Source organism: Cajanus cajan, chromosome 6, assembly GCF_000230855.2.
Source record: "Cajanus cajan strain Asha chromosome 6, NIPB_CcT2T_4, whole genome shotgun sequence".
Classification (NCBI taxonomy): domain Eukaryota; kingdom Viridiplantae; phylum Streptophyta; class Magnoliopsida; order Fabales; family Fabaceae; genus Cajanus; species Cajanus cajan.
This window is the reverse complement of record NC_138522.1, coordinates 38,422,857-38,494,945: the sequence shown is the minus strand read 5'-3', so window position 1 is coordinate 38,494,945 and position 72,089 is coordinate 38,422,857. Positions and strand designations below refer to the sequence as shown.

Below are 72,089 nucleotides of genomic sequence, written 5' to 3'. Positions count from 1 at the left end.
AATCATCACAAATCTTGCAATCAACCCTATGCCAAGGTCACGCCTATAGCATCTCTTGCCCAAGGTCGTGCCACCCCCAACATAAGTATTAATTACCTCACACGTCCCACACCATGCCAGGGGTACACTCGTCCTTGTAGCATCACTTACCCAAGGTTCGTATCATCCCTGGTTATTAGTGCGAGGAACCACAATCACATCACAATCACATCACAATCAATTCATCACAATCCACATAAATTTTACAATTAACACTATGCCAAGGCCACGCGAAAACTGACATAAGTGATACGGGTTAATTGCCTCACTCATCCCACACCATGCCAGGGTCACGCCCTCCCTGTAGCATCACTTACCCAGGGGCCGTGCCATCCCTAGTCATTGATGTGAGGAACCACAATCACATCACAATCCACAAAATCTCTTGCAATTAACCTATGTCAAGGCTGCCATATTTGACATAAGTGATACATGTTAATCGTCTTACTCATCCCACACCATGTCAGGGTCACGCCCTCCCTGTAGCATCACTTACCCACGGGCCGTGCCATCCCTGGTCATTGATGTGAGGCACCACAATCACAATCATAATCACATCCATACAACATCTCATTTCATAGCTCAATTTCATATCACATACACAATTCCATATACACAACAGATAAGTCTAACAAAATAAGGGTTTACACACCCCTCAAGCAATTCACATCTAGATTATCAAATTTTAACAAGTAATATAACAATAACATTCATAAATTAATATAATAATCAACGGAATTACCAATTTAATATAATTTCAACATAACGGTAAAACCCCCAATTGTTCCAAAACCTAGCTCACAGGAACTTTTCTACAGTTTCGTTCTCCCTCTCAGATTATCATTCTTACAAATTAAATATATATTTCTAATCCTCAACACATACAGAATCTAATGGGATCATCAATTCCTCAAACAGAAATAATCCAATTTTTCCAAAACCTAACCTACAGGCACTTTTCTATAATTTTGTTCTCTCTCCCAGAGCATCATTTTTACAAATTAATCATATATTCATAGTCCTAAATACATACAGAATCACATAAGACCAATAATTCTCTAAACAGAAATAATTATAAAATTATTCATAATCCTCTTCTACCCAATTCCCTCATGTAACTTTGCATACAAATAATCTCATTTTCCCCCGTACCTGAATAAACAGCAGTTGAACTAAAACAGGGATCTCTTGGTCTCCTCTTCTAAGTGCCCCTTGGTCTTCAGAGAGAAGAAGAGGGAAAGAAGAGAGAACAGAAGATAATAAGAAGAGAGAATGAGAGATGTGTGAAAATGACAGGTGAGGAGCGCTATTTATAGGATTTCAGGCTCACCTACCGGAACGGCTCGTTCCAAAAGTGGAACGACCGTTCTGGACCCTTCGAAACTACACAAAATTCTCAACTGGAACGGCCCGTTCCAAAACCAGAACGGCCCGTTCTCAATCCCAGCAGAACGCCCCGTTCTCCCACCAGAACGGTCCGTTCTGCAAACCAGAACGGCCCGTTCTGCTTCTCCAATTTTGGGCATTTTTCTTATTCCGGAATGGCCCGTTTCACTTTTGAAACGGCCCGTTCCGGGTAATCAATTGGGCCTCTGGCCCAACAATTTTGGGATGTTACACCTCTTATTTTCACACTCAATGCGACTAAGCCAGAGAACTCCTCACTAATCCATTCCTGATGCTACCAATCTCGCACTTGGCATAATCAAGATAGAAAGTCCTTAACTTAAGTCACACTTAATGCCATGAAGGCATGCTCAGCCTGATGGTGATTTTCGCACATAGTAGAATCACAATCTTGGCTCAAAACCTACAATTTCACAACAAACAGCAACATGCAGTTCATAATTTAGCATACATTTACTATAAGTAACTCAAAATCAGTGCAAACAACAATATGCAACCATTACAATTCAAAATCACCAAGTTCTCTTCAAAACACTTCCAAGAAAACTAAAACTCAAGGCACTCATCATCTATTCTAATCCAATCTAAGACAACCATCAAATTGATGAATTTCAACAACAATCAAGTAGTACAATTCAACAATTCATCAATCACAAACTTCCCTTACATTGAAGTGCACAAAAATTAGGGGAAAGGAAGGAAACCCAAAGTCTTCAGGATCATTATATGACTTTCTCCAACTCAGTTTTTTAGCTCTAAGTAACTTTTAATGTAATATTTACGAAATTCATTTGTTTTAATTTTAAAAGTGTCACAAACATTCCTCTTGTGATTTTATATATTATTGCATAACAATCAAAATAAACATTAATTTCAAGGATGTGTTTGATAAAAATAACTTATATATAAGTTATAAGTTGAATGCTAAAAACTTAAAAGCTTAAAAGAGCATCTTTATGGGTTACTTGGAAAGTAATGATGCATGTAGAACTATGTTGCTTTCAAAGTGTTTAAGAAACATTGATGCTTAAACCTTTAAAACAACAACTACAACAATAATAATAATAATAATATATTATTATTATTATTATTATTATTTTAATGCAAAAGAAATTTATTCAATCACTATTACTATTTAATTTTATGATTGTTGCTTTTATTAACGTTTAGTGTAATTGTTTTGAATATTTTTACTATTGAATATTTTTTTAATTTTTTGTTGTGAGTTTTTTTCTTCTCACAATAGTAATCTATAGAACTTCATAATTTTTAACTTTAATTAATTTATAAATAACATAGTAATAAATTAATATATAAGTTAATAATAAAATATAGATTTAAGTTTTTTTGTTGGACTCATTGGAAGCAAATTTGAAAAGTTGCTACTATTATAGAGATTTTGTATTTCAAGTTGTTTAAATTGAAAAGAGTAAAATTAAGTGAATGTGGGTTGCTATCATTATGAATGTTCTAAGTTAGTTGGTTGAATTGAAAATATTTGGTAAGATTAATTGACAAGTTAGTTAATAAGTGTAAAATGACATGAAATTGTATTTATAATGAGAGTTAGAAAATGCCATGATAAGTAAAATAGTTTCTAAATGACATGATAAGTAAAATAGTTTCTAAATAGAAATGAGTAAAAAATGGTTTCAAGTAAATTAATGAGAATAAAAAAAGAGGGAAAAAAACTTAAGAGTTTATAGACTTAGACTTGAATTTTGCCAAAGGTTAGAATTATGTTTACCTTTCGTTTATTTTTTTTCCCCATGGACATATACACAATACAATGTTATTAGGTTCAACTTGGTAGGCGACTCAGTTGGAGTATCGGATTAGTGGATCAAAAGTCAAATTACCGAGTTACCAATTGACTCGCATGACTCGGTCTATATTAAAAATTTATAAATAATTGACCACATGTAAAATTTATGCTTTAAAACAGATATTATAAACAGGTAAAATCATATTATAAAGTTTTCATGAATAGAGACATTAAAGTTTTCAAGATTATAAACACTCTCATCAAATCAAAATCAGAGCAATTGAACAACATAATATACAAAATTTAAAAAAATATGCATAAATGAGTAGAAATAGAGCAACATCCACCTAGTCCAATCAACAAGCAATAGACAAAAAAAATTAAACTCTAGTTATCGGCTCACGTAATAGAACAAGGTCGTGATATCATGCGATGAGTAGATGACGAATGTGTCATTGTATTGTGAGGACAAATGACAAATAATGATGACGAATGCTAAAAGTTGTATCATTGTACTGTGAAGAGATGATGAACACACAACACTAGGAAGGTCACATCATCGGTGTCAAAGTGCATGATTACGAGAGAGGAGAGACGACAAACATTATGCAGTACAATCAAAACTATGTGATGGAGGAGAGTGACAAATGAAGGAGGTAGATGAATAAAGGAAAGCCACAAATGTCATATTACTAAAATAAAAATAAAAAATGCATTGACCCAGTCAAATCCAACCAAAATTGTCAAGTAATAGTGCATATGGGACACATAATTCAATGCATTAATTTGGGTTATTTGATATTTAATAATGTAAATAATTGATTAATTAACTCTATTAGTGGGTTTAGTTAATAATGATTGTAAATTCTTATTAATTTTTGAAATTTGACCGACTTTGGCACTCTATTCTTGTGTAAATCATATTTGATGCTCCCGATATCAAATTTGGACATTCTTGGTGTCTATGGAAAGATGAAAGAGATTTCTACAACTTCTCTATTAAAGAAAAGGCCAGTTTAGTTGCTAAGGAACCCAAAAATGCGTTGCAATATTGCGGCCATGTGGAGTATTTTCTGTTTGTTTTTAGATTGTATTGTTAGCTTTTGTTTAGTATCATAATAAGCTAATTAGTGGGATGGGCCTCTGATTAGTCATATTAGGCCCATTAGTTTAGTATATATAGGTAAGTGTAACTCATGTACACTAAAAAATCTTACTTCATTTTTCATATTGGAGATTACTTCTCTTAGATGTTTCTCTAAATTTTCTCTCTAACTTTTTTGACTTTTCATATTCTCTCTTTCTCTCTCACACGAATTTTGCTATCTCTAAAGATGAATTGCTAGAGTATTTTGATTGAAATATGTGGTTGATTCATTCATTGGTTTGGGGTTTCAAGAATTATGGTAAAATTCAAGTTTTTGATTAATTTCTTCCATACGAATTTCTTTTCTTCTCCTTCTCTGTTTAATTCTAAATCTGATTCTATTTTTCATGATTATGAATTTTGTTTTAGATTTAGAATTGAATAGATATTGGATTTAGATTTAAACTCAAAATTAACCGATAATCCTAAATCAACCGTTTACCGATCTGAATTTTACAGAAATTGTTTGATTACGATTGCATCTTATATATGTTTCTATGAAATTCAGTAAATCTAGATTTAGATTTAGTTTCAGATTGCATTTCTATTGATTTAGAATTAAGAGAATTCGAATTATACTTTGAAACTATGAAAATTTTACCGTAAGGATTTGAATCTTAAACTTATGCATTTTTTAATTGAAATTTTCAATTAAAATTTCTATCTACTTTCTGTTTACAATTTAATTACCTTTAAATTGTTTGTCAAAAATTCCTTAGCTAACTTGCATGCCAAGATTTTTGTTCTATGGTTTGTGATTCTGGGTTCTGACCTAAGTTTCCTATATTACAAAATTTCTAGGGGAAACTAGTTTAATTTGATAGTGAGACGACTATAGCTATCACTGAGTCACTGAATTTAGGTCAAACTTGTCAAGTCAAACTAGGTATTGCGTCAAGTTGAAAGCATCCATATCAACTTAGAATGGTTCTATGGTTGGTTCCTAAGTTAAACAATCAGACCTACTGATTCGAGTTGAATTTGATAACATCGACTCAATGTATCAAAGTTAACAATTAAGGACTAATAATTTAAACTTGTAAAGTTAACAATTAAGGACTAATAATTTAAACTTGTAAAACGTAATTTCTACTTACCAAAGATTATTATTTAAAAAATAAAATAAATTTGACTATATTTATCTTAAAAGCATATTAAATAAATAAATTTTAAATATATTTTATTGTTGCATTTTTGTGCATGTCACTATGACTAAGGTTGACCCAACATAAAGTTTATCAATCTTTTGTTTAAGTCTAAAAGAAATTATTTAATACGTTCCTCATAGGAAAAGGAACAACAGAATTTTAGTTTTAGAATGTCTGTCATCTAAGCTACGTTCCTCATCCATCCTTTTTCCAGCCTTGGCCGGTCGGTTATTATATGCAAATGCACTGCATCTCAACTCAGAAAAAGAAACAAATAACTTTCCTCTTGTGGAATGTTCTTAGAGTTTATGCAAAGTAATTAAGCCACACACAACTTTCCTTTTGTAGAATGTTCTTAGAGTTTGTGCAAAGTAATTAAGCCACGTACTTTTTATAAAACTTGCACTTCCCTCTGCTAAATTTGTGTCAAATGTTCTTGTAAAATTGATCTTATAAGTTTTATAATTTAGTGTTATGAACTTTTTTTTTTAATATTTACAACGCGTTTTGGCTCCCTCTCCCTCCCTCAAAATTAAATTCACCACCCTTTGCTTTATTCCCTTTTCACTTTCCTTTTTGTATTCGTTTTGTAACTCCGTGACGTGAAGCACAAGTGCAACTATAGTGTGCCTCCATTTTCTATTGTAATATTCTAGTTCTAGTTTGAAAAAAAAAAAAAGAGTTCTTGTTCTAGTGGTCTAAAATTAACGTGTAAGGGATTGACACAGTAATTAAAAGCTTGACCCAATCATGTATATTAAATTATCAGACACTACTAGAAAAGTATCATTTTCTTACAAATTTTCCTGTAAAAAAATATTTTCAGAAATTTTTGCGAATTTTCTTACAAAAAAATATTCGCAGAAATTTTTACAAATTTTCCTACAAAAAAATATTCGCAGAAATTTTTTACGAATTTATTTGCGAAAAATAATTTACAGATATTTCTTACAAATTTTGCTACAATTTTAATAATCATAGAAATTTTTTTCCATGGTAAAAATCTGCAGAAAATATTGTAAGAATTTTATTTTATTTCTTGCAGATTTTCTAGCAAAAATAAATTCGCAAGTAATGTTTACTAAATGGTAGAAAAGATTTGCAGGTAACTTTTCTTGCGAATTTTCCTGCAAATTTTAATCTGCAGGAAAAATAAAAAAAAAATATATTTAAATTTAAAAGTTTAATATTTTAAAAAAACTTCAAGTCCCACATCGATTGAAAATAAAACAATTAAAGAGTATATAAGTTGGGGCAACACTTACCTTACAAGTTGATTTATATGGTTGAGTGTTAGGCTTATAATCTACAATCTTAGAATTTAAAAGATTATGTATCACATGTTGGAGGCTTCAGATGAATTCATTGTGAGCATTTGAAAGTTAAAAAATTATTGATAGAATTTATAGTAATTTCTTTAATTTTTTTGGTAAAAAATTTTTTGCAAAAAAATTCGCAAAAAAATATTATCCACGAAGGTATTATCCGCAGATAAAATTTCGCAGGAAAATTTGCAAGAACAACGTTTCTTGCAAATTTTTATTAGAAATATCGCATGTAATAAGAGAAATTCTAGTAGTGAGAAACAATCGTGAAATATTAAATTATTAGAATAAATTATCCTATTCAAAAAGTCATTAAATATGTGTTATTCTTCCTAAAGAATGACACAAAGCCCAAAAAAATTGATCAAAAGTCCTAAGAATGACATAAGGTTTGGCATAAAATCAATTAAAAAAATTAAAAGAGTATATGTTAACCTAAATTTTATTAATTCAATTATCAAATATTTTGATATTAACTCAATAATTATAATACTAAATTTTAGTCAAAATAAATATTTATAGTTATGTAGTATTTTAATCAATATGTAGTTATATTTTTTTAAAAATACATTATACGTTAAAGTATATTTTTATAACTGTTTTTTAATAATATTTATTAATTTTATCAATAATTAATTTCCAAAAAAATAACCTGACTCACCACCTCTTCTTTCAAATATACTTTTATATTTATAAGTTCAAAACTTTATCTAATAACTGATAAAATACTAATTGTGTATCAAATTCAAAACTTTATTTAATAACTGATAAAATACTAATTGTGTGTCAAATTCAAAACTTTATTTAATAACTAATAAAATACTAATTGTGTGTATCTGTTTGTCTGTATTTGTGTGTGTATATATTTGTCTGTGTGTTTGTGTTTGTGTCTATGTGTGTGCACGCTTCCAATATAAAAAATTTATGTAGTTAATTATTTAAAACTGTTTTTTACGATATTTATTATAAAATTTATTAATTTTTCTCTTTATATATGATAATAATTTATAGTAGTATTGAGATATTTTTTTTTTGGTTCGTTCCTAGAGTATTCACCGCGTGGATCAACCCCTACTGCTGAACCACACGCTTGGGTTAGTATTGAGATATTTTAAAAATATTTAGACATTTAAAGCATGAATTTTTACTTTTTTTTAAAGAACTAATTAATGCTTTTCAAACATTAAAGAATCGACAGAGAGAAAGAGTGGGGCAAGGAAGGAACAACAATTTTAAATTTATTTTGTTGAGGATGAAAATGGCGTCTACTTGTGGTTGATTCCTGCGACACACCGGCCAACAATTCCGGCGCATATATACATTCATGTCACTATTACTGCATTTTGTTAAAAAAAATAAAAGTATTCTTATTATTATTACATTTTTTCTTTCTCAACATTAAAAAATTGACGTAAGCTGCAACTTGTATGAGTTCGTCATGATTTTCATTCTGTTCAAACCAAGTTATTTCACTGTGTGGTGTTTTTCCTTGCGAGCAAATGAACAATCAGTAATTAATCTTTCGACTCTCAAAATATAAATAAATTTATTTATAATTAGTATTTTATCAGTTAATTTCTTTTTATATAATCTATTGAACGTATGCATATCATCTCAATTTTAATCGACTCTGATAGTTGAGTTAAAAGAAATTAATAGCTAAGAAAAATAAATATAAATAAAGAATAAAAAAATAATAAAAGAGAAATTTTTTTTTTTACTAATTACAAAATGTCTAACAGGAGGAGTAAAGAAGATTTTACTTTTTTTTATAAAGATCACACATTCTCTCTTTTATTTAACAAGTTTGCATATATAAAATCAAAAATAACTTCAAATTCATGTATTATTAATTAGTTTCACTTCTTCTTTTCATGGACATAGTTTAATCTGAACTCATAGATTTATGAGAGATGAATTAGTTTTATTAATAAATATTATTTTAGCATAAACGAAAATTTAACTGAAAACATCATATGGACCTTTGATATTTTAGTGGTTTAACTCTATTAATATATGTATATAAAATTAAGAATAAGGTTGACTATTGGACAGCGGCGGAGGTTGTCTCTGAAGTGAAAAGGGCATTCACATTGTAAGGAAAATATTATTTTTTAATTGAAGCGATTGCTTATTTAACTAAGACGGAGTGGCTGGCAATAGCGTACGTGTTGTTCCCTTGAATTCACTCATTGAGAGGAGAGGGACATGAGAGGGCTTAAGTTGTGTTGCCAAGGATTTGGACATGACATAATCCTGGAACCTGAGCCTAAGGCCAATCAAATAGAGTGGAGCCACAAAGCCAGAGATGCAAGTGTCATTCCCCCTAAGAGAAAGTGTGTCAAGAAAATGATGTGCACTTGTTTTATCCAATGTCTCTGTGATAAGTGCTCCAACAACAACTCCAAGACCAAGAACAAGAACAAGACCAAGAACAATACCACCACCATGCCTGGCTATGCTGCAGGTAATCAATCATTTTGCTTTACTTTACCATTGCCTAATTGAGTTATATGTTCATTCACTCATTCACCTGTGCTTTACTTGTTTTCATTTGTTGTAGCCAATTATGGAGACTAATCAAAGACCATCTGGAAACACCTTCCCAGGAACATATTTAACACTTTCCTACTTTACAGAAGATCATATCAATAAGGAATAACAGACTCATTATCACTTGGAAGTTTAATTTTAGACTTATACTATTTATAATATCAATATATATATGTACACCCTTACCAAAATGCATGTACACGTTTTTTATTATTTATTTGAAGAGAAATGAGGTCTGGTGGTAATATTTTAATAGATGAATATTGTTACGTGCGAAGAAGGTGATGATCAGGGTCATGATTTTCGTTAATTTTTCTTTTTTAAATTGCATTATCCAATAAAAGTGAAGGTTTCTTAACAAAAAGCAATCTTCTTATTTAAAGGTTAAAAGAAAGAAAAAGTAAACATGCATGTGTGTTTTACGGAAATCACAATTGTTGAATTCTTTTCATACCAAGCGATCTTAGCTTTAATAGTCTTACAAATAGACATGACATGTAAGTAATGAGTTTAATAGACATATATAATTAATGTATAGAATTTTACACATCAACCAATTAGAAATTAACTTTAGTATGATTCTTAAAGTGAATATCATTAAAGTTAATAAACTAAGCATAATAGTTTAAGATCAAGACGACAAGACAATACCTATACAATTTTTTTCTTCATGTTATTCAATTAACACATAATTAGTAAAAACATGTTCAAGAATACAATATTAATATTTCTCTAAAATGAAAAAATATTAGGTAATTAATCCGGGATCATTATGATCACTACTCGACACCAATGAAAGAATATCGTGTAAATTGATAATTTTGAACAAGTATGATACAGACATTAGTCAATAGGAGTCAAGAACTCCACTATTGGCTTAACTTTTGAGTGCAGTAAAAAACTACTGGGCACTGTGCCTTAATTCAAGGACTATCCACATATAATCCAAAATTGTAGGGCCGCAAAGAGATCATCCAGAACCCACAAAGCCACAATCGATTAATTAAAGGACAAGATTTTCTTTTAGGGGAAAAAAGAAGCATAACTTATGATCGTTGATGAAAGATGATGAAATGAAAATGATGCTTTTTCCTTTCTCTCTCTCTCTTTTTTTTTTTTCCTGGGAATCTCGTCGTCTTGGGGTGAGATTCCTGACATATTTATGATATTCCACCATAAACTCCATTTTTCGTGTGGCTCAGACGAAATATCAAAGTTTTTGCAGCTCATAGTTTTGATTTGATTCTATCATGTTAAGATGCCGATCGATCGAATCCAATAATGTAAAACACTAAAACCTATAACGTGAAACGGAAGAAATCTTTTGGGTTGTCATAGCTCATATCATATTATTAATTCATGCCTCATCCTTGGCATCTGCATATGAACACAGGCTTTTCTCTGTCTTTAATTTATCACGTTTTTTATTTATATTTTTTAAAACGTGGTAATGATGCAAAATTTTTAACATTGAACCTCCTTAAATAAAATATTTTTTATATGTCTTAAATAAAATATCATAAACTTCATGACAAAAAGACAACGTGTCGTATCCACAATCCTTCTTTTTATTCTTTGTAAAATAGGAGTTTCCTTAAATAACCTAGCAGACACAAACCAAATCCATTAAGAGTAATCATTGTTCCTCATATAATTAAATGGAGGATATCATATCACCCGACACCATGGCATGGGCCATCGTCGATTTCTTGGTCTAATAGGTTAGCTAGGCCAAATTGATGATATGTTTTTTTTTTTTTCTGTCACTTCAAAATTGATACAAAATAAAGAATAACATTAGATTAGAAAGCCTAATTATTTTCAAGTCAACATTTTATAATATATTGAGTCTGTCAAATCCAACCAAATTAATTCAAATTTTTTTCCTGGATTTTAAATATCAAGAGCTTAGTCCCACTTTATTTAGGTGCTGTTCAAGTGAGGCCCATTTTCCAACCTCTAAGATATATACGAGGGATTAAGTTATTTTGAAGTAGTTCCTAGCTGTGAACTTTCTTGGTATATATATAATTAAGTGTACAAATTTTGATGAAATTTTATAAATATTTCAGATTTTATGAAACAATTTTATTTAACATATATTATATTTTTAAAAAAAAATATAAGGGAATGTGGATCGTAAGATATAAATTAATATTTCAAATAATGCTTGTTTCATGTATAATAAAAATATTCATTTTGTGAGATATTTACTAGTTGGTTTGAATTTTAGGTAGGTGGTAGCGTTTTAAGGATAAGATCCACGTATCCAACACAAACAAGTGCTTTATATTTGGTGCATCTTGGTTTTAGATTTTGAAGTTTGAAGCAAGGAAGGATGAGCGAAACGGATTCAAGAAAATCATCATCGCATTGGGTTGATGGTAAGGGCCAATCTGGAGAGTCCAAAGACTCCAAACCCAAAACCACTCCGATGAATGGCCCGAAACCCTTTGTGGTTCCCACAAGAGGAGCTGTAATAAAACGGGTTGTGAATGGGATCTTCAGATCTTGAGTTCCTCTACCTCACATTAACTCAGTATTTGGTTTTCTCTCTTTATTGAGACACCAACGCATATCTATCTATGTTTGCAACTATTATCCTTCCTCGTATGCACTATGTATCTCATGTAGTCCTTATCAACTACGAATCATGAAATGTTGTAATAAACTTTCCTAGCCCTTTCAAGAGATCATTTGTTCACCTTAACTGATTACAACCCATGTAATTGAATTCATTGCTCTGGCTCATTCACATTATTCTTGTGTCTCAATTCAAGTCATTCATCGATTTTCCTATTATGTGTTTCTTTTGGAATCTTTCCATCCCAATATTATATTATCAGCGATTCTTCTTATCCTCTTCGTTTTGCTTTTGAACAAACTAAAGTATCTTTTGGCATTTACTTTTATCGTCGATCTCTCCCGACAACAAGATCGGAGAAATTGAGGGATATTTGAACGGCTATTTATCAATTCTGTATAACTTTATACCCTCTTAATCAATCATTTAATTAGTAGTATTATTTCTACATCTTTTTATATGTAAAGAGGAAGAAAATGTAAGATAAGATGGGTAAAGTGATAGAAAGAGATAACGAGAAAAATAAGTAAATTATAAATAAGCATTAGTGGAGATAATATTACTGTGATTTTATATTCTTTGTAATTATTTAAACAAAAATACTAAATATTTTTCAAACATTCCAAATTCTAATTATTTCTGTTTTTATTTTTTATATTTTCAAAACATTTAAAAATAGAAAGATAATGCATTAAGCGAATATTTTGTTTTATTTTTTCGAGCGATGCCTTCAACTTACAAGGTTTCTCGGTATAACTCTTCTTGTTTTTTTCCCAGTGGAATGGAACATTTTTTTTCCCTTTTTTCAGTTGGTGTAAAATTCCAAGGCTCGTCAAAAAAAAAAATTGCAAGAGCAAATTAAAAATAAGATTATTTTTATGTATTGCTGAGCTTAAACAAATAATTATTTTTATTAGTTTCTTTTTACAATTTTTTCCCTAAATTTACAAATTATTGAACATACTCTTACTACTAAATTTTTTTGAACTAAACGTTACCTATCTCTCATAACAAATGTAAAGATAAAACAAGAAAGAAAGACATAAATGATAGATGTATATTGTATAACAATCCGTGCAATGAAGAGAAAACAGAGAAAAATTTAAAATGTAATAAATGATGTGATAGATGTTATATGAATTGTTGACTAATAATATTATTTAAAGAAAAATATTAGTTAATATCTAATATATTTTATGAAAAATATAGTATTAATGTTGTTAATGTATTATATTATACCATGATTTATAATGAAGAAATTTGAATTGATAATTTTGAGAATGTATCAAGAGTTTTGTTCCATTTCTTTTTGCTGTATTTTTCTTCCTTCTGTGTTATGGTGCATGGTGTCAAGACTTTAAGAGCTGTCAGCTGGTAAAATGAACTAGAAATGTCTTGGGCCTTGGGGTTTGGGCTGCCCAGAGGTTAAATCTTTTAGGGCATACAAAGAAATCATTACTGTGTGATCTAAGATCCAACCTAATAATGTAGTAGATGGGTGAGCCTAGCCCACAATGAACACAAAGACTTAGACCCTACCATTACTTCCAAATCTGAAAGGTCAAAAGCAAGAAATGATGATAGTATCCGCCACCACCAATACCATGTTGCTTACATAACCGTTGGCCAACGGAACCCCTCCCCGGTACCAAAATTCAAACAAACACTCTGAAAAGCAAAAGCAAAAGACATTCCCTCACTTTCCCTTCCTTTTTTCAAACGCACTAACTTGCAACGTTATATCAAACCTAATTAAACTCCTCACTCTCCTTCTTAATTCTTCCTCAACGTCCCTCCCATATCCACTCTCATTCATTCTCCTTTCCCATAATGGGTTGCTGCGTTAGCAAATGCAAACCCTCCCCCTCCCCACAAGAAGAACACCTCTTTAACGTCCAACAAAAGCTTCCCATCTCACAAACTCCACCTATTATTCCAATTCCAACCCTCTACTCCTCCACCAGAATTTCACCCTCCCCTCCTTCTCCAACCTCTTCCACTTCCTCCATTTCTTCCTTCACATGCACCACTACCAACACCTCCTCCTCCTCATCATCATCTTCCTTCACCTCCAAGGACCGATCCTTCTCCAACGACTTCCTATGGTCGTGTTACAAAGACAACCCTCACATCACTCGCATCAACTCTCTCAGGGAACCCTCTCTCTCCTTCATGCCCCCAACCAAACCTAAACCCCAACACACAAACACAAAAACGTTAAAACCCAACTTGGCAACAACGCTCAAGCAGTCCCCAACGCAATCTCTCTCCATGCCGCAGAAGAGAGTGCGATCAAACTCCCCAACGAACCTCACAAGACAGAAGAGCTTCCGAAAGGACACAGAGAGGTCTATTATTATTAACTATGCTTCCAACAACATGCAGAGTAGGACGTCACCGAGTAGAAGATTCAACGGAGCTGACAAATGTGCAAGTCCTAATAATTTGGCTACAACGGTCACAGACTCCAGGCGAAGGATGATGAATAGCTCCAAAGTTAGTGTCAGTGCAATTCATTCTCATTGTGTTTCGTCTTCCACGAGGAAAGAGAGTGTTAAAGGTGCGAGTCCACGTAGAGTAGTTCATTCTGGTTTGAGGCACACCGAGAGTTGCAGTGTCGGGGTTGGTTCAAAAGTTGATGAAACCGTGGTTAAGGATGTGATGTCTGACCATGACATGGACTTAACTCTGATGGAGGATATCGACAACCCTCTTATCTCCTTGGATTGTTTCATCTTTTTGTAGAAAACGGTCGTGTGTGTCTCCTACATATTCATATATTTTGGTGTCCATACGATGTTTTACTTTTTGTTTGTTTGTTTGTTTTATTTATTTTTTATGTCTGTTGAATATTACAGTTAATTTATTCATAACTCCCCTGGAGTTTACAAGGTTGATGAAATTATTGTTTCAACCTTTTTAGATATAGGATTGCAAACACTGTTGTGTGTTTCCCTTGCCCTGTTTGAATTTGTTATGTTTGATGAGGCTTTGAGCATGATGAGACAAAGTCTTTTATAACGTGAGAGTGTAATATGTACAACATTTTTATTAAATCAGCGGTGCTATATATAGCACGAAAGATGTGAATGCATAGGTGGATGGATTTTTTTAAAAGTAAACATGAATTAAAAATTAAAATGTTTTTTTTTTCCCATTTACAAAATACAGTTTCTTGCTAATTCAACGAAAAACGTTTTCGTACAATATAATTAGCATCTGTAACTAAATTTTAATTTGATTATCAAATTTTAAATATAATTTAACAATATTAAGATACATCAAGATACAAGGGCAATGGCTTAAAAAAAAATACGAAATAGTACATGGACGTGATTTTCCAAACTACGACCCGAACAGGTTCAAATTAAAGTGGGTATTGGTGTACTACCAAACACCACTACAAGAAACATAGTGGTAGAGAAGACGTGGACACTAAACTCTATTCAGATCACAAATAAACCGTATAAACCATTGATATTCGACTTGATGTGATGTTTATACTATTTTAGTAGGAAGTTCATTCAAATTTATTAAAAAAAAGTATCTCTTATATGATTTTTTTTCTTCTTAAATTTATTTTAATGCTTTTTTTAATGACCTAATAAAAGAAGTTCTTATCGACTTACTCTACTTAGTCCAGTTTTGTCAGATATATAACAGTTCGATGTGTCACTACACTTTATAATTTAATAATTAAGTAGCAGAAAATAATTAAATAAGTCAATTACACCAAAATTATCATGTAATAATATCTAAATATTCATATAATATATATATATAAGGTGTAATAAATATAAATCCTACAAATTTTGATTTAAAAACATAAAATCTGTTTATGGAGTCCAATAAAACTTTGTACATATATATAAATATACATGTAGTAAGAAATATCGAAAGCATAAAGACCTTAATGTTTGTCAAGTATCTACTATCCATAACTACATTAGAGTAGCACCAAACAAAAATATCGTCATCTCCAACATGACACTCAAACAACTAGTCCTCCAACCCAATATTATCCTTCTCCTATAATGATATAATCATCACAATCCAACAATAAGGAAAAATAAAGATAAACTCATGAATAACAAAGCAACATATAATTATAGAAGTAAGACACAAACTATGTTAACAACTTCATCATATCAATGCCACAACAACCATAGCTCAACTTAACGATATAGATCAACCTGTCAACTTTAACCTCATATATATCCACACAATTATACAATTTTTATCAACAATGCACAACATATCATCTTAGCTTACAACACAACCATAAACGACACAACAATTCACAATTCAACAACTTAAACAACACTACAAAATGATAACAGTACAACATGACAACACTACAACATGGCAAAACAACAACAAAATGTGTCGTCATGTATTTCAATTAAGAGATCTCTTATAACATAAACAAAAAAGTTTAAGTGGTTTGATCATACCAAACCAACTTAATGACGTAGTCTTTCTTAACTTACTAAATTAACAACAAATTTGGATATTAATTCATAACACCACATGATTTCTCAAATTTTGTCACTTAGTCTAGTACTCATCGTCAAGAATAATATAACTTGGGTTTGAGTCTATCACGACATTAACATGTCACACACATTTTTAATAATTAGTTAAAGATTTTACCCATCGACTTCATACCTTATTAAGATTGGCCGCTTCTAAACCAGTATAGTTTGGCTTGACTCTCATACAATATCGATTAAGGACTTAGAAGAGATTTAACACTCTACTTCAAGATACAATTATACTCAAGAAGGAATTTTTAACAATTGAGCTCTTAGAGCAACACAACACATCCACATGAAGTTAGATGAAAACATATAGAAGGGGGGTTGAATATGTGTGTGTGAACAAAGGAATTTTAAAAACGTTTTCGTAGAGAGGCTCTTTTTCGTCCAATAAAAATATTATTTTGAATGCTTAACAGAAACTGTGCAGGATTGGTTCAACAAAAAGATTTTTGCGTTTGAGAGTTTATCGTCTGCACAGGAAAATGCTTCTTAAACAAAAACTATTCTTTAAGATAATAAATTAAACAAGTGAGGTTTTCATTTGAAGATAGTTATAATGAACAATAAGCATTGGACGAAGTTTTCAGTATGATAAATCAACTAAATGAAAGTGCATCTGAAACATAGAAAAATAGTGCAAGTATTTTTATTCTGGTTCGCTCAAATTGAGCTACGTCCAATTTCCTTTAATTGAAGGGTTCTACTAGATATTCAATTAAGTACAAGTATTATTTGTTCATCCTCTTCAGGCTCGTAGTGAGTATTCTCGACCACTTCTGCTAGTCTCGAGTAGTATCAACCACTCCTGGTTCTCCAAATTCACTCATTGGCGCTAGTATTCTTTATTCAGCCTCTTTAGGCTCGTAGTGAGTATTCTTGACTACTCCTAGTCCCGAGTATTCTCAACCACTCCTGGTTGGCTAATAACACTAGTATTCTTTGTTCAGCCTCTTCAGGCTCTTAGTGAGTATTCTCAACCACTCTTGGTTGGCTAGCTTCACTCACTAGCTCTAGTATTCTTTGTTCAGCCTCTTCAGGCTCTCAGTGAGTATTCTCGATCACTCCTGGTCCCGAGTATTCTCAACCACTCCTGGTTGGCTAGCTTCACTCACTAGCTCTAGTATTCTTTGTCCAGCCTCTTCAGGCTCTCAGTGAATATTCTCGACCACTCTTGGTCCCGAGTATTCTCAACCACTCCTGGTTGGCTAGCTTCACTCACTAGTTCTAGTATTCTTTGTTCAGCCTCTTCAGGCTCTCAATGAGTATTCTCGACCACTCCTGGTCCCGAGTATTCTCAACCACTCCTGGTTGGCTATTAGTATACTAGTATTCTTTATTCATTCTCTTCAAGCTCTTAGTGAGGATTGTTGACCACTCTTGGCCCACTAACTTCACTCATTTGCGCTAGTATTCTTTAATCAGCCACTTCTGGCTCGCAATGAGTATTCTTTGACAAGTCTCTCCAGGCTTTTACAAGTATTCTTTCTCTAGCCTCTTCAAGCTTTACAAATGATAGATATATGGTTTGGTTTGAGTGTTTGGTTTACTCTCACAGAGAGGATACAAAGATGACTACACTCACTAAGGTTCATGATTTTAAGTTTCACTTAGAACTCCTTAGTCTACAGAGCTAAATACATTATGTCACATTTGACTCTAAACGCTTTGTCTCTAGTTTCGTTGCTTCATGGGCTTGATATCATTTTTTTTCAATGCCAACGCCAACCTTTCTAGGTTTGAAGTTATGACATATATATAGTCTTGTAAAATTTGCCCGTTGCAAATCTCCGTTGAAGCTGGATGTAGTCGTTCATGACTAGTTTGATCTTTCATTTAATGCACAAGATCTTGCATTAAATGTTGCTTCCTATTTATAGACATTGCGTGAAGTCTTATTCGTTTTGTTAGTAGCAATCTCTAAAAGAAAAACACAAATTTTTGACAGAAAATTTTTGACGAATATGAATCCGTCGAAAAATATAAATTCCTGACAGAAATATAAATCCGTTGGAAATTTTTGTTTCCCTAATGTCCCTTGTTTTAACTCTTCAGAAATTCGATGATCGCTTTTTTTGAAATTTATAAATATTATTTTTAATATTATAAAATGAATAAATTTTATTTTTATTTTTTTTAAAATATTTCTTTAATTTTATCTTTTTAAAATGACTTAAATATGTCTTTAATCCTTATAAAATTAATGTTTTGATTTTAGTTTCTGTAAAAAAAAAAAAATTGTTTTTCATTTTCTAAAATTGAAATTTTTATTTTTAATTCGTATTTTTTATGTAATTACTTTTAACTACTATTTATTTTTTTAAAAAAATATAAATACTTATCTTAGGTGTCACCTACAACAATTACGTACGATTATCAAATTGATATTTAACACCTCTAAATTTTTTTATTTTTTTAAAATAAATATTATCTATTTACCTTAAAATAATCAAACTAGTAAATTTATATTTTAGAGGGATGAAAATCAAAGAAAAATATTTTACTCATTTTACAAGTACGAAACAATCTTTATAAATCTTACAAGGATGAAAATAAAGAAAAAAATTTACAAAGACCAAAATCAAAATCACCCATCTTATAGGGACTAAAATATATTTAAACCTTTTAAAATTAATATTTTCGATCTTAACAATTATTTTAAATAAATAATATTTATTTTTAAATATTTATAAAATACTTAGAGATGTTAGTGTATTGTCTTTAAAATTATAGTAAGCAAGTTAAGTGTGAATATTTTCATAATTGTGTGTTTCATGAGTTTTCTATTAAATAATTAGTGCATATATTAGTTTATTTAACATAAATAGTAGTTTTATATTTTAGAAGAAAAAACATAAATTTTTTATTTTCTAGAAATAGTAAGCTTAAAATTACATATATATATATATATATATATATATATATATAATATAGGGGGTATTATAATTATACCGGTGTAACTTTTACTAAGTATTACACCACTCAATAACTTTATATTAAATGAGAATTTTTGCAAATTCAACCGTTAAATTGAAAGTTCATATCACTTTATACATGTATATCAAATTTTGTTAAATTTGAACAATTGAAAGGTAATCAAAGTGTTCATATTTTAGTGTATTTTGAAATGAATATATTACACCAATTTTGTTTTATAAAAATGAAGTATCAAATCATCTTGGATTAATATAAAATTTTGTATATATAATCTAAGAGATATGAACTTTCAATCTAACGATTAGATTTACAAAATTCACATTTAATATAAAGTTATTGAGTGATGTAATACTTAGTAAAAGTCACATTTAATATATATATATATATATATATAATATATATATATATATATATATATATATATATATATATATTTATATATATATGAGGGGGGTTATAATTACATCAGTGTAAAATTTTTAGAAGATAAAACAAGGATAAATACTTTTTTTGAATTTTATATGTTTGATTTAAGATAACTTACAAAATAACTCTTGGTAAAGTTATTCCGCTCAATAACTAATGGTGTGTGTTGAATTTCATCGATCCAATTAATTGTTAAATTAAAAGTTATTAAATTTTACTAATAATTAATATATAAAAAATTAATTAGCTTTGGAATAAATTATTTGCTAATTAACAATATAATTGAAACATTAATTATTTTAAATTATTTAACTAAAATCTTATTGACAATTTACTATATGATCTTAATATTTTTGTATAACTAATATCTAGTTTTAAATTTAATATGAGAATATTATGATATAATTAGATGATATTTTAAGTTAATATTTTATTAATGGTTAATAATTAGAAAATAAAACAAGGATAAATACATTTTTTGAATTTTATATGTTTGATTTAAGGTAAATAAATATATTAAATTAATTAATAATTTATTTAAAATGTTAAAATTTAATTTATAAGTATGTAATAGATAAATATTTATAAATTTATAAATTATATTATCATTATAAATTATAAAATTAAATAATTTAAATTATAATTTTAAATAGAAATAAGTAGATGTTAATTATAAAAGTAAGTACATATAAATAAAGAATAATTGAATATATTATTATTATTATTATTATTATTATTCATAATATAAAATTATTATATATTATTATTATAGTACAAGTATGAGATTGTATATTTGAGGATAATTTAAATGAATTAATTTGTACAAGTTATACTGACAACATAATATACATTTTGGTAGCTTACTCATCAGAACTTCACAGTTAGGGATAAAACATGCTAAAAAGTGAAATGTTGTGAAATAGAACCTTGAGAGGCCAAATATGAGGGCTGTTACATTAATAAATTTATTAAAATTTAAAAAAAATATAATTTCTGACGAAATTTTCCAACGGAATTTTTTGTCGAAAATTTCTAACGGATTAAATTATTTCCGACGGATTTTTTTTTTTTCTGTCAGAAAAAAATAAATCGTCAGAAATTTACCCTTTTCCGTCGAAAATTTCCGTCAGAAATTAGCATTTTTCTTGTAGTGAGTGTCTGACTTTAGTTGAGATCTATGAACCTTTTGTCCTTTTTTGGTCGTGTAGCTGTAGAGCGTTGTCTTTATCTGAAAAAGTAATGTACTTTTTCTGACACATGCATGCTTTTACTTTTGCGCTTGTATTTCTTATTTTTCTTTTCTTCCTTTCAACGCGCGATCTTGTTGAGAGCTTTCGTATAATCGTAGACGATGCCTGAGTTGTCCTTTGAGACTTGATTCTTCATATACTTGCATGGGAGTCTTTATCTGCGTCTGGTAGCCATTTGCGTCTCAAGGTTTGATCTTTGTCTGAGCATTAGTCATTAATGCTTTGACTTTCTTTGGTCTGGTCAACATTGTAGATTGACAGACTTTATTTCCGTTTGGAATGTTTTTCAGTCTGTGCTATCCTTTGTCTAATATGTTGTTGACTTTCTTCTAATTCTTGACTAGCCTTCGTTTGTGTTCTTATGTTGCGCTCTAGGTTTTCTTTAACACCTTCGTCTAATATTTGATTCATTATCTTCTGGCGCACATTTCATATTTCATCTATCATTCAGCTTTGTTTTACTCTTCGTGTGATCCTTATGCTGAGTTTTTCCTTGACTCATCTTCATCTGATGCTTGAAGCTTTTACCCACCTTCGTCTTGTTCTTGATTTAGTCTTGTATTTGCTGTCTTTTTGTCTAGCTTAAAGCTTTTCTTCCTTTCTCTTGGCACATGCATATACTCTATTCTTCAACTTATCTGTACTTCTATTTTTCTGAAACACTAACACACTTGTTAGCAATAACATGTATTATATTTGTCTCATTCAAAACCTTGTTGGGAATTGCTTCGTCTGACTTAACACCACATAATGAGATATTTCAAGTTTTTAAAACAACAACTCTCCTCTAGTCCTAAGTTCACAATGCAACAAAACTACATGTATCATGCATCTCACCAACATATTTCAACACTACAACATGCTTTATGCATATCAAAACACCAAGCTACACAACAACATACTTCTCATACATTCACAACACAACATGCAACAATATTGTACTCATTTTCATTCAACGTACTCATGTTCAATGTGATCAACCTGCACTTGACTTCCATGCTCGATACCACTCACACTACACCCAACGCTAATGAGGCAAAGAGCCTCGGGCGCATTAATGCCCAATGCCAAACCTCTTGTGCCTAGTGAAAATGAGACAACAAGTCTTTATGTAAGTCATGCTCAACATTACTAAACCTATGCTCGACGTCACCAAGACAAAATACTTTTACCTTACCTACACACGATGCTACTCAACCAACATCCATTGTCGTCAAGGTGGAGAGCTTTAAATGCAATCATGCTTGATGTCTCTTCTCTCACGCCTGACATAAATAAGTAAGAGAGCTCCTAACTGACTAGTGTCCAACGTTAATCATCCCGCGTTCAACAATAGTGAGGCAGAGAATCACTAACTTAATCATGCTTAGCACCATGAAGTTGTGCTTGCTGTGAAGGCGATTTCTACACCCAATAATCATGATTTGGTACAAGCTAACAATAATCTCACCTAAAACCAACATGCAACTAACATACTTACATTACAAACAACTTAATTTCATAAAAAAGAAATAACATGCAACCACAAAAGATTATAATTCATCAAATTCCTTCTCTAAACAACCAAAAACCCAACCCATAAAGTTCTTCACTTCTCAATTCAATAACACAACCAAAAAGGATGAATTCATGCAACAATCAACATATACAACATAATAATAACCAATCTACAAGTTTTCCTTACCTTGAATCTCTAAGAAAAGAGGAAGAAGAAAGAAGAATGATAAAGACCACGGTCCTTCGAACTTTCTTTGCACGATAAAGTTGATTCCTGATTCTTGGCTCTAAAGCTTTGAATCACAACTCATTAACACAATCAAAACTCCGAGGAAGGATCAGAACAATTTGTGAAGTCAGAAGGAAGAACTGTTTTCCTTTGGCTCTAGAGCCTATTTCTCTAACTTTTCTCTCTAAAATTCATAAGAAAATGAACTTATAAAGTTAAAGTTTTAAGAAAATCTTATATACCCTCTCCTAAATTTGATCAACATCAACATCAACTTAAATACCAAACAACATAAACTTATAAGAATTCACTAGTAGAAAAAGAGGCTACTACGTCACCTATTTTACGTCGCACATACAAATACCCGACGTAATAAAAACGCGGTGGCATGACTCGTAATTTTTGTTAAATTATTTACGTCGGACCTCCTAGGGTCCGACGTAAATTTTAACATCTATGTCGGCTATGCATTGTGTACGACGTAGATGTTAAAATTTATGTCGGACCCTACTAGGGCCGACGTAAATAATCCACACCGCGCCTTAAAAGAAGGTTTTATCACTAGCTGGAGATTTGGAGATTTCAAAAACTTCTTCTCCCGCGCGTTGGCGATAAATCCCTCCGCCTCCTACTCCTTCCTTCCTTATAATTTTTCTGACATTTCAGTCTCCATTCATACGACAAATAGGTGAGGAAGAACAACCAGTGAAACTTTTTTTCTTACTGATAGTGTTATAACTTGGTCTACATTAATTAGTTCTTGTACTTATTATGTGTGTTCCTTTTTATATTTTGAGTAGGAACAACTAGTGGCTGAAGCCAAGCCTGAGGAGAACAGAGAAGAGAAGCCAGAGAAAAAACTAGAAGAAAAGCCAAGTCCGGGTTGCAGAACGGGCCGTTCTGCTTGGAGAACGGCACGTTCTCAGTGCAGAACGGGCCATTCTTCGATCAGAACGGGCCGTTCTCCACACAAAATGGGCCCTTCTAACAACGGGCCGTTCTCCAACCAGAACGGCTCGTTCTAATTGCAATCGTTTTTTTTTTTTACAATTTTTTACGTCGGACTTGTCATGTCCGACGTAAATTTACGTCAATTTTTTACAACAAACGTAAATTTATGTCTCCCACTTCTACGTCGGAGGTTTTTTTGACGTAAAACCCCTAAAATAACCGACGTAGAACATATATTATGTACTAGTGATTACTTAATTCTTAAAGTTTTAAAACATAAAACAACATATCACATAAATCATTTGATTAATGAAATAAAATAAACGATAACCTATAGCACAATGTTACAAGATAAGTATTTAATTAAGTTATTTATTTAAATACCCATGTAATTTATAAATTAATATATATATATATATATATATATATATATATATATATATATATATATCGTAGTATTGATATAGAGTATTTATTCCTAAAAAATAGAGACTAATTTTAGTTGAGAATCCTAAACGCAAAATATTTTTCTCCCAATATAATATATTTTATACCCTAGTTCAAAATTCAAATCATAAACAACTTAATTAAAGAATACGAATCACTATTATTTGTGTTAACCAATATTGACCGTAATATATATCTTATATCTTTGTTTTTTGTTATCATGTTATTAATATAAAATACTTATTGACGATTAGGTTTTATTGATAAACCTAATTAACATGTCTTCTTAAGATATTTGAATTTGATTTATTAAACAGATTATTCTATTGGAATGTTCACATGTGCATGTAATTTGATGAACCAAAACTAACTAGTCCAATTATCTGAGGTAAGATTTTTTGTAATGTTTTGGTCAAACCAACCCAACTCATTCTAATTTACTTATGTATGTGTGTTAATATATAAACTCAACCTAATCCATTTGGTACATATAAAATATTATTAAATTTATTATATATAATTATATTTAAATTAAAAAAATACAAAAGTGCTTGACACCTTACTCTAACTTTAAACTATCACTATATCTTACACAACACATAGATACAAAGAAAATGTAACACTTAGTTTATTTTCTTCTCAAGTCTCAAATTAGTATGCATAACAATAATCTCCTTCTTTGACTCGTTGATCCCTACTACCATCAACCAAAGTGTTCATCTGGTAACTATCATCCTCCTCTCTGTACATCGTCCTTCTTTCTTGGTAAGATGAAAAATAAATATATTATATATTGATACAATTAGAATTCGTATATATAAGAATCATTTAATTAGCTTTTACATGTTTTATAATTTTAAATATTTATAATAATTTTAAATAGTTAGATCTAATTAACTTTAACTCAAAATAACTCTTTCATATTTTTATTTTTATTTAAAAAAAAACTTACACAAATTCAAACCAACGTATATAATTTTAATCGGGTTAAGCAATAGATTTGTACCAACGTTCTAACCGATATGTTAATCGACGTGAGATTTGTATATACTATTCTGCAAAAGCACTGCGGCAGGTGGTCCACCATATTGCGTGATCTGATGAGTTCAAACATTCTCATTTTCAGTAGAGTATAGCTCAACAAGACAAATAATTTTATATACAAAAGTAGTTGCAGTACTGACATTAAAATTTTAATTAATTAAATTCAACTTTGTTTTTTTCTACCGACAATTCAATCCAAGTTAAACTAGGGAAAATATTCATCATTTTTTCATTTATTTTTTCCCATCTTATTTTCACTCCATTTTATCTCTATTTCTCTATTTTTATTTTATCTCATCATCTATCATATTTACCATTTTCTCTTTCCATTACACTTCTTTGCTTTTTTATCTTTCTCTTATTTCCAAACATTTTTAAGCGCACAAATATCAGTGCTCTTAAACTAGCTACAGGCGTGAAGGAATAGTTAAGTAAGCAATCAATGTAGATTTAATATTCCGGGCCAGTCTATTAGCATATACGAATCGGCTTTTGTTTGTCTAAAACAATGCACAAGGCCCAACTATTAGGAAACACTACTAATTGAGGCCACTAGTTCCTATAATTAGTCATTTGATCTTCAGCCTAATTAGGGCTTTCCTTTGCTTTTTAATATTCTTTTTAATACTTCCTTCATTTTTTTATTTCACGTTTAAGGTTTATGTACAAGAATTAAGAAAATGATTAATATTTTAATTTTTTAAAAGTATTTTTTACTTATTTTTCTATTACTATTTTTAGGTAGTTGGAGGAAGAAATAGATACATTAGAAATGAATAAACACATCGTTGATTAAATACACATTAATTATCAAAAATAAAAATGAAAAAAAAAATTAATAAGTCATTAATTTTATAAAAGTGACAAAGAAAAATAACAAAAAATAATGTCAAAACGATTATGAAAAAAAACGAAAGGAATACCTCATGTGAGATACATGAGTGGAAAGAACAAAGGAATAAAAAGAGAAGAAATTAAAAAAAAAAATTATAACATTTTCTTGTCACTCAAATTTCTAAATTTTGTAAATTTTTTGCCACTTTACTTTCAAAATTACAATAACTTTCACACTTTACACATTTTGTCACCTTATTAATTGATTATTTATTTTTGTTAGTATATTAATAATGTGATATCTTGACTACAAACATCACATATTGAATGTTGATATAATATATTATATGTCACACATAGTACATATATCACATTAGCAATCCATATTTTGAATTTATATGTGGGATCAAATATCAATATATTACATCAATAATTAATATGTCATGTTAACGATCAACTAACATATATAAAGAAGTAACTAATAGGTGATAAAATAAGCTAAAGTTTAAAAATTAGATAGTAAAATGCATAATTCTAAAAGTTAGATGACAAAATTTGTGAAATTATAAAATATTTGTAATAAAAAAATGTAATTAAATCTAAAAATAAATATAAAGTGTATATATAAATGTGATGTGACAAGCACTAGTGGAAAATTAGTATATTACGTCACCTCTTTAACGTCGGACACACTAAAATCTGACGTAAAAAAGACGCGGTGACATTTTTGTAATTTTTGCAAACTTTTTTACGTCGGACCTGGTAGGGTCCGACGTAAAATGTCAAATCTACGTCAGATATGTTATGTCCGACGTAGATTTGACATTTTACGTCGGACCCTACCAGGTCCGACGTAAAAAAAGGACGCGAAATTGAATAAGAGAGTGTGAGGCACACCGCGTGCATTTACTCTTCATCACTTTTTGTTTTTTTTCTCTGTAAACTCTCTCCCTCTCCTTTGTTATTGAATCATTTTTTTGTCTTCTGCAGAGTGGGGTGAACTCTTTGTTACTCATTCGCACATTGTTGCAGCTCATCAGGTATGAATCAGGGTTTCGTTAACACCTTTTTGCTTCGCATTGCTATTGTGGCTATCTGTTCTATTCGATTTTTTGGTTGTTCTATTTGTATGGGTTGTTGGCCTTTTCTTTTGGGTTGTTCTATGAAGCAGAACGGCCCGTTCTCCAAGCAGAACGGCCCGTTCTCCAAGCAGAACGGCCCATTCTCCATTCAAAATGACATGTTCTCCATGCAGAACGGGTCATTTTGAATGGAGAACGAGTCGTTCTGCTTGGAGAACGGGCATTCTGCAAGCAGAACGGGCCATTCTGCTTGCACTTGTTATTTTTTTTTTTACTACTTTTTTACGTCGGACCTTGGTAATGTCCGACGTAAATTTACGTCAGTTTTACAAATCCAACATAGATTTACGTCTCCCACATTAATGTCGGTATTTTTTTCGATGCAAAAAGCTCAAAATAACCGACGTCGAATACCTCTTTTGTACTAGTGAAGATAAAAAAAAAATTGAAAAAAAAAAGTGAAAAGAGATAAAAATTAAATGTTAAAGAAAGTGAGTGTAAAATTAAAAATCTCTTGCTTTTCATGTTGTCCCTTCCAAGTTGCCGTCTCCAATAAAAAAATTTACAACATGATACGCATGCTTTCCAAATTCCAACACGTATCGGATTTCGACTATACATAATTGGGTGTAAAAGAATTCATACATAAAATCAGGAACATTTTCAAATATATGATATCTAAATAAGATTGTGAATAGCCGGAAATAAAATATCATATAGTAACACGTCGACTTGCCAAAAGACAATATAAGAGTTTTTAAAATAAATGTGTATGATATTTTTACTGAGATTAGCTTCTCAATTTTTCAATAAATGTTTTTCAACTAAAATAAAAATCTTTTCTCCTTTATCCGATTCTTACACAACGACTTATGATGACTATTTCATTTTCAAATATTAGGCACATCTTAATATATATATATATATATATATATATATATATATAACCTTTTCCAATTTATTCACTTTTCTGATAATTATTTTCATTTTATTTATTCCTTATCTTTCTATTATAAATAATTATTTATTCTTTGTTATTGTCCTTTTTATGGGATTACTTTAATGCTTTATATAGAAAGTCCGGCTAATATTTTATAATTATTGGGATCTTTATTTGTTATCAAATGTTTAGTTAGTAGAAATCATATTCAGTAAACAAATTAAATTTTAGTTATTAGTTTTGAGTAAACACATTAAATTTTAGTTACCAATAATGTTGAAATATTGGGTGAATTATGTTTATGATAAATAAAAAAAAAAAAAAGAATTCTTGTAAAATACCTTCAATTTGGGTAGAAGATTTTGTCTAATATTTAAATAGGCATGGGGTGATTGGATGGTAGGCGTGCTTATTTAGATTCTATAAAATACTAAACTCTTGCTGTCTTCATGATTTTTTAACAACATTATCGTGAAGAAGAAAAAACGAGACATTTAAACAGCCGTTTCTATACATTTTTATTTTCGAAATGAATTTTATTTATTTAATTAAATGTTATGATAATGTAAAATACTTTAATTTACATTCTGATCTAATAAAAGATCGCCATATAATTTGTTGGTTTTATAATAATTATATAAAGATCCTGCGTATCATATGATTTCCGATTAATTAATAGTGAAATATTTTTATATTTAAAAATAAACCTCTTCTAAAATTTAGTTGTCGTTAAAAGCATAATTTGCTTACTTATTCCCATTAACGAAGTGCAATTTTCAAAGGCATGCATCCTATAAAACAATTGTTCTATACTAGGAATTGACCTAATTATTGTGTATGTCCACCTATTAATAATTGTTCAGAGAGAAGATCTCCAAGTTGCCTTGTACAAGTATTAAGGAATTTTGAGACAAAACAACTCCAAGTTGACTATTATAAGTATTTAGGAATTTTTAGACAATAGATCCGCAATTAGTAACACGACAAGCATTAGAGATTTTAAAACCAAATATTCCTAATTAGCCATTTTTTTTACTAGTGAACACTTTTGTGTGAAAAGTTCAGTATATCTTTTTAAGGCTTAAGGATAACCTTTTTACTTAAAAAAAGTTTAAATTTGATATTTTTAATAAATAAGTTAGAATAAATCAAATCAGATCGTAGACTTTTAATATACCGTTTGACCTGTTTTCATCCTTTGTACCAATAAAAACAAAATGACCGTGTACGTGTTAATTGATATATTTGTATTCGATGAATTTATGTACATGATTTTTAGAGAAAAAAACAAGAAAAAAGTTCAAATAAATAATGGAATCATAGAAAAACAAATAGAAATCTGTATAAATTTTTTTGCACCTTAAAAATTTGAAAAATGTTATTTCTAGCTTGTTTTCTTTCAATTTTACATAGATAATACCAAAACTTGTGAAAATTGGCCTAAATGTTAAAATCCCAAAGCAACACCGAACAATATTACAAAGAAAGATTTAATCTTATCTTCGCACTCATAGTGCATAGACATTGTTCACTGTCAAACATCATCGGATCAACATATATACAAAATTTTATCATAGGCTTGATGAAATTCTAATAGCATCCTGTTAGTACAAATGAAACACATCAAATTGTTTTTTTTATTTTTTTTTACATGTTGTAATGGGAGTTAGGTATGACTAAATGAGAAATCATTTTAGCTAAATTTTCCTAAGGTAAAAGAGATATATATGCCCATGCTCAAAGTCCCTAAAAATTAGAATATATGAAAATGAAATAAAATTTATTACGTAAAATTAGAACAAATTTAATCAATTGATTTGTTATACTTTTGTTTGTAGAGGATTTCGCTCGTAAGTTCTTTTTATTCGAACTAACACGATTTTAATTTATGCGTGTTCGTGACATAACAGATTCGAAGACTTTTAGTGAAAAAATCGTACAAACAACAAATAGAGTTAATTGATTAGGGTGTTGTTTTAGCATAACAGAATATCTATGCTTGTTGTTTTAGCATAACAGAAGATCTATGCTTGTTGTTTTAGCATACCAGAAGATCTATGCTTGTTGTTTTAGCATAACAGAATACCTATGCTAATCATACAATCAATTTCATGCATGTAAGTGTTAACGTGAATCGAACAAATGACATGTATATTGACTGTAGAAATATATCCTTCATTAGATGATATTAGAATTACAATTCGTAAGGATAACGAAATAGATTCAGAAGACTACACTACACTAGACTATGTTACGCTATGCTACGCTAAAAAAGGAAAAAAGAAAGGTGGTCGAGAAACCGTACCCAGCTGTTCTCGTATGCACGTGAGCCTTATGTGCAGGAGAGGAGTGCATGTGAGATGTGGGTGTGTGATTTCTGAACCTTTGCTACGAGCATGGCTCGTCAATTTATAGAGAATTGGGAAAGATCATTGTATCTGATGTGCTCTGAAAACGCATAACCGCTCTAAACTTCCACATCGTGGCTCATTCTCGAGCACGTCTTTTGATAACTCCTGAAATCGTTCATAACTTCCCCAAACCATTCTGCAGTCTTTGACACTTATCCCATGATTTACTTCAACCGCTCTTAAATCGTGTCTCCTTTCTGAGAGGTTGCGAAGTATGCTCGTGTATATCAATATCCCTGGGATTTCGACTAACCAACGAAACATATACTTGAGTGTTTCCTGATTTTCTTGTACTTTGAGAGGTTGCGAGGCTATGATCCTTTTTCATGAGCAACAACTTCAAGGTTCAAGGATTTTCGATAGGTTCACGAAAAACGTCTTCGCGTATCCTCAGTCTTCGTATGCCTTCTTTTTCAAAGACTTTCTCTGCCTTTTTCCGATCACCTAAGATTTCGAGCACCCCTGTATTTCGAGTATCTCCAAATTCTTTTCGGTACTAACAAATGCCCCCTAGAAAACATTTGTTTCGAGGTAGTTGAGAAAGAATGTTTTCCAACGCCCCAATTTTCTTTCTCTGATAAGACCCTAGAGCGTTGTACTTTTTGCGAGAATTAAATGCCCTTGACATCATTAATTCCAAATTTCTCCCTTTTCGTTCCTGCTGCAATAAATTTGGCGGCATTGATTCTGCTTTCCTGGGATATGCTGACGCAAACTTTCAAATTCTATCTGTTAGTGAATCTTTTTAGTTACCAAAAATTTGAATCCCCCCTTTTTTGAATTTCGCAGTGGGCTTTTACTGCGCTTTGGCCCATTTCGCTCTTTCATATAACATTTCACCTTGCTCTTTTGGGTACTTTCTACTGTTTCTTCTCACTCATTTCATTTTTTACCTTCGATTTCTTCACCTTCGTCTTGTTCTCATGGAAACTTTCGCTGCGTCCGTGTCTACGGCTACCCCTGTGGCCTTGACAGTTTCTCCTATTCCTTTCGTACCTTTGCTAACAGAGAATGCGACTATTTCTACCTTGAGCGAAAGGGCTAACCTATTCGTTCCTATCCCTGGCATAGAGGAAGCCAATCTCAAAAATTTCCAATCACAGGTACTCCTTCCTTTTTCACTTTCTGATGGGTCAATGCATGCTTTTCTAGGCCCCTATTCGAACCCAAGCAAGAAGAAAACTCATAATGATTTGCTTCCGGAAGATGATTCCACTCTTCTTTTCGTTTATTCTCCTACCATCGACCTTTCCCTTTTTTCGGATACTACCAAGATATTCCGGGCTTTTCCTCCTCCTAAGGATAAACACATTCAATGGTTGGAACGTGTTGAGACCTCGAAGCAATCTGACTAGAAAGAGGCTGGAATATTTAATTTTGTTCAGTTGTCGAAGTACGACCTGAACGTCTTTGATCCCCAGACGTTACTATCTGCTATTTTCTTTTGGAACAGGAAAACTCGTGCTTGCGAATTTACTTGTGGTTTTGTCTGCCCGACTCTTTTGGATATCGCTGCCATTACGGGGTTGAAGCCCTTAGGGACCGTTATCTTCCTGACACTCACGAAGAAGAGATTCCGATGAAAGATACTTCGATCGTCTGGGATAAAAAGACATATTCTGCCTTTGTCAGTGCACACCATGGCGAAGAAGGTACTCCTATCACTAACTCTGAGCACATTGCCTTCTATCTTTATTGGTTGTCTGCTTGTGTCTTTTGTACCCCTTCTCTGCAAGTTCCCAAGTACTACTACACACTCGTCGAGGCTTTGCATCTTAAGAAAAAGGTTTGCTTGAGCAAGTTACTACTTGCCTCTTTTTATACTTGCCTCGACGAGGCCTCGAAAAGTTTATTTCGAGAAACTGGCCCTCGAAACCTCACAGGGCCACTCTGTTCTTGCAATTATGGCTTAATGCCATTTTCGAGAAAAAACTGAAGCTTCTTCCTCTTCAAACCTCCATTCAATACTCTCTCGAAGGCGCCCGCTTGACTGCTTTGACTCCTAAGAAAAGATCTGTTGATGGTTTTGCCCATTATGTCTAGGCCATTCTTGAATTCGAGGAGTTCTTGAAAGATTTGGCTCCTTTCATCCGCTCTAATTTGGTAGGGCCTTCCTGGTTAATTGGCAATAATCAGGTAGGACAAATTTCCCAGGAGATAGTCAAAATCTGGATGGGATTCTTATCTTGGGATCTCATTTTTACCGGCATGAAACAAAGGGATGTGAGAGTTTACCCCTATCAACCTCAACTCTTTACCCGTCAATTTGGGCCATGTCAGATTAGACCGACACCTCTTCACCCAAAGGATCAAATTGATTCGGATATCTATGTAGAAGATGTGGATTATGAAGGTTTTTTGAAGTTCATCCTGACGCCTTCTACCCAATTGACCCTTACTCCTTGTTCTTTTCTCCCTGCATTTTTGGTGTCTAAATGCTACCTTCGATGGTGGTGTGTGTATTACACCGACAAGATGTTTACTTTCGAGGACTTCTCTCGAAAACTTACGAATTCTCCTTTTTCTCTACAGGGCCCGAAGATCTTAGGTATTTATGATAATCGCAACATTATTTATCAGTTCAAACAATATTACAGAGTTTGTTATCGCTCCGATAATATGTTTCAAACTATTTTCGATGCCTCTTTATCCCTGTCTAGAATGGTACAACGGAACATCCGTCGAAACAAAGTCATTGATCCTCAGGGTCACACTGATTTTGAAAAAAAATTTCCTAAGCACATACCTCCTCTTCCCAATGCCCTTTTTGGTCTTGCGAAACGTCTTGATTATCCTCCTTGGGTGAGAATCCTTGATCCCTCGTATGAGGATAACAAGAATATTCCTGTTCATGATCGAGTGACGAGTGCGAGATATTCTGTGTATGATTTTCCCAGGGATAAACAATGGCCTTTGTGCTGGGTTGACAACACTGTTGTCTATCCTGGTAATTAAACTTTACCTATTTTCCTTTTATGCTGCCTTTGAATCTCACATCTCTACTCATTTTTTGCTTTCCTCGCGTTCAGCTGCTGTTGCCAAAAACTTTCCTCAACATCAAGAGGATTCTCAACTCCAGGAGATAGTTTTAGAGGATGACGAAGATGACACTTCGTTGAAGTCTCGAAAATGAAAGAATCTTTCCGACCGACTTCGCTCTCGCTCGAAGGTAAGAAAAAAAATACGTCCCTTTTTCTATAATTGTACAGAATCTATGGTCGTTCATGTATTTGCATTTACTCTTTGTAGGAGGCTGGAGTTCCCAAGAAAAAACTCCGTTCGGACTCACATAGCGGTCAATCTGTAAGTTATTTTTCTGGGTGCAATCGAAATTGTTACTCGAACGCCATTTCGACCTCCTTGCCTTTCGACATTTTCAGGTTTCCACACTTGGAGGTCTTCCCGAGACAAAGGGAAAAAAAAAAAGCAATTCCGACTAGGTCTGTCCCTAGACCCAAGGTTCTCGTTGAGAAGCTTATGAAGGATGCCATGAAATCCCATGTTCAGGTAATGTGCTTGCTTTTTGTACAAACGACCTTCACTACTTTTCTCTTGATTCAATTTTATCCTTCGTAATAATTACTCCTTTTCAGAAAAAGGTGGATTTAGAGGTATCTGAATCTTCTTCTGAGAGCCCTCGAAGTACCCCTACTTCTCCTATCGTTGCTCCATCTTCTCGAGATGTTATCGAAATTTGTGAATCAACGTCTCCTCCTAAACATCCTTTTGAGGTATGTTTTGTTGACTTTTGATTTCACTTTTTTGGCCGTTCTCAAACCTGTGCCTTGTTACAATGCTTTTCTTAACAGGCGGTTTCTTCCAATGTTCTTACGGCCACTATTCCTATCATCGTGCCAACCGTCAAACCTTCCCCTCCGGGTCCTTTGCAAGGCAATGTGCTCTCATTCAATTTTGACACAGGGGTGTCCTCTGGTCAAGGTGGGTAATTGTTTCTTGGGCATCATGCTTATTCCAAAGATTACCTTCGACTTGATAAAATATCCCTTTTTTTTTCGTCCAGGTCTAGAGGTAACCTCTGAGGATAAACAAAATCCTCCCTCCAGTCAACTTGCGAGCTCGACTGATGTTGTCCCGTCCGACACTCTGCTAGCTTCTATTCCTCCTAATGACATAGACCTCATAAGCTTCTTTGATGACGAAGCTGCTCTAGATGACATTTTCGAGGTCCTGGAGAATTGGATTAGCAGAACTTCAGCCTCGGGGAAGACCCAAGAAACTGTTACGAGCTTTCAGCCTCTATTATCTTCTTTCCGTTCGAAGGCCTATGTGGATCATCTCAACCAAGCTCTCATGGATCCCCAATTCAAAATAGAGATTGAGCAGATGGTTGATGATTTGAATGCACTTCCTGATCTTCCTCCGGAGGTAACCATAGAATTAAACGAATATGCACATACTTTCGCTGCTGCCTCCAAATTATACACGAAACGGTCTACTTCGATCAAGAGATGGCTCAGATCGAGGCTGATACTAAAGAGGATCGAACCAAATTGGAAAAGCTCAAAACAGAACTTCTTTCGATCAAGGACTCCACTTCTTAGATAGTTCTAGAATTGATGAAGCTTAAACAATCTGAGGAAGAGACGGAACATACCCTTGCTGTCCTACAACAAGAACTTGATTCGATCAAGTCCAAACATGCCGCTTTGAAGCTTCAAAGCCAAGAGATCATGTTGAAGCAAAAGGGTTTGCGGGACGAAGGGAAAGGCATATCTCTCAGACTCTCGAAGTCATTGGATTAAAAGAGAAGATTGGAGGTATTGTGTGCTTCGCAGAAACAAAGTCTCGATCAGGCCTATTAGGCATATGAAGCACTCAAATCCAAATTCTGCAAGTGATCGATAAACTAAGAGATGCCTATTTATGTTTTAATATTTATCCGCTTGTACCTTTATTGCTTATCTCTTTGAACACTTGTCTCAATACATGCTACTTTCATGAAATTTCTTCAAGTATTTTCCATTGATCACTTTACTCGTATTTCTCGAATTTATCTCTTTGATCAAATATGCGTTGTTAGAGTAGAGTCTTTCGATGACGAACGATCCTTCCCAATTGTAGGACCATTTACCACGATCTCGAGATTTCTGGTCCATTGGGAGGATAACTTTTAGGACTTAGTCTCCACTCAAAAATTATTTGCTCTTGACCTTTTTGTTGTAAACTCGAGCTATTTTCTCTTTCTGGTAAATGACATTTTGCATGGCCGGTAACTCATTTTTCCTTTGCACGTGAACGGATTGTAAATTGATATCAATAGCCAAAATTGCTTCGTGACCATAAACCAACTTGTATGGGGTAGTTTGAGTGGCATTCCTTGGTGAATTTTTGTAAGCCCATAATACTTGCAGTAATGTTTCATGTCAATTTCGAGGTTCCCTGAAATATGTTTCTTGATCAAAGCTATGACACTTTGTTAGCAGCCTCGACTTGGCCATTAGCTTGTCCATAGCAAGGTGTCGAAGTAATCAATTTGATTCCTCTCGACTGAGCATACTGCACCACTTTTCGACCAGTGAATACCGTTCCTTGATCTGTAGTTATTGTCTAGGGTATTCCGAATCGAAATATAATATGGTCTTCAATAAAATTTATCACCTCTTTATGATCGACCTCTTTTACAAGAATTGCTTCCACCCACTTCGTAAAATAATCGATGGCCACAATTATGTACTTAAGGTTCTTTGCTGACGGAGGATGGATCTGACCAATTACGTCAATTGCCCAACCTCGAAATGGCCAAGGTTTACCATCGCGTGCAACTCAGTTGCTGGTACTCGGTGTATTGGGCCATGCTTTTGGCACTCTTCGCAACCTTTTGCAAATTTGATACAGTCCTTGAACATACTTGGCCAAACGTATTCTTTTCTGGACAAAGTCCATTTCATTTTCTCCCCCTCTTGATGAGCACCACAAATACCTCCATGTACCTCTGCCATGGCTATGTAACTCTTATGATTTCCAAGGCACTTAAACAAAACTCCATCGAATCCTCTCTTGTATATTTCATCGTTCAATATCACATAATTGAGAGCTCGATATTTAGTTTTTCTTTTAGCTTGCGAACTTGGACTTTGTAGATACTCGATTAGCTCTTTCCTCTAATCCTGAATAGTTGAGGTATCAATGATGAGGCATCCATGCTCGTCACTCAACTCATTCCTTATACAAACAAGAGATTCGAGACATTCCCTGCTTATCTTGTACCCGGATGCGATCTGAGCCAATTTATTCGCAATTTGATTCTCGTTACGAGAGATATGTTCTAATTGGACTTCGTCAAATGAATTTAGCAAAGCTATAGCTCGAGACTTGCATTCGAGTAACTTTTCATTCATGCATTTATATTCTCGAGTTAATTGTTTAATTACGAGTTGCGAGTCACTCGAATGATTATGTTCCTTACCCCCAAATCCTTAAGCAATTTTAGCCCAATAATCAATGCTTCATATTCAGTTTCATTATTCGAGCATTCGGATTTCGTTCTTAGTGAGAATTTGGTGGGGACTCTACTCGGGGAAATAATCAGTAATATGATTCCTGCTCCTAACTCGTGTTTCGATCCATCAAAAAATAGTTCCCATGATTTTGTGTTTAAGTAATTAACCTGTTCTGTTAAATTCGAGTGATCCATGAGAAAATTAGCGATTACTTGTCCTTTTGTGGCTTTGAGGGGAACAAACGTTAAAGAATACTCAGTCAGTGCAAGTGCCCATTTCCCAACTCGAGAATGCATAATAGGTTTAGATAACATATATTTAATCACATTATTTTGACAGAATACGAATACATCATAAGGCTTAATATAATGTTTTAACTTTGTACAAGCATAATATAAACTCAGACATAACTTCTCTAAAGGAGTGTATCTGATTTCTGCCTCGACTAACATCCTACTGATGTAATAAATGGCCCTTTCGATGCCATTTTCGTCATCTTGCGACAGCATGCTCGCATTAGTCAAATCATTGGCCGAGACATACAATTTTTGCTTTCTTCCTTCAGAGGGTGGCACCATCACTAGAGGATTGATCAAATAAGACTTGATCTCCTCGAATGCCTTTTGATGATCTTCGTCCCATCGAAATTCTTCCTCTTTTTTCAGACGTAAAAAAGGGGAAAACACCTTAGTCTTTTCTAATAAGTTCAAAATAAATCTTCGAAGGAAATTTATCTTACCTAACAAAGACTGTAACTCCTTCTTATTCGAAGGAGGCTTAGTTTCCATGATTTCCCGAGTCTTGTTCTTATCTATTTCAATGCCTTTCTGGTGTACGACGAACCCTAGGAAATCGCCCGCTGAAACACTGAAAACACATTTCAATGGATTCATTTTCAGCCCATGTTTCCTCATTCTCCCGAAAGACAATTTCAGGTGTTGTATGTGATCCACTTTTCGTTTCGATCCGATCACTATGTCATCAATATAAACTTGAATGAATCAGATCAGGTCATGAAAAATTAAGCTCATTGCTCTTTGATATGTTGCCCCAGCATTTTTCAAGCCAAAAGGCATTACTACCCATTCGTAAGTCCCCAAAGCACCTGGGCACCTAAAAGTAGTTTTCGACACATCATTTTTAGCAATATAAATCTGGTTGTACCCAGAATATCCATCTAATAAACTCAAAATTTCATTACCTGCGACGACATCAATCATTGTTTCTACAATAGGCATGGGATATGCATCCTTAGGCGTGGCTGCATTCAAATCCCGAAAATCGATGCATACCCTCATTTTTCCATTCTTTTTTATAATAGGCACAATGTTTGATACCCAATCGGCGTATCTCGAGGTACGAATGAATTTGGCCTTTAGTAGCCTCTCGATCTCTTCTTTGATTTTTTCGATCACCTGCGGAGCAAACCTTCTTGGGTTTTGTTTCACTAGTTTCTTCCCCAAAATCATAGGTAAGCTATGTTCTACTAAATTTCGATCCAAACCAGGCATTTCTTCGTAATCCCAAGCGAAGCAATCTTTATATTCGTGCAAGACTTGCACGATTTGCTCTTTAAAACTCTCCTTCGCCAATTTGCTAATATAGGTGATTCTCCTCTTTTCAATTGTACCCAGATTGACTTCCTCTAGAGGATCCTGAGATTCCACTTTAAGCCCATCATTTTCCATTTTCTCGAATCCTAGAGGAGCATCGTCAAAGACACAATCGAGTCTTTCATCGATTCTTTCAGAGTCCCTACTCTATTCATCCTCGATTCTTACTTCGAGAGACTTTTTCTTAGCTGTTTCAACTAACTCTTTTTGATTTTCCTCCTTTTCTTCGGCCTTCGTGGCCGTTGTCTTTTCAACCTTCATCGAATGTATGCCCCCTTGGGCTATTTCGACCTCACTACTTTCATCGGCCTCGTTGGTCGTTCTTTCGGCCATGTAGGCCGAACTTCAAGCTAAGAAGCTCGAGCAGGGATCTTGTCTCATCATTCTCGCGCTTGAGCCGATTCAGTTTCGATTATGTGAACGACAAATCCTCTTCGAACATCCCAACAGAAAGACTTCTTAACACCCTCTTCTTCCTCCAAGACATATGAATCAAGGGTGTCGAAAGGCTATTGGTTTTCGCAAATGCGGTAATTTGCTGATCCGCGAAGTACATTCCTGCCTCATATTTTTTCTGGTCCGCGTCCAACACCTCTAGGTGTTCTTCATCATTCCAGAAAAAGACTTTTTGGTGCATTGTCAAAGGTACTGCTCCCATTCCGTGGATCCATTCTCTTCCTAGTAGCACATTAAAGTTAGCCTTCAAGGGAGTAACAATAAACATGGTGGTCATCTTCACGCTACCAATTTGGACATCCAACAATATCATCCCTTCAAGTTGCGAAGATTTCCCCGCATAGTCGGATATAAGGATATTGTGAGGTTTCAAATCTGCCAAAGTCTTCCTAAAACGTTTCAGCATTGTTTGTGGGAGTGTATTTATAGTAGCACCTTCATCCACTAGGACTTTGTTGACTTCAACTCCTTCGATCATAAGGGTCAACAATAATGGTTTCAGATGGTCCTTCATCTCTTTTGCAGGTGAATCGAACACAGCTGAATTAAACTTTGGAATGACTCGAGAGATTTAATTCACCCATACTATTTTTGACTCATAGTTGGGGTCACCGAAAAAATCTTCCTGGTGTATGTCCTCCTGTTCATTCACAGATTCCATTGTTTCAGCGTATTTAGAAGGTAGGATTGACACCACTCCACAAATATCTTCGAGGGAGTCCTCGAAGCCACTTTCGAAACAATTCGTAATCAAATCCTCCTCATCTTCTGCGAATTTCTTAGATGCCTCTCCTTCGTAAGGTACAAGAATCGAAAATTGATTACCTTTGTGTCCCTCGAAAGTTTCCTTTCTCATTCTCTGTTGCCTTCTCCACTAAGTCTTGGTAAGGCCATTAAAAGAATATTTAATTCCCCTTCCATAACCTCACTGCATGTTCGCCATGAATCTGGGTCCTCCAGAAAATGGGTTTTTCAAGTAGTTCACAATTTTCTTACCTCGACCCATTCCAACATTAGGCCTTTGTGGGGTAGTCCACTTCCCAATGGGAACATGCGCATTTGGCAGGTATGTATTACCAACTCGCGAGGAGTTGTACATCTCCATATTTTCGATGGGGGACATAGGAGCATTGCCTTGTGGCATATTAACTTGTCGCATTACTATGCCAATGTTCACTTTCGACTTTCCTCGAGCCTTCTCAACTTTATACCCTTTCATAATCTCAGACTCCTCGAAAGCCTTAGCCGCTGATCTATCAAACACAGTGCTACATCTCGGACAAAGCATAACTTCCCGCTCATCATCTTTCTTCCTCGAAAGGAAATCAAGCAAACTGTCACCCTTTTTCAGATAAATGGGTTCTTCCTCTTTCGCAAACTCGTCTAAGAGATATTCTAGTTTTTCATCCTAATAGGTTCGACAGTTTCCTCCTCGTTCACAACCACGTCAACCATATTGATTTCCAGCACATTGATCCCCATCGGGAAAGGTTCCACATATCCTGCTTGTGCAGCGAATGGATCAATATCAATTTTCATCTCCTTCTCCTCGAAAGCCAAGCGACCATCAGTAATCGCTTTCTCGATCATGTCCCTGAAACATACACAATTGTTAGTCCAGTGACCATACTTGCCAAATAGAGGAATTTTATGATGTTCCAGAAGTGTGATTTGCTTATCTTTCAATAAAATATAGAATATTTTATCGGCTTTCGTTACATCGAAAATATACTTCCTATTCGAACCAGCCTCTGTATTATTTTCCCCAGGTTTTAATAATTGGCATTGATAAGTTGGCCCAGGTTGTAATTCAGCTAAAGTGACTTCCATTTCTTCATTTCTTCATTTAAATATACATCCATATTGTCTAAATATGCTACTTTTTCTTTTCAAACGAACTTGTCAATTTTTCTCAACCTTTCTTTCTCTGCTCGAATTTGTTCAATTCGTCTCACTTTCTCTGCTAGTTGAGCCATATCTCTCAATTGCTCATTCACAAGTTTCTTTCGAATCGGAAAATCTAACCCAGTGGCTGCAGTTGTTACCAACTCATGCTCAGGAATATTCGTGTAACATCAAGACTTTGATTGCCTGAATCTATTCAAATATTCGTCCAATGTCTCATGATGTTGCCTCTTTATATTCATCAGATGAACTATGCTCACCTTGGTTTCCTCTCGAAAAAAGTGTTCGTGGAAACTCCTTTTCAGGTGTGCCCAAGTAATAATCGAATTAGGTGGCAAAGTTGTAAACCACGTAAAAGTATGTTTGGTTAGTGAACTTGGAAAATATTTCATTTTCAGATATTCATTACTCACTAGGTCTCCACACTCGACTAAATATCTCACTATATGTTTTACGGTGGATTCACCTAACTCCCCTGCAAATTTTGAGAATTTTGGGACTTTCGTCCCCTTGGGTAGTTCAGATTGGGTTATATAGTCAGGAAAGGCAGATACAAAGTAGGGGTGCTCATTTCACCCTGTTTCAAATCCGTGCGTATTCAGTACCTTCTCGACTATATGATCCAGATTTTCCTCGACGTTTCTCAGAGGTCCCTCTTGATTGAGGTGAATTTGAGGTCTAACAATCCGTGGAATATTTGTTTCATTAATGGTCGGATTTTCAAAACCATTCAAATTCACACTCGTATCTCTTGAAGGCCGATTATCATTGATTTTATCTCCTATTTTGTTCATCAACTCATATAGGGGTGTGAGTATGTTGTGCATTTGCATAGACAACAAATTTACCATATCGTGGTTACTATGATCCATTTGTTGTCGAAGGGCTATCATGGCTTCACTTCTTATACCCGTGGGTATATAATTACTTTGTCGAACTAACGACCCTTCTTGGCTTGTGCCAACATGTTGGTGAGGGTCGTGCATGATAAAGCCCATCCCATTTGGGGCTGCATTATACCCATATGATGATATTTGCATTTGAGGATTTTTCCTAGAATATGGTATTGGCATTTCTACGCTCATGGGCTGGGTACTTCTCCAATTCGGAGGCATCCCCCATGGGTATTCGCGGGTAGCGTTTTCTTGTGATGCATTCAGAAATTCCGCGGAGTTCGGAATACTTACAGGAGGTGGAGACATTGCCCCCTAGTCTCATTTGCCACATTTTCTTGATTTGTATTTCGATTTTCTCCATTACCCTATTCTTCATTATGCGCATCTCTTCTGCTGGATGTAGACATAGTTCTCCCACTTCTAAGTCTCATAAAAATATGAACACACACAAAACTAGTTCAATTAGTTCAATTCAGTTCAGCAAACGAGTCCCACCGGGCATGCCAAATTATTTGTGGAGGATTTCATTCGTAGGTTCTTTTTATTCGAACTAGCACAATTTCAATTTATGTGTGTTCGTGACATGACAGATTCGAAGAATTTTAGTGAAAAAATCGAACAAACAACAAATAGAGTTAATTGATTAAGGTGTTGTTTTAGCATAACAGAATATCTATGCTTGTTGTTTTAGCATAACATAATACCTATGCTAATCATACAATCAATTTCATGCATGTAAGTGTTAACGTGAATCGAATAAATGACATGTATATTGATTACAGAAATCATATCCTTCATTAAATGATAACAGAATTACAATTTGCAAGGATAACGAAACAGATTCAGAAGACTACACTACACTAGACTATGCTACGCTACGCTACGGTAAAAAAGGAAGAAAAAAAAAAGGTGGTCGAGAAACCGTACCCAGCTGTTCTCGTATGCACGTGAGCCTTATGCGCAGGCGAGGAGTGTGTGTGAGGTGTTGTGGGTGTGTGATTTCTGACCCTTTGCTACGAGCATGGCTCGTCAATTTATAGAGATTTGGGAAAGATAATTGTATCTAACGTGCTCTGAAAACGCATAACCGCTCTGAACTTCCACATCGTAGCTCATTCTCGAGCACTTTTTTTGATAACTCTTGAAGCCGTTCATAACTTCCCCAAATCGTTCTGCAGTCTTTGACACTTATCCCTTGATTTACTTCAACCGCTCTTAAATCGTGTCTCCTTTAAGTTCTTCATTCTGAGAGGTTGCGAAGTATGCTCGTGTATATCCGTATCCTTGGGATTTCGAAACCAACGAAACATATACTTGAGTGTTTCCTAATTTTCTTGTACTTTGAGAGGTTGCAAGGCTGTGAGCCTTTTTCGTGAGCAGCAACTTCAAGCTTCAAGGATTTTTAAGAGGTTCACGAAAAACGTCTTCGCGTATCCTCAGTCTTCGTAAGTCTCCTCTTTCAAAGACTTTCTCTACCATTTTCCGATCACCTAAGATTTCAAGCACCCTTGTATTTCGAGTATCTTCGAATTCTTTTTGGTACTAACAACTCTCTACTGAAGTAAAATTCAATAAAATAATTTAGATAAGAACGTAATTGATATAAAAATATGATAGAAATTTCACTACTAGAATTTCTCTTATTACATGTGACTTTTCTTGTGAATTTTTATGAAAAATTTGCTGGAAATGTTATCCTACAAATTTTTCTACAAAATTTTATCTGCAGGTAATAGCTTCGTGAATAATATATTTTTGAGAATTTTAAAATTCATAGGAAAATTTCTTGCGAAAAAAATTCGCAGGAAAGTTTTCTGCAAAAAAAATTTGGCAGGAAAGTTTCCCGCAAAAAAAACTCGTACAAAAATTTGCAAGAAAGTTTCCTGCAAATTTTTTCGCAAGGAATTTTGCAGGAATATTTTTTACGAAAAAATTGAAGAAATTACTATAAATTCTATCAATAATTCTTCAACTTTCAAATGATGCTCACAATGAATTCATTCGAAGCATTTGTTTCCATGTCTCCAACATGTGATACATAATCTTTTAAATTCTAAGATTGTAGATTATAAGTCTAACACTCAACTATACAAATCAACTTGTAAGGTAAGTGTTGCCCCAACTTATATATTCTTTAACTGTTTTATTTTCAATCGATGTGAGATTTGAAAATTTTTAAAAATATTAAACTTATAAATTTAAATATATATTTTTTAATTTTTCCTGTGGATTAAAATTTGCAGAAAAATTTGCAGAAAAAGTTACTTGCAAAATTTTTCTACCATTTAGTAAACATTACTTGCGAATTTATTTTTGCAAGAAACAAAATAAAATTCTTACAATATTTTTTGCAAATTTTTATCATGAAATTTTTTTTCTATCATTATTAAAATTGCAGTAAAATTTATAAGAAATATCTGTAAATTGTTTTTCGCAAAAAAAATTTGTAAATATTTTTTTGCAGAAAAATTTGCAAAAAATTTTTATGAATATTTTTTTTGCAGGAAAATTTGCAAAAAAATTTTATAAATATTTTTTTGCAAGAAAATTCGTAAGAAAATGACACTTTTATAATAGTTAAAGAAAAATGGTTGAATCAATCTTAGCGACTGATTGACAGATTTGGTCGCAAAACCGATTTGCAATTGGAATTTTAGATGCTATTATTTGTTGGTCACTAAGTCCGTTGCAAACCGTTTTATTACAAAAATTTACAAATTTGCATCTAATTAATATTTTGCTTGCTAAGCAATGCTTTTTCTTTTATATTCTTCGGTAATGTCAAAGTCATTAATCATTTTAAGCTCTTGAGAGCATAGTTTTAAAAATCGGACTGGTCATCGAATCGGTTAAGGTATTGGGTCAGTGGGTTAAAGGTTGAACCGGTGAGTCACTGGTTGAACCGCATGACTCGATTTTTATTTATTTATATTAAAAAATATTCATATTAAATATATTTATACTTATAAATTTTAATAAATTCATATCTTATTTTAAATTTAAATTTTTCTATCTTATTTAAAATTATTTTTATTTTATAAAAAAATACATAAAAAAATTACATGTTAAACGGTATATTAATACAAATTAAAAATATAAATAATATGTACATATATAATATGCTTGCAATTAATATCACAAAATAATATATGTAATATTTACATAGATATTGAATTATTAAATATATAATTTAAAATTAATAATATACTATAAAAGTTATTTAAGTTGTATATATTGCAAACAAATATATTAGAACAAGTAGTCATTGTTATATTTAATAAGACTCCTTGCTTTTTCATTAAGAGATTCAATTTTCATTATTATTTTTGTGATTTATGGTCCCTTAAAAAATTTATAAAAAAAAAAAAGTGGTTGAACCGGTTTGACCCACCGGTTCACCGGTTGAACCAGAAAATTGACCGGTTCAATCCGATTTGAAACGGGTCGACTGCATAACTGATCCAACTTCAGATTCGGACCGGCTGGACCACCGGTTCTCGGTCCAACCGGTCCGACCGGCCGGGTCGGTCCGGGTTTTAAAACACTGCTTGAGAGTACATTCTTTCAAAAGTTGCTTTGTTTAAATTTTGTGAGACTATAATTTCATCTTTCAAACGAACTTTGCAATATTGGAATTTATTTAATATATATTATTTTTTATTGAGCATTATTTATCATCTAAGTTGAGATTGCAAAATTTGATGACATCTAAAATATTAATAATCATTTTAAAATTAATTTATCCTAACTTAAACTTTCAAAATCTTATGTTAAATTTATATTCACTTAATTGATATCCCTCTAATTTAATATATAAAGTTTATTGTTCTCAAAATCAATATTTTACGAAGTTTAATAATATATTAATTAAAGGATATTTGAAACAACTTATAAGAAATTTATGAGTTTAATGAAAATTATTTGACTCATGATTTTTTTTAACTTAATTCAATATACTTATTAGTCTTTTTTTTTTTAAGGAAATATATTTATTATCTTAACTTATGAAAATAAAAATAAAAAGATAAGCTAAATTATGTATTCCTTTGTTATCTTATTTTAATGATTTATTTAAGTCCTTTATCTTTTAAAATGTTTAATTTATTTTTTTATCTTTTCAATTTGAATTGATATAATCCTTTTTGAAACAATAATTTTCAAATTGAAAACACAATTTTGAATTTTTTTAATGGATTCATGAAATTTGACTCATTAATTAAACTCACTTATATAAAAAAAATAGTTAAAAGTAACTGAATTTCAATTCAAAAATATTATTAATATGGTAAAAATCTCATAAAAATGAGTCAAAAAAGTAATAAAAAATTAAAAAAATTCAAAATATTTATTAATTACTCGTTGGATATATTTTTCACGCATTTTCATTGTATTTATAGTTATTTTAGATTCAAAAGTTATTTGAATATCATTGTTTTTATATAGGTGAATGTAATATTATAAGTTTTATGTCTTGAATCTATTAACAAATATTTAAATTTTGTTGCAAAATTGATAATAATCATTGTTTTAAAATGATCAAATCAATTAAAGAATAAAAGATAAAAGAAAAAATAAACATTTCAATAGATGAATAATCAAAATAAATATTAAAAAATAAGATAAAGGATAAAAATATACTTTAATCTTTTTTCTTAATCAAAAAAATTATTTTAAGACTTATTTTGATAAATTGGATGTTAAATTTATAAATATAAATTAGAAAAAAGAGTAATCAACCATCCTAAATTTTACTTTTTTTATAAATAGGCACTATAAAATTTTTATTTTATCCTAATTAATCCTTAATCTTTATCTGATTTGTAAATAGATATTATGAACTTTAATTTTATTTCTATTAATCCTTAAACTTTACTTCTTTTATAAATAAATATCCTCAACTTTAATTTCATTATAATTTATTTTAACATTTTATAACTTATTATTTTTACAAATTTTTTATATTATCAATTTAGAGTTAAATTATTTATCTTAAATATCAATCATTCATCAATTTTTTTCTTCTTTTTATGGTTCAATTATTTTGTTTTTAAAATATAATAAAAATACATGTTTAACAAAAAATAAAAAAGAATGATAAAAATAATAAAAAGAAGTCTTTATTTGATTTTTTTTCTTCATATAAATTATTTGATATTTTAGTATATATAAAATAAAACTAATATATATGTACCAAAAAATTAATAAATAAGTGTGATTTAAATAAATAAATGATTGATATTTTTATCTTAGTAATTTAATCTCAATGTAATATAAGAGACTCACAATAAAAAAAAAAAATGAATAAAGATAAAATTGCAAATCAAGGTAAAAAGAGAATTTGTAAAAATGGTAAAATTTAAGAATAAATTATAATAAAATTAAAGTTTATGATATCTATTTGCTAACAAGATAAAGTTTAACGATTAAATGGAATAAATTTTAAAATTTGTAATGTCTATTTGTAAAGAGAGTGAAATTTAAGGGAATTAAATACTTTTTTCTTATTAATTATAATATAATAAAATGTTTAATATATGATACTTTTAAGATTATTTTTACATGCTAATTTTAAGATTATTTTTACATGCTAATTTTAAAATTATTTTTACAGTTGTGAAATGTAATAATTTTAATACATAATAAATAATGATAAATCGTGACAATGATTTTTTTCCTTATCACACTACTTTCTGTAACTAATATAACTGAAACACAGATTTTATTAGTGTAATCAATGTATTGATTTCTTAATTAGGAGCTATATAAATAATGTTTAAATATATTTTTAATTTTTTTAAATTTAAGAAATTTTTGTGAAATTTAAAATTAATTTTTTTAACCTTCATAATTTTTAAAAAAATTTTGATTTAGTCTTTATACTCAAATTTTATTAATAACAATTAAATATTGTCACACAAAATTTATCTACCAATATTTCTACTAGTGAAAATATCATATTAAACTCGATTGACGATGGATAACTACTTTAATATGTTAATTACTTTTAAATATATTATTGATGATCTAACAAATTAAAATAAATTTTTAAAAATTAAAAATAATAATTTTAAATTTAAAAACTTAATATAAAATTATGATAAATTTAAGAAATTAAAAATTTAAATTAATCTATAAATAAAACTGTGGAAAACGTGACATACATTACGACAGTGGTTTCTCTTTTGCCCCCCACCTCCCGACTCTCTCAACGCGAAACGTGGATAACTGAGCCCGGCCGGAAATATCCTTTCAACATAAAAAATAAAATGTACCTCTTTTCATTTTCAATCATATTTTGACATGTATGTATATGAAAAATAAAATGATATGAAAAGAAATACATATTATTATGTACAGTATCACATAAAATATCAATTTTATAAAAAATAAAACTCACTGATCATACCTACACAATTACACAATGACGTGTACGTATAAATGTATCTCGGGAAGTGGAAATTTAGAAAGAAAGTTAAACGAGAACATTGTTTTTTTTCTTTATATAATTTTTGAATAAATAAAATGATACAACTTTTTATAAAAAAAAAAAGTTAAGACATTTAATTTACATTAAATTTGAATCAATATATATACTAATTATCTATAATGTTTAAAAATTATAATGAAAATATCCCATTTTAATGGATACTTTCACCCTTAATTATTTTTATTAAGTAACTGTCACACATATCATTGCGCATTCCTACTTTTTATTTACAGGAGTGTCATTCAGTATGAATAGCCAAAGCATGAAACGCACGAAATGTATACATATATATTTCATTTACAAACAAATTTCACGTCGATTAAAATAAAAAAAATAATAATAATAATTTATAAAATATACATATATTCTAATAATTGTGATAGATTTTTTTGAGTGACAACAAAAAAAATAAAACTGTGGAAACTTACACATAAAGTGGACACTGTTGTACATCGAGAGTTACATATGTTTTTATATTAGTAAGATATTGTGAACTTTGAATCCATCTCTCACGATTTTGTTTTTGGGTGACCTCTCTACTAATAAAGACAATTGTGTGTATATAATTCTATATCGATTCTCTTGTTTGAATGATGTGAGATTTTACTTGTATCTCAATAAATACTAATTAAAAATTCTAAAAAAAATAAAGTAAATAGAAATAAAAATGATATAATATGCGTATAAATAGGGTGCATATGCGTAGGGAAATATGCAGTAGTGTGTTTGGTAGGTAGGTAGGTGATATGGATTCGGGCCACGTGGGCAGTAATTTCATTTGGCCAGAGGAGTACTTGGTGGAGGCAGAAGAGGAGCTCGAAGCACCAGTGGTGGACCTTGATGGGTTTCTGAGGGGGGACGATGAGGCCACAGAGCGTGCGGCTAGGCTCGTGAGAGAAGCTTGCATCAACCATGGCTTCTTCCAAGTCATCAACCATGCTGTTCATCCATCCCTCATTCGTCAAGCACATCATCATATGGACTCTTTCTTTAAGCTCCCCATTCACCGCAAATTGACTCTCCTTAAGCCCCCCGCTTCCATGTGGGGCTACTCCGGTGCACATTCTCATCGCTTCTCCTCCAACTTGCCATGGAAGGAAACCCTCTCTTTCCCCTACCATAACAACTCCTCTCACCCCGTTGTAACAACCTACTTTAAATCCAACGTAGGCCAAGACTTTGAACAAGCCGGGTAAGAGGTCATTCTGCTCAAACCCTATAATTAAATTAACCCTCACAAAACACGATCTAATGTCATTAAATGACACTGTAAAATTACGTGATGATCTGATGTGATTAAATCACGGTATAAAACTACTCTACATTATCTGTTGTGACATATAATAATTTCTTTTTACAAGCATGGATCCCATCATTTTTCATTTTTTTTTTAAGTAATGTTGATATTTTATGTATTAAATTTTGACTTGGCCTTTGATGGAGTTGAAAGAGAAGGGGTGAGTGTCACTAACTATAGAGAAGAATGTGATTATTATTGGCAGAGTGACCATGGAGAAGTACTGTGGGAGTATGAAGCGTTTGGGGATGAAACTGACGGAGCTATTGGCAATAAGCTTAGGGGTGGATAGGTTGCATTACAAGGAGTTGTTTGAAGAAGGGTGGTCCATCATGAGATGCAACAATTACCCATCTTGTGAAGAACCAAGGCTTACGCTAGGGACAGGACCCCATTGTGATCCAACTTCTATCACAATTCTTCACCAAGATCATGTTGGAGGCCTTCATGTCTTTGCGGACAACAAATGGAAGACGGTACCACCTCGTCTTGATGCCCTTGTTGTCAACATTGGAGACACCTTCACGGTACAAGTTTCCTTATTTTATCTTTCTCTTTTCTTAATCTTATCATATCCTCATCACCTTGCAAACCACTCATTTACTTGGACCGTAAACTAACTCTCAAACATTATCATTTGCTCTCACCTTCTAATGTCGTAAGTCAAAGTTTTTTATATATGCATATGAAAAATATCTTTTGAGGGGCATATACTATTTACTCATTCTATTATATTAAGAGATGATATGAAAATATTATTGAAAGTTTAAGAGCCACCCACTACTTACGAATTTTCATGCAAAAAAATATTCGCAGAAATTTTTTGCGAATTTATTTGCAAAAAATAATTTACAGATATTTTTTACAAATTTTGCTACAATTTTAATAATTATAGAAATTTTTTTTCCATGGTAAAAATTTGCAAAAAATATTGTAAGAACTTTATTTTGTTTCTTGTAGATTTTTTTTGCAAAAATAAATTCGCAAGTAATGTTTACTAAATTGGTAGAAAAATTTTGCAGGTAACTTTTCCTGAGGATTTTCCTACAAATTTTAATTCACTGGAAAAATAAAAAAAATATTTAAATTTATAAGTTTAATATTTTAAAAAAATTTCAAGTCCCACATCGATTGAAAATAAAGCAATTAAAGAGTATATAAGTTGGGGTAACACTTACCTTACAAGTTGATTTATATGGTTGAGTATTAAGTTTATAAACTACAATCTTAGAATTTAAAAGATTATGTATCACATGTTGGAGGCATGGAAACAAATGTTTCGGATGAATTCATTATGAGCATTTGAAAGTTGAGAAATTATTGAAAGAATTTATAGTAATTTTTTAATTTTTTTCGTAAAAATATTCTTGCGAAATTTTTTTTGTAGAAAACTTTCCTGCAAATTTTTTTTGCAAGAAACTTTACTGCGAATTTTTTTTAGCAAAAAAATCCGCAGGAAAATTTCCTGCGAATTTTAAAATTTGCAAAAATATATTATCCACGAAAGTATTATCTACAGATAAAATTTCGCAGAAAAATTTGCAGGAACGTTGTTTCCTGCGAATTTTTATGAAAAATTCGCAGGAAAAGTCGCATGTAATAAAAAAATTCTATTAGTCACCATGCGAGTGTGTTGGGGGAGCCGAATTTCATTGGGATAATTTTTACACATTTTTATACTCTCAATAATCAATATTTTATATATAATAATAAGTGATTCTGTTATTCAGTCGTGGAAGCATAACTTTATGTTATATTGAATGTTAGTTCATATCAAATTTTATTAATATTAAACATTAATTAAAAAAAATAAAATTTATTATTATTTTAACATATTTTAAAAAGTAAATATTATATTAACTTTAATCTATATATCAACAAGGTATCAAATTATTTTAAATTAATTTAAAATTTTATATATAAGAAGAAAGGTTCGTTTACTCCAAGAGTAAGTTTACGACTAGACTTACTCCGTTCAATAACTCATGTTTTACATTAAATTTCAACGATCTAATCGTTAAATTTAAAGTTTTTAATGCATAGATCAAATATGTAAATTTTAAAATAAAATTTGAAAATCATTTGATACTTTATTTCATTAATTCAAATAAATGCATAAAATAATTATATGATTATCCGTCAATTTGAATTAATGAAATGAAGTATCAAATGATTTCTAATTTTTTTAAAAATTTGCATACTTGATCTATGGATTAAGAACTTTAAATTCAACGATTGGATCATTGAAATTTAATGTAGAACATGAATTCTTAATACATAGATCAAATTTGTAAATTTTAAAATAAAATTTAAAAATTATTTGATACTTCATTTCATTAATTCAAATAAATATATAAAATAATTTAATGATTATCCGTCAATTTAAATTATTGAAATTAAGTATCAAATAATTTTCATTTTTTTTAAATTTGCATACTTGATCTATGCATTAAGAACTTTAAATTTAAAGGTTGGATCGTTGAAATCTAATATAGAATATGAGTTATTGAACATAATAAGATTTACTTTGTGAGTAAACAGATCCCTTCTTTATATACATAATCTAAAAAAAATTTCAACTAACAAAGATTAAAAAAAAAATCATTTAATTTAAAGTTATTAAATGATATAATAATTTGTAAAAATATAAATATACTGATGTAATTTAATTTCCTATGTATGTTTAAGTCCCTATTTAAATTTTATTCATTTTTAATTCTTATATTTAATAAAAATAATATTTTTTTGTCTCTTAAAACCTCCAAAATAAAAACTATAAGCATACGATTTCTACAATTCTAAAGAAAATGAATAATAAATAAATAAAGACTAAAATGAAAAAACACCAACTTTTTTTTATCGACCAACAAACTATTTAAAGTCTTTATACATATTTCAGCAGGTTCGATCAATGATTTCACGGTTAAACTGTTGACGTAATACTTGCTTTGACCAAAATGAAGATCGGGCCAAACTTATTCACACTGGTTATGACTGTAAACACCAAAGTCACGGGCATGCTCATTTAAAAATATTTTAAATTATTGTTCCCCACTATTAAGATTTAATTTCATCGAATTGAATTTTTCTTTAAAAAAGATCGAATTTTAATATGTAATACTTTATAATATAACGGCACAATATATGAAATAAGGATAATAATTATAACCTATATACAGCTTTGGTGTAGCTTGTTTTGTTTAATAGGCCAAAAATTTATTTAGAGAATAAGATGCGTAATTAATTATACAAAACACAACGCTTTATACAATCAAGATGTCTAACACACTAATTTGTTTCATTTTCTTATTTTTTTTTTAATTTTCAAATCTATTTACACGAGAAAATTAACTTGTACCGATAAGTAAAGTTTGCTACTAAATGTAAAAAAAAAAAAAAAAATTGCGAATAAATGATTATTTTACATTAACTCACAAATAATCTATATCCGTTTTACAATACCAAACAAATATAAGTATAAATATTTAAACTTTACTTATATTAAATATTTATAAGTAAAATTAGTTTTTGATTTAACCCATAGTTATAATTGGTTTATAAGAAAAATAAAATTATAGATACAAGTCATTTTGTAGTGATTTAAAAAAAAATTTGTTTAAGAAAAAAAATCTGTTTATTTTCTTCTACATGATGCTTGATCTTATTTCATATAAAGGAGAATACCTATAAGGAAAAAAAAAATGATAAAGTTTAGACAAGTTGAGTCTTAAATGATATTTGATTTTAAATTTATGATAGATCTTTCTCACCATCTCTTATCACTAAGATTGAATTTCCTAACATGAAGTTCTTCTTTTTCATTGTATCTAACCTCTTTCACTCATCCTTTTACCATGCCCTACCTTTGCTAACTCTCCTCCCCTTCTCACTTCTTCCATTGGCATTATCTCCCACCTAACTGTGGAGCCCCAACTCGATGTCAAATCTATGAAAACAATTGTATGTCGACGTCACACTCCACTTTTTCTGCTTTCGAATCCACATAAATGTAACTCTTTTGGTCTCTACTTTTGTTCATACATCTTTAGCCCTTGTGATGATTGATCCTCCTTTCTCCATGTCATAATTGAAGTTTTATCCACCCTCTATACATTTTAACAACATATTCTTCTTTCTATTATTGATTTATTCTTTTCTCTCTTCTATTCACTGATTCATTTAAACAAAATGTAGAGAGACACTATATTCAAATGGAAATAATATCATTGCAATAATGTAGTATCAACGTACCACCATATACCACATAGCGCCGTAATTGTTGCTAAATATTATTCATAAAAGTAGATTGAGTATCTGATATCAACAGGGCAATACTTGTCTCATCCTGCTTTCTAAGAGTTTGGCCAAAATTTTGTGCATGCAGCGAATAAAGGAATTTGGCCTATAATCACGGATTATCTTCCTTTAATTTTTTTTAATCAATTTCTGGTACAACTTTGAACAACGTGATGATTGACAGCAATTTTTTAAGTTCATACACGCATGGCTTTGACATCTCAGTACATGCACCTGACACCTCCCTCCCTTTCAGTCCTCTAAATGAAGGATACATACATCTAGAAAACTAGATTAACTGTTAATATTATATATATATATTGATTAAGAATATTGGTACTGAGAAAACTAAAAGTTTTCCATGTATATATGTATGTATATTTAGGGCGATGGATGAATATGATATGATAATATATATATATATATATATATATATATATATATATATATATATATATTTGTATATATATGTGGATGTAGATAAGAGAAGATCTAGAGGAATCATGGAATTGTTGGTTGTGTAGGCATTATCGAACGGGAGATACAAAAGTTGCCTTCATAGGGCAGTGGTGAACAAGTACAAGGAGAGAAAGTCATTGGCATTCTTTCTATGCCCCAAAGAAGACAAGTTGGTGAGTGCCCCCGATGATATTGTTCGCTTGGATGGGACGAAACAGTATCCCGATTTTACATGGTCACATTTTCTTCTATTCACGCAAAAGTACTACAGAGCAGACGAAGCTACACTGCCAAACTTCATCAAGTGGTTGCAATCCTCCAAAACCACTATCTAGCTTTACACTACCCTACAAACTTCTTCTGTTCTACCACTTTACTTTTCCATCGCATCTAAATTCCTTCCCTACGTACACTTCAACTTTTTTATGTCACTTAGCCATATGTGTACTGCATGCATGTCTTTCCAATCCTCCTTTTAATTAACAAGTATCTATTTGTCTTTCAAGATCACATTCAACGTATCTCGTATCCGTGAAATCAAACGAACAAACTGTATATTAATTTAATTCCACCCGCTGAAGATAGAGTGAAGTCATGCATAAACACTACAACAAAATTTGATATTAACGATAATTATTTAATAATAATAATTCAATTATCACTATTTAATTATATAATATAAATATTAATGGTTAATATATAATAACTACTAAAAATGTATTTATATTACACTAAAATTTATTATTAACAATAATTATTTATTAGAAAAAACTTAAGTCCCACATCGATTAGAGATAAGATAATTAAATAATATATAAGTGAGTAATAACTATCATTTTATAAGTTTATTTTATAGGGTTGAGTTAGACTCCTAATTCACTATTATAAATTGGTATCATATCACCCACTATTACCAAGTTTAATAGATAAAATAATTAGAGGGCGACTTTCACCTTATAAATCACACATCTCTTAAGGGACAAGATAATTAAAAAATATATAGAAGACGACCCTCATCTTACAAATCTCATATCGACTAGAAATAAAAAAGTCACTAAATGGATAGAAAGGAGACAATTGAAAAAAATAACTTTTAAATAGCCTTTAAAATGACTACTAGAATGACTACTAGAATTGTCACTAAAAATAATAAGTTTTCTCGACAATTTAGTAGGTCTTTACCAGCATTTTATATAAATGCCGATAATAGCATTAGGGACCCTAGATACACTGGCCATTATTTAAATTTTGGTAAAAAAAATATTGACTATTTATATGGCTGCTAAATAATAAATTAATTACCACAAAAAACTAATTTTGGTGTAATGAAATTGGATACCAATGTGAATGTGTGTCTCCAATTTGAAACTGCATTTAGACAGTTAATTTGCTGCCAATCTCCAACCATATATCACTGCTTTTATATATACTAGCGGGGCCAAGGCATTTCGTGCCTCTATATGTATTTTATCTTCAAATTTAAAATAACTCATGAATTGAACGAATTCATTTGTTGACATATAATCATATAAATAGTTTTACATGATCATTGTTCATTGATGAAGCACATATTTTTTATTTTTTTAAATCAAATTGAAGGAAAGTTTTGAAATTTAACGTGAAACATGAAAATATTCTCGAGGGTGACTTTGATTTAAAATACTTCTTATATGCCAAAAAATTTAAAATAAAAATATCAATGGTAGAAAAAGCAGAAAAAATAATGGAGGAATTACTTTAGTAGAAGCAAAAGGGACCACAGAGTATTGGATCTCAACTGTATTGTAAAATTTTGATGACGCAAACGCAAGCAAAACATTAAAAAAAAAATTGAAAATCAAATTGAAACTAAATTATTGCCATTTACTCCACAAATTCAAATTTCATTTCGACATACATACCTACAATTTCACAAATTATAATTTCTAACATATTTAATTGAAGATGATTTAGAAACAAATACTTCTTAATGATGTAGTTATCATAATCAAAGTATTATTGTTCTTCACCATGTTTTAATATATACTAAAATTTCAATAGAAAAAGAAACAAAGAAATTCATTAAAAAAAATATTGGAACATTAAAGAAGATGAGTTAAAATATATTACAACTTGCTTCGAAATATGATTCATACCAAGATATAGTGTGATTGAGTTTGAAATATAGGAAAATTTGAGAACCGATCGGGATAAAAAAAATTGTAGAGATTGATAATGTAAAAAAATGTACGAAACAAGGAGAAAGAATTTTTAAGAGTGAAAAGATAAAAATAAATAAAAGCATAGGTATGTTCAACGGTTATTGTTTTAAAAGAAAATAGTTATTGTTTCAAAAGAAAATAGTTATTATTTTAAATTAAAAGAGAGTTCCCACCAATAAAGATTAAAATAGGATAAAGAAAAATGGAGACTAATAAATTTTTGTATCCTTTTGTCTTAATTTTAAGTTATATACAAATTATATAAGTTATAAATTATATTGAATAATCACATGTTTTAAGGGTAAAATAGAAAATTAAATGTGGATATCAAAAGCATTAATATATGTATTGTTATATGAGTTAATCACCTATACACTGCTAGTGTAAAAATTTTTTACACTGACAACTAATTATATCTTTTAATTGTGTCATGTCACTGTTAAAAATAAATGTGTTTATAGTGACATGACACAATTAAAAGATATAATTAGTTACCAGTGTCAAAAAATTATACACTGGCAGTGTATAGGTGATTAACTCTTGTTATATATTATAAATTATAGATTATGGATTATAGATTGTAAATTAAAGATGATAAATTATAGATTATGGATGTTATATAGATGCATGTTATAAATACTAAAATACAATATAAATTTTAAAACATTGGTAAACAAATAATGTATGTCTACCACCATATAGAATATTGAAAATTATAAAAAGAGTTAAACATGAACTTAATTCAGTCCAATAGAAAGAATATAAAGAAAGAAAGAAAAAAAATATGATAGAATATATACCCAAAACCATCAAAGAAGCAACATTGAACAAAATGACTATATTTCTTCTCTAAACTTCCAATAAAATCGTATATCTAAGAATTAATATTATGAAAAACAATTTAAATAAAAAATATAATATAAAAACTAAAAATAAACTATATCAATAAATAAATAGTTTAAAAATAAATAATATGAGACAAATATCATAAATGAATATGGAAAAATCATAACAGATTTTATATATATATAAACCTTTTTTCCGTACTTTTGTATTTTTGGACGAGGAAAGAATAACGGGACGGAAGTAGGAGCAAGGCTCATTGATTGAGTGATTAATGCATTACGTACTAACATGACATATTCTTCTATAGAATTCGTTTGCCTGAAGTCCCACTCAGATCTACCAAATCAAGTAATAGGTTATAGGATTGCTACCTATAAACCACGATGCACTAATAAAATCATGTAATTAACATTTTTATCAATAAATACAAGGATAATTCTAAGGATTTAATGGTCATGTAGCAATGTCTAGGTAAAGTTCTTTAAATAAAAAAAATCACAATTTGTATAATTTTTAAGTAATTATTTAAAAATTTAAAAATTTATTATTTATAATTTATTATGATTAGAAGACAGTGTAAAATTGTTTAATCACCTTTTTTTCTTTCTTTTTCATCACATGCCATTTTTTCTTTGTCCTTTCTATTTAAAAATTTAAATCACATTAATTAGAAATTATATTACTATAATATATATAAATATGAAATAACCTTCACCTCACGTCTCTCTCTTTCTTTCTTATTCTTTTTTCTTCTTCTTGTTTATAAACCCATTTTGAGATGAACATTTATTGTTACTTAATGTAATTTGTAGATTTAATGGTGATACATAATGAACTAATTATAAATCACATTTAATTTGTATAACTTTAAAAGTAATTATTATAAAAGTTAACAAACTTATCATTTATATAAATTATGATTCGATGACACCCACTATAAAACTATTTTACTTAGTGTATCACCATTAAACCTTTAATTTATTGCCTAATTATGCATAGTTATTATCATAATAAAGTGAATAATATTAACTTACAATTACTAAGCCACGTTGGATTTCATTTAAAGAACAATATTATTTTTTACTATAAATATAATATTTTAATTTTAATTAAAAGTTAAAATCTATTAAAATATTTTTTATTTTTAATATTATTGTTTTCTTATACAACTAATTAACTACAAGTAGTATCATTCATAAACACTTTGTCAATATTTTCTATTTAACTTTGAATGATATATTAATGATGGACCAAACATTGTTTATTCTCAAAGTCAAAGGACCAACTTTTTAGTAAATTTTTTTAATTTGGATACAAAAATAATATATTCACGAAATTATATAAAAAAAATCATATTTAAATTATTATTTTTACAGTAAAACCATTTTTATTTATCACCATCACACGTGTGATGTTCATAATTTTAAAACTGAGTAACAATATTTCATTTTTTTTTTAATATTCAAGAACAAAATTTTGACGATAACTTAAGTCATGGATATGATACATTATTTACGTCATTGTATTCTCGTCGGACAAAGAAAAATCTGACGTTAAAACAATGCAGTGAAATTTTTGTAATTATAATCAAGTTTTTTTACGTCGAACTTCATAAAGGCCAACGTAAATTTGAAAATCTACGTCGGATATAGCTTGTGTCCGACGTAGATTTTCCAATTTACATCGGCCCCTATGATGTCTAACGTAAAATATCTACAAATTTCAAATTTTTTCGCACGCGCGTCAATATTTAAACAACAAAGCTTTGAATGTATGTGCAAATTGACTCTTCTGAGTTAAAATTTCGTTTGAGTGTATTGCATATGAGTGTACGTTTGGGTGGTTCTTGAGTTTTTGACCGATTGTATTGGCCTCGCGTTTGAGGTTAGTTTAGAAAGTCCTTTCTTAATATATTAGCTAATTTGTTGAAAATAAATATATGTATTGATCTATTAATATATTAGTTAATATTATCTTCTTCTTCGCGTTTGGGTGAATCATCCTTTATTAATATATTAGTTAATATCAAGTAGAAAATTCTTTGCGTTTGGGTGGATCTCCAAGCAGAACGGCTCGTTCTGCTTGCACTCGTTATGTTTTTTTTTGTTTACAACTTTTTTACGTCGGCTATCACAATCGACGTAAATTTACGCCTCCCACATTAACGTCAGACTTTTTTCTGACATAAAAAACTTAAAATAACTGACGTAAATTACCCTTTTTATACTAATGTAAGTACAATTTATATGTTTCTTTTCTAGGTCACTTATTTATAATTAAGATTTCGGACAGAAAAAAAATGTCACATATACTAGACAAATAAAAAAGTTAGTCAACAAGTTTGTACTCGTAATATAGTCATTGTCTACGAGAATTAATTTATCTGTTATTATAAAGTTTATGATTCTACATTAATATATATATATATATATATATAATTAATAATGTACTATCAATGTTATTATTTATTTTTTATTATATATTTTTCAATCTTATATTCTATATAATAATAATAATATTGATTTATGATGATTTTTAGTATATTTATTTATCATAATTTATATTACTTGTAGACAAATATGGTTAACATGAATAGAAAGAGATAATTCTCAGAGAGTGATTCAGAAGAGAAATTATTGAAAGCTGAATTTCATTCACTATCTTCAAATGTACAAGACACACTTATTTATATCTAACCAATCTAACTGAATGTAACCGTCAACACATTTATCATCTAACAGAAAAACAAACTGAGATAATTATTTATCTGTAACAGCCCCCCTCAAGCTAGAATGTATATATCACAGACATTCCTAGCTTGGATACAAAGGTCTGAAAAACATGAGGAATCAAGGGTTTAGTTAAAATATCAACAAGTTGCTCTCTGGTGGACACAGGTAAGAGATGTATGACACCCGATTGAACCTTTTCCCTCACAGTATGAAAGTCAATCTCAATATGTTTTTTTCTTTCGTGAAAGACAGGATTAGCCCCAATGTAAATAGCTGATTGATTATCACAGAACAAAGCAACTGGTGTGAGTTTGTTAAGGTTGAAGTCTGCCAAAAGATAGATCAGCCACTGAGCTTCACATGTCGTTTGAGCCAAAGCTCGATACTCAGCTTCCGAGGATGAGCGAGATACGATGGATTGCTTCTTACTTTTCCATGAAATCAATGAAGAGCCAAGAAAGAAACAAAATCCGGTGACTGATCTTCTTGTGTCTGGGCAAGCACCCCAATCAGATTCACTATATCTTTTAAGCTTCAAATATGAATCAGCAAAAAAGAAAAGACCCTTCCCAAGACATTGTTTAATATATTTGAGTATTCTAAGAGCATCCTTGTAATGAGTATTTGTTGGACTGTCCAAGTATTGACTAAGCCTTCCCACTGCATAAGAAATATCTGGTCTAGTATTGGTCAGATATATAAGTTTTCCAAGTAGTTTTCTATATGAAGTAACATTAGAAAAAGCATCCTCAAGGTTCTGCTAGATTTTTACAGTATGATCCATTGGAGTACTACAGGGTTTTGAACCAAGCAACTCTGTTTCTTGCAACAACTCAAGAGCATATTTTCTTTGGCATAGATTAATGCCCTTTTCAGTCCTTGTAACTTCCAAACCCAGGAAAAAACTCAAATTTCCTAGGTCCTTTATACTAAACTTTTGGTCAAGCAAAATGTTAACTCCAGTAATCTCCTCACTATCAGTTCCTCCCACAATCAAGTCATCCACATAGATCAATACAACAGTCAATCCTTTGAGAGTCTCTTTTGTAAATAAAGAGTAGTCAACCTTTGATTATTTGAATCCAAAAGCAATAAGTGTGTCTGTCAGCTTGATGTTCCACTGTCTACTTGCTTGTTTTAGTCCATATAAGGACTTTTCAAGTTTGCAGACTAATGTGGAATCTGATAATTGAAGTCCCGGTGGAGGCTCCATGTAAACCTCTTCCCTCAAATCCCCATGCATAAAGGCTGTATTTACATCTAATTGGTGCAGCTCCCAGTTGCACTACAACATTTGTTGTCTATGACAACAATAAAAAATCGTTGTTGAAAGCCAAAAAACCGTTCCTGAAAGTTTAGGGAACGGTTTTGGCAACGGTTTGTCAAGCGTGGATTTATCAACCGTTGCCTATTCCAATATGCAACGGTTTTTTGGCCTATACTCACGATGTCAAAAAAACCGTTACCTAAACTTCCTGGAACGGTTTTCATGATCTTCATTGGCAACGATTTTTTTTTTATTTAAGGCAACACTATAAATTTTTAAAGAACGATTTTAGAAATGTAGTCTTTTTTTATAGGCAACACTTTTATGACCATTGCTAGTGACATTAGAAATTTTTTTTTAAGGTTGTCTATGAGATAATATAGGCAACAATTTAGACTAAATTTAAGCTATAATTTTGTAAACGTTGTCTAAATAAACGTGCAACGATTATTTTTATATTGACTTATAATATTGGTAATAACACACCATTATTTAATCAATAATCTTCACCATATACTACTTTTAAATGGTTATGAATGTAATATATATATATATATATATATATATATATATATATATATATAATAAAGAATTGATTTCATCCTCAAAAAATAATAAAATAAATTATAAAATAAAATTCAAACACATGTAAAATTCACTTGCATTAATTAGTTCCAAGTATATGACAATTCAAAAGCATAAAACTCCAAATAAAATCATCCAAAGATGTCAAAGTTTACATAAAATTTCTAAATTTCAAAATAAAGTGTCATCTAGGAATATTATGCATAGCTAGTCATCCATCCATGTAAATAACATCATTCAGTCTCTTCATCATCATAAGGTTGATCTTCATCAAGTCTTTCATCATCAAGTCTTTCCTGCATATAAATATATTTTTTCACTTAGAAAACTTATAAAATTAATCCCCAATCAATCTCCAACAATTAACATAAGTTAAAGCTAGTTATACTGAAAAAACTTTCATAACTAGTTTGGTATATGCAAATGAAATGAATTAAAATATAATTTAGAACTCGACAAAGGCATAAATTATACCTTACCATGACCAGGACTATGGGTTGAGGCAGAAGAAGGAGGTGTCCCAGTAATACCGCTTGTGACACAAGACAATTAATCAAAATCATAAAGAGAACTAAACCTATATCTGTCAAACCTCTACAATAATTTATCAAACAAATACACTATTACATTCTAAAGTAATCTATGAAACCAATAGCATTGTTGAGAGCACACAAATACCTTAGGAGGCCGTGCAACAACAAAGGCATGGCCATTTCCCAGCATTTCCATATGAGCCTGAATTATGTAACAAAGATTTTTGCAGTCACCAGGATCTTGAAAAGGTTGAAAACACATGGGATCACCCATTAAAACCCTGACCATACGAATTAAAACATCGCCCATTTTGGAAAATTGCTTAACTAAAGGATAAGAACTATGAACTGGAGGTAACAGTAAAGTTGATTGTTTATCCATGGCAAGTAGCCGTGAACATTTGCTGCTCCACCAACAAATCGAGTTTAGTAATTTGACCAAAGGATAAGAAAATCTAAAGTTCTAGAAGCTGCAAATTCAACCTGCATGATTTTGAAAACAGAGTCTCGTAGCTGCAAATCCAGTGCTACAAAAAGGCAGAAATCTAAGAAAACCTAGTGTACATCTAGAATTAATACCTTCTAATCAAAAGAAGTTCCACGATTTGAAAAAAGAAAGAAAATTACAGTACCAAAACAGAATACAGACACGTTTCAGTTTGGTTCCCAAGAAAATACTGCAAAGCTATCGCTGCATACTCCTGCAATGTAAAACAAAAAGGATCTATAATAAGAAAGACTTTAAAGAGTAACTAAAAGAATCAAATGAAAATAATAAGCAACAAAGACTGTTACCGTGATATGTTTAAACACATGATGAACAGAAAAACCCCTTGCATGCACATAGCTTTTGCTCTGTTAAGTAGTGCACAGTTAAATACACTAAGCCAGATGTATTAAGGAACTATAAAACTGGAATATGTAAATGTAAAGTTCAAGCAAATTTATTAAGAAATAACAAATTTAAGTCTCCTTATTATTATCATTAAAAAACAAGTCATATACACATTCGAGAGAAAATAAGTGAAGAACAACTAGGGAATAAGACATTCTCCAAAATCAAGTAAAAAGTATGAGAACACAATCTGTCTCTATTAAATCAGAAATAGAAACTCCCTTGAAACAGCCATGGGCTGGGCACCAAAGCTACCATCATCACAAGATTCCCAACACAAAGCTACCAGTGGAAAAGTGGGACTGTAACCATTTGACCATTTTCTTTTTTAAACGGAACCTAAAAATCCACAAAAAAATAAAAGGATATCAACCAAACATCCACATATAACAATACAAGTTACTATGATGTAACGAAAATCTGATCTATTGAAAAATCAACTGCATAAGTTACTTTCTTATTAATTAATTTCTTGGTTCAGCTTACCAAAATAAGTTACTTTAGTTTATTTCAATAAGTTTCATGGTTAAATTTATGAGATGAGCTCTCACATTAAACAATCTTATTAATTAATTACTTGCTATCATGCGAATAATACTCAGTTGTCAAAAGTTTTAAACAATCTTGGACAAAAATAGTAGAGTATACTTTATTGACCAAAATGTCAAAGAAAACAAATTAATCATGGTTACAACTATAAAAATGAATCCATAATAACCAGGAACATTCACAATTATTAACAATAGCTTCTAACACTAATTAAAGGTTCAAACTATCATGAAACAGAAAATACATGGAAATCAAATTTGCTTAGAGAGCTTAGCTTATGCCCTGTAAGCAGTTTTGGGTAAAAGTCATATCCAGGCACAGTCAAGTCAGAAATTAAATCTTCTTTAGCTAGGATAACACACTTTGAATAGAATCTGAAATCACTTTGGATTTGTGCAAATTAGGGGCAGAGTTATGTGGAAAAAGAACTAAAATGTCATGTTTGTTAATTAGGTATGCAAAATCTAAAACAAATCCTTGTATGCAAGGAAGAAAGCATTTTAAGTTTTGTCCCAAGTGAAAAATAAGAAAGAATGAGATGGAATAGACCTCTTGGAGCAAGGAACCATCGAGGGTGTTGAAGAGCCTAACGAGGGTGCCCTTGGAGCTGGCGGTGGCGAGCAAGTGTCCATCGTGAGTGAGGGCGAAGGGTCCTCTTTGAGGCGTAATGCTCAACCCTAACCTGGCCCTTCTACAGGCCAGGGCACACCAACACCATGGTGGCGGAAACGTGAGAGAGGTTGTAGAGGCCCTTAGGGTTAGCAATAGTCTCAATCTTGTGGGCCAGGACCACCACGATGCGGTCACGCCAGAGACGGACGCCCTTCACCTCCGACTGGAAGGAGAGCTCGTCGATGCACCGGGACTGGTGGTCATCCCAGACCATCACCTTGTTCGGAGCCGCCGCCCACGAAGGCGAGGATGTTGTATCGAAAGAGCATGTGGACCAGGCCCATGCCGTCGTCGGGGCCGAAGTCGCGGCGGAAGATCTTGCGAAAGGGGTCGCAGTTGTAGATGCGGAAGCCGTGGTTGGTGGCGGCAGCGAAGCAGCCGGAGTCCTGGTTGAAGGAGAGGTGGAGGAGGGTGGAGAAGTGGGAATAGAGGGTTTGGGTGGCAGTGGCGGTGGCGGTGGGAGGAGCTACCTCATTGGAATCTAGGGTTTGTAGCGGTGTAGGAGTGGAGGAGGGTTTGGGGATTTGAAGAGAGGGGGAGGGGGTTGCTGATGAGTGAAAGGGCAGCGTGTAATATTTTTGGAATTAAAGGGAGAAGTTTAATTTTTTTAATTAATATTTCCCGCGAGCACGAAAGGGTGGGTATAATATTAAGCAACGTTTTTTATTGTGTTGCATGATATAAAATAAGCAATAATTTATAAATTGTTGCCTAATATCAATTTTAAGAACGGTTTTTAAACTGTTAGGTAGAAAAGTGGCCACGATTAGAAATTTGTTGCTTGTTTCATATTTCAAGAACAATTTTGTTAATATTGAAAAGAGAATAGTGCACGCTTTGATCAAGTGTTGCCTATATGTGCTTTTGGGAACGGTTTTATAATTGTTGTCAAACAAAGTGCCAACAGTTTACAAAGTTGTTGCCTATTCCATATTTCGAGAACACTTTTTTAGGCGTTGCCTAAAAACTCGTTGCCTAATATAAAAAATGTTGGAGTGTTGCAAGTTGCAGCAATTGACAAAAGTACTCTTATTGTAGTCATTTTAACTACTAGACTGAAAGTTTCCAAATAGTCAATCCCAGCAGTTTGAGTAAATCCTTTTGCAACTAGTCACCCCTTGTATCTCTCAATACTTCCATCTGATTTATGCTTGACCTTAAACACCTATTTGCACCCAACAGTCTTCTTTCCTTCAGGAAGTGAGGTTAGAGTCTAAGTATGATATTTACTCAAAGCTGTTAGTTCCCTTTCAATAGCATCCTTCCAGCAATCATCAATAATAGCTTCTTGATATGTTTTGGGCTCAACAATAGAAGAGATAGCCAAAGAAAAATGTTTTTGGGAATCAAGTAATGAATCATAAGAGAGTGAATTTGAAATAGGATACTTGACATATTTGAGTGTTGGTGTGGCTCCTGAAGCAGCCAGTGTGCAATGGTAATCTTGTAAATATGAGGGAGGTCTCCTAACTCTTTGTGACCCCTCATTTTGTTGTTCATTAGTTAAGCCTTGATTTAATGATATCTCATTGTTCTCAAATCAGCCAGACAAGGAATTTGATTCATGACAGTAATGGGTGTTGATTTATTAACACTAGTAGTGTTATCATTATTATGAAAAGGAAATAATTTTTTTGTAAAACATAACATCTCTAGATATGAAGGTTTCTCTTGTTTTTAGATCATATAAAATGTATCCTTTAGTGCCTGTTTTGAAACCCAGAAAAATACATTTCCTAGACCTTGAGTCTAATTTTTTTCTTGATGCAATGGTAATCTTGTAAATATGAGGGAGGTCTCCTAACTCTTTGTGACTGTCGTGTTGGTTCAATGGTTACATTTTAATTGGAACTCATATGTGATCCCTCATTTTGTTGTTCATTAGTTAAGCCTTGATTTAATGATATCCCATTGTTCTCAAATCAGCTAGAAATGGAATTTGATTCATGACAGTAATGGGTGTTGATTTATTAACACTAGTAGTGTTATCATTATTATGAAAAGGAAATAATTTTTTCGTAAAACATAACATCTCTAGATATGAAGGTTTCTCTTGTTTTTACATCATATAAAATGTATCCTTTAGTGACTGTTTTGAAACCCAGAAAAATACTTTTCCTAGACCTTGAGTCTAATTTTTTTTCTTGATGCTGTTAAGCTGGATGCAAAACACAAACATCCAAAAACCTTTAGGTTTGATATCTCAGGTAAAATATTCATTAAGACTTGATAAGGTGATTTATTATTGAGATACCTAGTTGGCATTCTATTGATTAAGTGTACAACATGACTGATAGCATAGTTCCAAAACAATTTTGGCAGATTTGATTGAAAGATAAGAGATCTAGCCACACTGAGAATGTGTTGGTGTTTCCACACAAGAGGTTTGATGATTAATTCCTTCTAAGGCATACCACTCTTTCATAAGGAACTCAACAACATTATCGGATCTATTTTTATTTATTTATTGTTTTGTGTATGAATTAAAGAAACAAAATTCTTTAGTAGGTTTGATGTTTCAGATTTTTGTTTCATCAAGTAAATCCAAGTGAACCTAGATTTATCCTCTACTATGGTTAGAATGTACCTATGACCAAAAACAGATGGAATGAACAAGGGTCCCCAAATATCAACATGCACTAGATCAAAAAACTTCACAGAAGTATTCACACTATCACTAAAAGGTAATCTTTTTTGTTTAGCTAAATGAAAATTCTCACAAGGATTTGCAATTTTATTACATTCAATATAGGGGTATAGATTATTTATTACATTGAATTTCACATGAGATAGGTGACCTAACCTCATCATATGCCAAAGATCAGAATCATACGTAAAAAAAAATTGTTGATATAGTGTTGTACCAATTTTGATTGATCATTGGGAACCATTGCATAAAGCCATGACTTCAGTTTAGCTGCACCAATCATCCTCATAGAGTGAGAGTCCTGAATCTGACAATCAGAATAAAAGAAAATGAATTTACAAGATAATGATTTTGTTACTTTAGAAACTGAAATCATATTAAAACTGAAATCAGGAATATACAAAACATCTATTAGGTAGAAGTCTTTTGACATATATACTGTTCCTGAGATTCGAGTACAAATTTGACTCCCATTAGACAACTTAATAGGAATCAATTTAATTCTTTTGTGGGATTGAAAAAACTTTAAGGAATTGCATACATGATCTGTAGCTCTTGTATCAATGATCCAAGAATTGGAATTGCAATTTTGAGACAAGGGCAAGGATTATACCTGAGGTTTTTGTGAATGATTGATGATTTAAAGAACTAGTTACTTGATTACTGCATGTCTAATTTGATTTCCTAATTGTTGTAGCAATACAAGTAATGCTTTATGTTGCTCTGGAGTAAACATCATACTTGTACTCCCCCCACTTCCTTTCGAGAAAAAATACTGAGTATCATCAACATCCTCTTCATCATTAGTACTACAGTGATTGATGACATTTGACCTTTTAAAGTGAGGGGGAAAACCATGCTTCTTATAACATGTATCCACTGAATGACCTATCTTACCACAATATGAGCACACCTTTGTGCTTTGTCCTCTCCCTCCATTTCCTCTTCCTCCCTAGCCCATGTTTTGTGCTCTAGAACCCTTATATTTTCCTCTTCCTGAACTACCAGCTACATTAACTAGCACTTGAGAATCTTCAACCAGTACTCCCATCTGTCTTTCTTGCTAAATTAATAGGGAAAAAACCCTATTAATTGGAGGCAGAGGATCCATTAACATAATTTGCAATCTCACAGCTGCATATTGTTCATTAAGTCCTTTCAAGAACCTAATGACATAGTCATTTTCCCTATAAGCTTTCACTGTAGGTATCAAATTACAATTACATCTAACTGCATAAGAACAATGAGGAATTGGTCTAAAATTGTCCAATTCTTGCCACAAGCTCTTCAAACTAGTGAAATAAGCAGTTATTGAAAGGTTTCCTTATTTCATAGAGTAAATCTCCTCTTGTAATTCAGAAATATGAAAGATATCCCCCTGGTAATATCTTTCAGGAAAATCATTCCACACTTCATAGGCTGTTTCCATCCAAATGATGCTTTGAACTATAGAGGCATTCAATGAATTATTGATCCATGACAACACCATAGTATTGCATCGATCCCATGCCCAGAACGATGGATCTTCGACTTCGGGCTTCGGTAAAGAACCGTCAACAAGTTGCAACTTATTTTTTGATTTGAGTGCCATAGTCATCGCTCGAGCCCAAGAATGGTAATTCTCATCGATCAATAGAATCGACACCAAAGAAATTCCAGGACTCTCATTCACATGCAAGTAGAATGGATTTGAAGGATCAATTGCTTGATTCGCCATTGAAATTCAAGCAAGAAGAGGAGAAGAAATCAAGAACGATGAGAAGAGAAGAAGAGAAGAAATCAAGAACGATGAGAAGAAGAAATGTTTCAGAGTTGGATTTGCACAGTAGAGCCCCTAGGAAATTAAAGTGGCTCTGATACCATGCAGAAAAACATGGTTAACATGAATAGAGAGAGATAATTCTCAGAGAGTGATTCAGAAGAGAAATTATTGAAAGCTGAATTTCATTCACTATCTTCAAATGTACAAGACACACTTATTTATATCTAACTAATCCAACTGAATGTAACCGTCAACACATCTATCATCTAACAGAAAAACAAACTGAGATAATTATTTATCTGTAACATTACTTTATGATATAAACTTTTATATATATGTTAGAAGTTATTAAATGAATACTTGATCAAATTAATTGTTTACTAAAAAACGCATTCAATATTCTTTTTTGAATTCAGTCTCTGGAGGATGACATAAGGGTTCCATGCACACACATTATTGTAATACTTATCTTTGGTTTTTTCCTCTGCGATATTCACCTAGCTAACTCATTTTTATCCATGGCAGTACACGGCATTTGAGGAATGGAAAAGACAAAATATGCAAATATACGAGCAATGACATGGGGTCATATGCATTAGGCATTGAGATTGAGGTGAGGAAGAGAACAGGACTAAGGACAAACACCAGGATGCAAATAATGTTTGATAATTCATCAGGTGGATGATAACCAGAGACAGATAAACTCCCTCACCTGAAGAGCACCCCTTTTCAACAAAGAATATGGAAAACATCATACTTCCATGGACCACTTTGTATATGCAGTTATGTACAATAATTGCAAAGAAAAGATAAAAGTGACATCACTATTTGGGGACGTATTGCCTTTTTCTATATGGCCCATTGCTCGTACAAATTAATGCATGGAGGGTCAAAGATCTATATTAAACTTTACATGCCTCCTTCATGCATACCTTTGAATATGCAATATAGATCATGGATTTAATGGTTCTCACGACGTAATGTCTAAGGATAGAATAGTGTATGTGATATTATGGTGTGAATATATAATTAGTCATTCTCTTCTATGTTTTCTTAATTTCAAGAAAGTGGCAAAATTTTCCAACCTGCTTCAGAACCCGAGGAAATCATATTCCCACAAGTGAGTTGGAAGAATATAGATATAGGATGGTTTGGTCAATGTCTTTGCATTCATTCATAGACAGGTGGGTCAGATGAAGGGTAAGGAGCCGTGATTTTTTGTTCTTTGTGATTTGTAGGTGGAATCAAAATGCATGGTTTCAGCTGTTGCATGCGTTTGAACATGTGTATAGAAAAACAAACATAATATAGTTCATTACTATATATGTGGGTCTGAACCTACATCAAAACTCGAGACCTTAATAGTGAGGATGGCGAAGGCCAATGGAAGAATTGCGTGGTTAAATTACTACAACACAAAAAACTTTTAGTAAAATTTAAAAATATTATTTAATTGTGTATAAATATTATTAATTTATTTTTGCAATATATTGTAAAATATTATATATAGTCCATGTTGATAAAAAAAATTTAATAACATTTTTACATAATTACACAACATTTTTTAAATATTATCAAAATGATATATTTTTGTAACATTTTAATAATATTAATTGCTAAATTTTTGTTAACTTTATAAAATGATAATTAGTTTTCATTTATATATTGTTATCAATTATTATTATATGATTATATATATTATTTATGAGTTATTCATTGATTCAATGTGAGACTTTAGCTATGAATAATAAGTAGAGATGAGAGAAATATATTTTCTTTATTCAATACGAGATTTTGATTTTAGAAGCAATTAGAAAGTAAAAAAAAAAAAAAGTTACTTATCTATTTTTTTTTAAAATGTTGCAAAATAACCTATGTAAGACTTTTTTTACTCGATATGAGACTTTGATTTTAAAAACAAATAGAAAGAATAATATTGAAATAAAAAATGTTACTCTATTTATAGTGACATTTAAAAAAATGTTATAAAACAACCTATTTATTCAATATACAGTAACATTTTAACAAATTTAAAAAGAATATTACTAAAAAATTAAAATGTAGTAATAAATTTGGTACAATGCGACATCTTTCACATGTCATGTCTTGACCAATTCCAACATGTGGCAATAATAATGATATATGGCCTAACTTCTAACCATGTATTATTCAACAATTCTAGATTAATAATCCCTAATTGTAAGAGGAGATACCTAACAATTAGGTCCCTTAAATTATAGGAGTTGACTAAATTAGTCATCAAAATTAATACATAAATAATCTTTGAATTTGTATATCGCCAATTAATTTAGTCATTCGATGATGTCATTTAATAATATTGTCAAAAAGGTTAAGTTGACACATTAAAATTTTGAGTGGTAACAAATTAGGCACACATATATAGTTACCAAATAATAGAGACAAATTTGATAGAAAGTTGTAGGGTCTATTTTGAAGGAAATGTGTACGTGACTACCTACAAAACTTTGTTTTTCTATTCTTCCATCGAAACCCCGTGCCTTGTTTAATAATCGAGAAGTTGGTGTTGGCATTGGTAACCTCGGCTCGCCGACTTCGTCCTTATTTCCAGAGTCACCAAATTTTGGTTAAGACCGACTATCCCATCAAGCAGATACTCAGAAAGCTCGATCTAGCAGGGCGAATGACAGCTTGGTCAATTGAATTGTCCGAGTATGATATCAGATATGAAAGCCGAGGACCTCTTAAGGCTCAATGTCTCGCTGACTTTATAGCCGAGCTCACACCCGCAGTCCAAACAGAAAGTCCAACTTGGATTTTGCATGTAGATGGATCGTCCAATGTTAAAGGAAGTGGTGCAGGCATAATTCTTGAAGGACCTAACAACATGATGCTGAAATTAGCCTTCAAATTCGATTTTCAAGCCACCAACAACCAAGCTGAATACGAAGCACTTCTGGCAGGTTTGAGGTTAGCCAAAGATGTCGGTGTTAAAAG

At 31.5% G+C, this 72,089-nt stretch overlaps 2 protein-coding genes and 1 long non-coding RNA gene across 3 annotated transcripts; all 3 read left to right on the top strand.

Annotated features, from left to right (window-relative positions):
- Nucleotides 1–9,010: 9,010 nt before the first annotated feature.
- On the top strand, nucleotides 9,011–12,183 carry LOC145959055 (uncharacterized). Its single transcript, XR_014434662.1, has 2 exons — nucleotides 9,011–9,298; nucleotides 9,395–12,183. It is a non-coding gene; the product is annotated as an uncharacterized LOC145959055 (long non-coding RNA).
- A 1,520-nt stretch (nucleotides 12,184–13,703) lies between these two features.
- LOC109788274 (uncharacterized) lies at nucleotides 13,704–14,989 on the top strand. Its single transcript, XM_020346960.3, has one exon. It carries the CDS (start codon nucleotides 13,799–13,801, stop codon nucleotides 14,711–14,713), a length of 915 nt encoding a protein of 304 aa, XP_020202549.2. The 5' UTR covers nucleotides 13,704–13,798; the 3' UTR covers nucleotides 14,714–14,989.
- Nucleotides 14,990–49,073: 34,084 nt separating this feature from the next.
- On the top strand, nucleotides 49,074–54,934 carry LOC109788275 (gibberellin 20 oxidase 2). The gene is made up of 3 exons (XM_020346961.3): nucleotides 49,074–49,564; nucleotides 49,875–50,196; nucleotides 54,490–54,934. Exons 1-3 carry the CDS (start codon nucleotides 49,119–49,121, stop codon nucleotides 54,757–54,759), a joined length of 1,038 nt encoding a protein of 345 aa, XP_020202550.1. The 5' UTR covers nucleotides 49,074–49,118; the 3' UTR covers nucleotides 54,760–54,934.
- Nucleotides 54,935–72,089: the final 17,155 nt, after the last annotated feature.

Bases quoted from the DNA above. Each gene is read 5' to 3' on its own strand.
- LOC109788274 (XM_020346960.3), top strand. From the start codon at position 13,799: ATGGGTTGCTGCGTTAGCAAATGCAAACCCTCCCCCTCCCCACAAGAA.
- LOC109788275 (XM_020346961.3), top strand. From the start codon at position 49,119: ATGGATTCGGGCCACGTGGGCAGTAATTTCATTTGGCCAGAGGAGTAC. The intron at 49,565-49,874 runs GTAAGAGGTCAT...TATTATTGGCAG, and splicing joins CAAGACTTTGAACAAGCCGG to AGTGACCATGGAGAAGTACT. The intron at 50,197-54,489 runs GTACAAGTTTCC...TTGGTTGTGTAG, and splicing joins ACATTGGAGACACCTTCACG to GCATTATCGAACGGGAGATA.